Source organism: Ptychodera flava, chromosome 11 (assembly GCF_041260155.1).
Source record: "Ptychodera flava strain L36383 chromosome 11, AS_Pfla_20210202, whole genome shotgun sequence".
NCBI classification, from domain to species: Eukaryota; Metazoa; Hemichordata; class Enteropneusta; family Ptychoderidae; genus Ptychodera; species Ptychodera flava.
This window is the reverse complement of record NC_091938.1, coordinates 24,511,540-24,583,628: the sequence shown is the minus strand read 5'-3', so window position 1 is coordinate 24,583,628 and position 72,089 is coordinate 24,511,540. Positions and strand designations below refer to the sequence as shown.

The window sequence follows — 72,089 nt, the reverse complement described above, 5'->3', positions numbered from 1 at the left end:
TTTCAACTGTCAGTACTTAACAATGTTTCGTGACATATCGCCACGTTAGCTGTTGAATGAATGACACAAGGTAAACAATGAAGATGTAATGAGGACGTATCTATATACCCTACAAAATGTGTAACTAAAATTCACACTGTAATAGACAAAATATGTGAAGAAAATTTACAGTGATATCATAAAAAGTAGCAATGCATAAAGTACGAGCAAATTCGTTCGACCTACACGTAGTGTGGCAAATCAATCCGTGGCACAATCCGGCCAACCAATAAACCAATTTGCATTTTCAAACAGAAAATCGAAATGGAGCTAATTTTCAATTTTCAAATGATCTTGATTATTAACTTTTAGGCCCATTTTTCTATTTCATTTGGGCGTGGCCCAGTATCTTTTCATGCTATGGCGGAAATAACTGTATCGAATTGGAATTAAGGTGTAACATTTATCTCAGTGTGACCAAATGTACTGGGGCGGGGCTTGGTTACGATAATTAGCAAAATATACTTTTAAAAATTAGCGGGAATGAGGGACTGGTCAGTTTCTTTGGCCTTGGAGGCCGGTGGATTCATGGGGGTCACCCTGTTTTTCACTTTGGTGATGGGGTCACCTATTTTGAAATGCCCAATTTGGGGTCAGTGTGTTTTTAAATTTCGACACGGGCTCATACTTGCCTAGTATGCATCGTGCTACCCATAGATTTCATAATCCGGTTTCATTTTTCGGCGCGCCCTTCGGGCGCGTAACTTACTTATATGAGGTTATTACGAAAATACCGCAAAGGATGCACGAGGACATTGGCGCAGCGTATCGCTCGACGCGAAGCGTAGGGTGATGCTCGGCGCCGATGTCATAGTGCATCCTTTGCGGTATTTTCGTGATAATCTTATTATTATACATCTTACATTCTTCACTGGGACATCAAATTGTCTAGCTGTGGAAACGCAGCTATCTGTTTTCGGGGTAGGGTGCGTGGCTGCGTGTTTCCACAGCTACAAATTGTCAGAGTAAACTCTGGAGGGTGTACTAGCTATACGTACAGAGCGCGCGAGGCTGAACAAATTGGCCAGTCCCTAACATCGTCTCACATACTGGAAGAGAAGAAAAACTGTTCTTTGGTTGGTAGAGTGCGCGTGCACTTCAGGCAATGAATTTAAGTTGGTGCATTCAGCCGCAAGAAATTCAAGAAATGGGTGATAAAGGAAGAAGTAACCGCGAAATACGTGTTCATCTCCAAAATGTTTGCCCAGGGCAAGTGGTATCTCTGGACGAACTGTTAGACGATGATGTCTCAAACATGATATCAAACGCCTTCAAGGTCAAGATTTGGATCGGGTTGGAACAGGTGCAATTTATAAAGTGAGCCAGCATATGGATTAAACTTACTCAGATCATTATGAGGAGAACATCATTGCGTACAAAGATTGACAGCTGAATAAATTGATCAGATAAAATTAAATGTGGATGCCGCGCTCTGATTGGGCTGATGAAAATTGAAAGTTAGCTCCATTTCGATTTTCTTTTTTGAAAATGCAAATTGGTTTATCGGTTGGCCGAATTGTGCCAAGGATTCATATCGAAATGAAGCTAATTTTCAATTTTCAAATGGTTTTGTCATCTTGATTATTAACTTTTAGGCCTATTTCTAAATTTAAAATCTTTGGGCTGAGATTGAAATATAGGAAACAGGTGTATACTGCTGTGAGGATGGCATTTTACGGCCATTCAAATTTCCCTCTGAAAAACTCGATTTCCCACAATTCGTATTTCCGAATTTTTCAATTTCAATATACCAAATGTCCGATTTTCCCATTTCATTTGGGCGTGGCAGCTGATAGTATCTATCTTTGGCCTAGGAATGCATCAAATTGTGACAGTTATTTGTGCGGGTAACTCGTTCAATGGATCGAGTAACGAACATACAAGGAATAGTGTTGCGGCCGCCGGAAAGGAAAGTCCGATATAATCAGTTTGACCTGACCTGCTGAAGTTTTGCGCGCTTCCCGTCAACGTCGCAAACTGGAACATCGTGTAAAATTGTGACAGTCATCAGCCCAATCAGACCGCGGCATACACATTTAATTTTATCTGATCAATTTATTCAGCTGTCAATCTTTGTACGCAATGATGTTCTCCTCATATCATAGTTTTAATCCGTATGCAGGCTCACTGTATAAATTGCACCCGTTCCACCCTGATCCAAATCTTGACCTTAAAGGCGTTTGATATCATGTTTGAGACATCATGGCAGTTCGTTCAGAGATACCACTTGCCCTGGGCAAAACATTTTGGAGATGAACACTTATTTCGCGGTGATTTCTTCCTTTATCACCCATTTCTTGAATTCCTGCGGCTGAACTCGCACCCGCACTCTACCAAACCAAAGAACATATTTTTTCATGTCTTCCAGTATGTGAGACGATGTTAGGGATTGGCCAGTTTGTTCAGCCTCGCGCGCTCTGTATGTACGTGTGTAATACTGGTACACACACTCCAGAGTTTGCAGAAGCCGTCTGAGATAGCGTTCTACATTTGCACTATAAATCGGAAGAAAAAATGTTGACGTTGGACTAAAGCGGTCACTACTCTGACAATTTGTAGCTGTGGAAACGCAGCTATTGTTGGCGGGGTATAGCGTGCGCCGCTATGTTGTTCATCAAAAGGCGGGGTTGACCTTTGATGACCTTTTGATGACCTGCATAGCCACGCACCGTACCCCCGCCAACAGATATAGCTGCACAGCTAGACAATTTGATGTCCAAGTGAAGAATGTAAGATGTATAATAATAAGATTATCACGAAAATACCGCAAAGGATGCACTATGACATCGGCGCCGTGCATCACCCTCCGCTTCACGTGGAGCGATACACTGCGCGCGCCAATGTCCTTGTGAATCCTTTGCGGTATTTTCGTAATAACCTCATATTAGTAAAGTTACGCGCCCGAAAGGCGCGCCGAAAAATGAAACTGAATGATGAAATTCATGGCTAGCACGATGCATACTAGGCAAGTATGAGCCCGTGTCGAAATTTAAAAACACACTGCCCCCAAATTGGGCATTTCAAAATATTATTATTATTGTACTTGGGCCTCAGCCCAAGTACATTTGTTTTCATTCCGTGGGAAAAAACTCTGTAAGGTATAACCATTCCTGGCTGAGACCAGGGAGGGCAAAATGTCTTGGCTTCATCTTTCTTGGCATAATAAATGGCGTAATGATGTTAACTGAATGAAGTGCTGCTCTCAGCCAGTCTTAAATAAGTGAGATGTGAATATTAATGCTTCTCTATCTGAGTTTTTGCCACAAAATCTTCTGAATATAATCAAAATGTGCATCGAAATGCAACAATTAATGCACCCTCCGTTTCCTAGGCGATGGCACGACCCTTGCTACACCCACTGGACGAGCCAAAGTGGGAGGGGTAATTTCAGTTCGGTCGAACAAGAGGGCTCGAGACCAGAATTTAACATTTAAACTTGAAACATGTTTAATCGCTGACAAGATGTGGACTAGTGTTAATCGAAGTAAATTGTGAAAAGGAAAGGTTTTATATCCCGGACACAATGAAAAACATTACGACTGGAAACTGTACCCCCAGTTGAGAATAGTAATGCCCACAGCGATGGAGAACACTTATCCTTGAGCTGAGAAAACCAGACCATCATTTCGAAATAGAGCTGCAGATTCGAGAAGCTCATTCAAAATAGCTAGGTACACCCCATAAGGGGTGGTTTCGAGTTTTGAGGGCAAATTTCGCCTCCTTCATATAGAAATCGTACGTTTGTTTTTCCAGGAGAACACACCATTTGACACAAAATTTGCATGTAAAGGGGTCGCCAGTAAGCACGTGGTCAAATCTGGCATAAGAAACAATATGAAATGTTGGGTAAAGCCAGTCCAAAATAAACTGATTTGAACTTTTGTGTTTTGTAATTTATACCACTGCAGTAACATTACCTTTTTTGACAACATCACACAATGTAATACGTTTTGAAACTGAATACTCCGATGTATTCTGTGTCTCCTTTGCTAAAAATACGGTATGCCGATTACCATGTAAGGAGATGATGACGTCAAGACAGATTTGTAGTGTGTTTGGTCCTGGATGGTGCACGAAGTTTTGTCAAGGTAGCTTGTGTATTTATTTCCTAAATGGGAGAGATTAGGGTCGATCTAAACGAAGGCCGAAGAATGTTATGATTCTCTAAGCAAGCTGAACTCTAACGCGAATGGTTGGATAATTTGGAGGATGTCTAGAATGATCTCGTCTCATTAATATTATTTGGCGGTCAGTATTGAATTTCAACTGCGTCACAAGTTTGCGAAATGAGTATTCCGTCGAACGTTCAACGAACGATATTTTAGAAATCTGGAGACATGGCACATCGCATTTTTATTTTAATATTTTATATTTTACAAAAGATGTAAGAAGCAATGATTTTGTCGAAAATTCTGAAAAAATATAGGAAGATTTGATCGCGAACACATTTTCACTTGGGGTCAACTAGCTCTGCGTACGATGCTGTGTGTTCCGCTACAGCTAACCGCCCCGCTCACCACAGCCCTGCAAAGACCCGTACGTTGGGTCGGTGACTTCAAATCCATTTTGGGACTTGACGTAAAAAGCCAAATTACTGCCGAAATTCAGCGTTCTTGGGCCAAAGTCGTATCCCAGCCTACCTCAGCTACTCGATCGCTTCCAAAAATGACAGTCTTTTATTCACTTCTCGTAAATAACCGTCGATGTCGGCAACTCTCTCGCTAGCCCTGCGTACGATGCTGTGTGTTAGCTGTAGCACATAGCATCGTACGCAGGGCTAGGGGTCAACATGGGGTCGCAGCCATGTTGCCTCAAAACTTATTTCTGTCTGCACTCAAAACTCAAAAATGTCGGATATGAACCTGAAAGATCGATGCAATTTTGTCAAACTTCGGCGAAATTTCAGCATATAGACAAAATTTCATCTAGGTAAGGTAAATTTACTGAAATTTGATCGACAAATAATCCTGAGCTTGAACGTGACAGCTTGCCTTTACGGAAAGTCAAGCATCCAGCTGCTCATACACAGTTGCCCATATGGCCAGGTTTATGAGATTGTTTTCAAGCGACGGCGGCAGACCGTACGGGGCTCTGGATATGAACCTACCGCCGGTGTAGCTGTTATAACTGTTGCGTTGTTTTTAGTGCCCACGGACGAAGTCCTGGGGGAGTTATAGGTTTGGTCATGTCAGTCCGTCCGTCCGTCCGTTCACGCAGATATCTCAGACATGCCCTGGTCAATTTCTTTCAAACTTTGCACAAGAATAGTACCCAACCCCATACAGATGCACGTCGATTTGTTTCACAATGCGATCGAATTTAGCCTTGTCAGAGGACTTTTTAGTTTACACCTCCATAGACTCCCATGTATAAGGCAGTTCACCATAGACTTTCATGTATAAGGCCAAGAAAAATAAAAATTTAGTTTCTCATCGTATTCATATTGCCTAAAGGATGCAGTGACACAGTTTTTTGTCCCCACGGATAAAGTCCAGGGGGCTTATAGATTGGGTCATATCCGTCCGTGAGTCCATCAGTGAGTCCATCGGTTCACGCAGATATCTCAGACATTTTGACAAAATATCATGTGACCTTGGTGACCTTTGACCTCAAATATACATTATTGTCCATAAGTCAGTAACCACAAGTGCTAAACCTTTCATATTTGGTATGATGGGACACCTTATGACGCCACATATTGTACCTCATTAATTATGCGCATATCTAATTTTGAGCGAGCCAATAGAGCTAGAGGTCTGATTTTTGGTATATAGGGATAAGTTAACAATATAATTTGTTTGACAAAACGTCACGTGACCTCAATGACCTTTGACCTCAAATATACATATTTGTCCACAACTCAGTAACCACAAGTGCTACACCCTTCATATTTGGTATGATAGGACACCTTATGACACAATATATTGTACCTCATTAATTATGCGCATATCTTATTTTGAGCGAGCCAATAGAGCTAGAGGTCTGATTTTTGGTATATAGGAATAACTTAGCAATACAATTATTATGACAAAATGTCACGTGACCTCAATGACCTTTGACCTCAAATATATATATTTGTCCACAACTCAGTAACCACAAGTGCTACATCCTTCATATTTGGTATGATAAGACACCTAACGACACCACATATTGTACCTTATTAATTATGCGCATATCTAATTTTGAGCGAGCCAATAGAACTAGAGGTCTGATTTTTGGTATATAGGAATAACTTAGCAATACAATTATTATGACAAAATGTCATGTGACCTCAATGACCTTTGACCTCAAATATATATATTTGTCCACAACTCAGTAACCACAAGTGCTACACCCTTCATATTTGGTATGATGGGACACCTTATGACACCACATATTGTACCTCATTAATTATTTGCATATCTAATTCTGAGCAAGCCAATAGAGCTAGATGTCCGATTTTTGGTATATAGGGATAACTATAGGGTAGAAATCTAAATATGCCCATCTAAATATTAGACATCTACCATCGAGAACAAAAGAAATTTGCTGTAATTTGAATATTTAAGGAGTTTAAGCAATTTCACTATAAATAAAGAACCCCTGCCTCAAACTCCACAAAAGTTGCTAGACATATTTTGCCGTTGTCATGCGATTGCTTCGTTTAATAACCAGTTAATCAAATGCCTAATTGACAGGAGGAAATTCAAGACCATATTTGAATAGTAGTATATATTGTCCTCAAAATTACTCTATCTCGGCCCAAGTACTCATTGCCTTCAGCAATACTGCCTTGTTATTATTATTATTATTTTTAATTTCAGGCCATAAACCCATACAGTAAAATGCACAAAAAATACAACATTACATCTAAGAAATTAAGCTAGAAGAAACTTAATAATAAAGAATACTCTTACAATGTTTCCAGAAACTGGACTGAAAATAAGAGTCGGAATTAACACAGCTGCGAATAACAGGGTTTTCGCTTTCCACAACCGTTCACAAAATGCAAACAACAATTTACGGTGAAGCGAGGTAAAATTTAGAATATTTATGCTAACAAAGTTTAAACTTATACTTGTATCACGCTTCAGATTAAATATCAATCTCAATGCATTATTGTAGGCTACTTTTAGTGAAGACTTTTGTTTGACACTGTAATTACACCAAACATTAAGACAATAAACGCTGTATAAAAAACTCTTGTAAAGAGTACACTTCACTTTATGTGAGCAATTGCCAAAATTACGTAAAATAAAATTAGCTCTAGCATAAAAACAACGCAGCTGCCGTTGCACATCAGCATCATCTGTACCTGAAGAAGACATAATATAGCCAAGATACTTTTTTGTACACACAAACTTAAGAGGTTTACCTACAGTAGTACACAGGGTATTCTCATACTGTGAGCTTTCCAGGACATTGGGAAAATTGCCATACATTCTGTCTTTGCAGTATGAAAGATAATGTCGTGCTGATTCCCATAATGTTCACAAACGTTACTTAGTTTCTGTAATGCTTTAACCGACGGACAAATCAAGACTAAATCATCGGCATAGAACAAATGGTTAACAATGGTATTTGCCAGGTGACAACCCACACCGGCTGACTTAAGCTTACTACTTAAACCATCTACATACATGGCAAACAGCTTGGGCGAAAGGATACTACCTTGACGAACACCATTAGTTACCCCAAAAGAGTTAGAAACTGCAGATGCCCAGCGAACAAAAAAACATTGGTTACTGTACCAGTATTGTAAATACGAATAATGAAAAGAGGTATCTTACTGTTGATCAATTTTCTAAACAAAGTCCAGTGGTTTACCCTGTCAAAAGCTTTCGTTGCGTCCATGAAACACAGATACACTGGCGAGTTATGCCTTTTATAAAAATCTACAATTTCTTTGAGCACGAAAATACACATATCAGTAGAGTGGTTACTTTTAAAACCAAATTGTAAATTGCTGGTATCTAAAAGTGAATCAATACGCGAAAGAACACAGAGCTCAAATACCTTTGAAATGGCCGTCACAATTGCAATGGGTCTATAATTATCCACAGAAGTAACATCCTTAGATTTGTCCTTCACGACGGGACAAATGATCGCATGCATTAAAGTCTAGGGTAAATATCCATGTGTAAAAAATCCAGTAAAGCATAGACTAAGCATAGACTCAATAAAACGCTAAGGATTGAACTAGCATAAATAAGATGTTCAGCTGCAATACCATCATTACCCAAAGCCTTTCCCTTTTCTAGCTTATTTATACACCCTTTTACTTCATTTGCAGTAACCACCATCGCAATGTGGAAACCAGTATCATTTAATGTTATAATACAAAACCTTTATCACGACAGTTCGAAACAGAATTAAGCAATTTTTCATAATGTTGTTTCCACATATCAGCAACATTCTCGTGACCAGTGCACCCACCTACACTAGTCGGAAGCGAAGATAGACAACCACGAGTGGTGTGAACAGAATGCCAAAACTTACGTGAGCCCCCCTGCGTCAAGTTGTTAGCCAAAGCATCGGCTTTGGCTTGATTTTCATCTCTTTTACACGCCCGTAAAGCAGATTTAAATTTTGCACGCGTTTTGCGCATAAGATCAAAAAGCGGACCATACCTAGGCTTACCATTGGAGGCCCAAAACTTAAATGCATCACGAGCGGCATAGGTGACCCCATCACCAAAGTGAAAACAGGGTGACCCCCATGAATCCACCGGCCTCCAAGGCCGAAGAAACTGACCAGTCCCTCATTCCCGCTAATTTTTAAAAGTATCTTGTGCCAATCATCGTAACCAAGTCCCGCCCTTGTACATTTGGTCACACTGAGATAAATGTTACACCTTAATTCCAATTCGATACAGTTATTTCCGCCATAGGAATGAAAAGATACTGGGCCACGCCCCAAATGAAATGGGAAAATCGGACATTTGGTATATTGAAAATTGAAAAAACGGAAATACGAATTGTGGGAAATAGAGTTTGTCAGAGGGAAATTTGAATGGCCGTAAAGTGCCATCCTCACAGCAGTATACACCTGTTTCCTATATTTCAATCTCAGCCCAAAGATTTTAAATTTAGAAATAGGCCTAAAAGTTAATAATCAAGATGATAAAACCATTTGAAAATTGGAAATTAGCTCCATTTCGATTTTCTTTTTTGAAAATGCAAATTGGTTTATTGGTTGGCCGAATTGTGCCACGGATTGCTGGGATATGTTCTGGTCGTCAATCGTACATAGATTTAATAAACGAGTGATTATCGACATCGTATCTTTGGAATTTCTGATCATTTCTAATTCTCCGTTAAAACACAACCATCGTATTCGATCCTCCTTTTGATACCTCCATACTCCTTGCGCCCCTAGGAAAGCCCAAGACCAAGACTTGCTGTCTTTTACCGAAACTGACCTTCTTCCATCATTGGGCATGGGTTTATTGCAAAAAGATTTAAGTATTAATTTTTTGTCTTTATTCTGTTAAATCTATAGACCGCGAAAGTTGAATGCAGCGGCCTCAGTGAATGAGTGTTGAACGCGTGTCCTTTGTTCTATGATCAGCTCTGATCAGTGGTGATCTTACCAGATACTGAACACCACGATCATTGTTGTGGCAAGCTTACTAGCACAAATAAACTGGAAAGTTCAAATGCACTCGCAAAGCACAACCACCAGCACTATATGCTTGTATTAACGTTAGTCTTTCCGAGGTCCTTGTCCCCGGGGGGGGGTACCTGTTCAGAGAAGTGGTATGAGTGTGCAGCAGCACACAAAAAACCCAGGGCCCATTTTAGACCTAAAATCTCGTTATTTTAGGACCCCATTTTTGATATTTATGACCTTTGACCCAAGTCAAAAGTCATAGTGTCAAACTTTGCAAAACGTTACAGGATAAAAAGTAAGCATTTGCATAACTGGTTTACCGGTAAAGCCTACCGCTATACTGCATTTAGGCCTATATTGTTGCTGGCCAAGCCAGAGTTTCCGAAAGACATCATCTAACCTTTCAACCTAAGGATCCTGCGGGATTCTACAGGGCCTCGCACACAAGTCACCAACTTAGGAATCAGTTATTGGTAATGAGGGTCAATCATATGAATGATGCAAAGCCTCACTAGGGTATATTTGAAATGACTCACCATACGAATTAATTTATGAAATCCAGTGGTGAATGAAAAGTGACCCATGCGGGACTCGAACCCACACCCCCGTGTGTGTATACACAGACACACACACAGACACACACACAGACACACACACAGACACACACACACACACACACACACACACACATATATATATATATATATATATATATATATATATATATATATATATATATATATATATATATATATATATATATATATATATATATATATATACACAACTGAGTTGATCAGGATAATCTAAAATATTACATTTCCACTACAAATTTGTTTCGTATAGGCTGCAGAGCCGCCTACACTCATCGGGTGGCTGTGATCGACTGAAACTTTAGGCGGGAAACGATTTCTTTTGTTTTGTTTTTGTTGGCACCTGTTTGTTGCAAAAGGTTGAATAATTAGTGACTGCACAAGAGAAATTTTCTCCTGTGTCTGCAGGTCGATACTAATTCGTTTCTATTGTTGAGGGAGCACATTTCTGGATATCTGAGGAGTATGAATTTCTCGTGGAGGCACAGATTGCATTTTTTTGTGACGTTGGAGTATGGATTGCATTGCTTTATTATTTTCCAGTCAATCCTGTATTCTGTCTTTGCATCTTTCAGTGACCAGATGTGCTTGCTCAGTTCGGTGCTGTTTCTGTATTTTGTGTTGCGGAATGATAGCATGTGGTTATTATATCTTGTTTTGAATGGAGTCTCTGTCAGGCCGATGTATGTTGCGTGTGTATTGTTGTCTTCTCTGGTGACCGTTGCTTGGTAAACCACGCCCTCGGTGAGGCATTTTCCTGGCAATGGGCATTTGCTCTTTTGTCTGCAGTTGCATTCTTTATTGGCGACGGTTGTGTTCTTGTTTTCCATTTCCTTGGCAAGTACTGATTTGTTGTGTGAAGTGATAATACTTTGCATGTTCGGCATACAGCTGTAGCTTAGTTTGAGTGTATTCCTGTTGAATATCTTCCTGAGTGGATGATCGTGGCGGAAACATTTGTCGATTAAGTGTAGAAATTTGCGCCCGATGTTGGTGTTGACGCTATTGTCAAACGGTGGGTTGAACCATATGATGTTTCGTGTTCTTGTGCGTTTTTCCTGTTGTTGTACGGGTTTGAAAGTGAGTTGGTGGTCGTAGCCGCTCTTTTTGAGTGCATCTTGGTATGGTGTGATGGCTGAATCGAATGTTTGTTTATCTGATGATATGCTGGTCAATCGTTTGTTGATGGATTCTGGTATGTTGCGGATGATGGAGGGTGGGTGGTTGCTTCTGTGGTTGACGTATAGTGGGATGTTGTTTGGTTTGGTGAAAGGCTTGAAAGTTTCAGTGCGTAGGTCGAAGGTCACGTCCAGGTAGTTGACAGATTTCTTGTTGGTTTCTATGGTGATTCTAAAGCCGTGGTCTTTGAAAACTGCGCATATTTGTTTCTTTATGTTCTCCATTTTCCTGGGTGGTTCGTTAAGTGCAGCCAGGCCGTCGTCTCTGTAGAGGCCTGCCTTGTCTCCGCATATTGGTTTAAGCAGTGACAGCAAGTAGGCCCCTACAAGCTCGCAAGTTTCTGCGCCGTCGAAACTGCCCATTGTCACATCAAATAGTGTGTCTGTTGTCTTCTTACACCAGGTTGTGTTGTCATTGAAAAGTAGTGATTTCTTTGCTTGTAAGATGATGTTTCTCTCTTCGGCAGTGATCGTGTTGTAATTTGATGCAAAGACCAATGCTTTTTTCAGTAAATCCTCTGTTATTGATGGGTAAAAGTCAACTATGTCAAAACAGTCAATAAAGAATGCAACTGCAGACAAAAGAGCAAATGCCCATTGCCAGGAAAATGCCTCACCGAGGGCGTGGTTTACCAAGCAACGGTCACCAGAGAAGACAACAATACACACGCAACATACATCGGCCTGACAGAGACTCCATTCAAAACAAGATATAATAACCACATGCTATCATTCCGCAACACAAAATACAGAAACAGCACCGAACTGAGCAAGCACATCTGGTCACTGAAAGATGCAAAGACAGAATACAGGATTGACTGGAAAATAATAAAGCAATGCAATCCATACTCCAACGTCACAAAAAAATGCAATCTGTGCCTCCACGAGAAATTCATACTCCTCAGATATCCAGAAATGTGCTCCCTCAACAATAGAAACGAATTAGTATCGACCTGCAGACACAGGAGAAAATTTCTCTTGTGCAGTCACTAATTATTCAACCTTTTGCAACAAACAGGTGCCAACAAAAACAAAACAAAAGAAATCGTTTCCCGCCTAAAGTTTCAGTCGATCACAGCCACCCGATGAGTGTAGGCGGCTCTGCAGCCTATACGAAACAAATTTGTAGTGGAAATGTAATATTTTAGATTATCCTCATCAACTCATTTGTGTATTTAGCTCTACTCTAGTATTGAGCACTCTACTCCAGCTGATCTTGAACTAAACAAGTATATATATATATATATATATATATATATATATATATATATATATATATATATATATATATATATATATATATATTAGAACACATCAAGTATGTTTGGTACCTATTACGCGAGTTTCACGCATACACGCGATCGTCAGATAGGTAGATTTTATTGCGTGCAACTCGAGTAATAGGTACCAAGCATACTTGATGTGTTATCATATTTATTGTAATATTGCTCTGCATCCCTGCATCGAGCACTTTACCCCTCTGAGAAGATACAAACAAGTTTCGGTGTATATGTATGTATGTATGTATGTATGTATGTATGTATGTATGTATGTATGTATGTATGTATGTATGTATGTATGTATGTATGAATCTATGTATCTATGTATCTATGTATCTATGTATGTATGTATGTATGTATGTATGTATGTATGTATGTATGTATGTATGTATGTATGTATGTATGTATGTATATAATGTATTCTACATGTATAAATGAATACCCTATATGCGTATGTATATATGTATGCATACATATGTATGGCGAATGTATACCTTGGAACACATCTTCCCTTGCCAAGTTCTCTTGTTCGGGCAGCTGGGTGGGAAGATGTTTGCGACATTGCTTCCCTCTAAGTTAGGTGCATAATTTCCCCCAAAATCTATCAACAACGGCTTTCCCCTCCCTCTATACACATTTCTCGTACCCTCAGTCAAAAATTTTCTCCCCGCCCACTGAAAAAAATGAATATTGTTCCCTGCCAACAGTAAACATCGGTTTTTCTCCCCGCCCGCTGAAAGTTTTGAACTTTGCCCGCCCGCTGAAAAACTGCGCACGAACACCTTTTTGCACGAACAGCTTAGTTGGCAGCACCTGACGCATACGCTACCGTCCCCCACCTGGCATACTCCTCTAAAATCGATCTATGTTGAGCGCCAACTCGAAAATGACGCAACCAAAAGCATGAAATGATTGAAATGGTGTATCCGAAATGACTGTTACGTTATTTTACTCGCACGCTGAATCACATGTGTAATCCTGGTTTAGTGCCGCTCGGGTGTGCGTACACGCTAACCAATATAGCGCGATATTTGTGTTGCATAAAAACGTGTACTGGATTTATCCATATAAAAACACGTTGTGCGATTTTTGCGTAAGGTAATCGAAATACAGCCAAACACCCCCCCCCCCCTACAGACAAATAGCATTTACCACGCGCATTTGTTGATTATCTACGGCCCTTAAACTAAAGTAAACGCGCAGATGGAGACGAGTCTGCGCAGGTTCACGAATAGTCCACACAAACCCGCTCGCGAATCATAAGCTGTTGATTCACCAAGGCATACGCAGGTCGGAATTCGCCGTACATATGACTTGTCCTCACATTCAAACCTATCAAATAATACTTGGGTCCGTCGCAGTCAGAATATCACTGGTTCAGAAACTCATTTTGAGGTAAGACTTTCTCGTCGGATTTTGTAGTGTGTGCTTACCAAAGGTGTACACGCGAATTTTCGTTGGATAATTCAGTCAAGGCTATTCTGCACTGCACTAGTTACCATCAGCATACTTTTTTTTCACAGTAACCTAGAGGAACTGAAACGATGACGTTATAAATATTCCGGACGTTACCATAGAGTATAAAATAGGTTATGCCTATTGTTAGTTTGACACGCCCCTTTAGCTGTCTGTCGTGCGAGGTTAACACAAAGAGGTCGGCGGTCTTTAGAATTGACGTCACACTGCACTGGTCTGTGATGTGAGGTTACAGTGTAGGTCGTTGCACGTTTAGACAGATCTATTTCGATTCTGATTGTCGGCCAAATAAAAACTGCGTTCCTATGACTTGATTTTAAACATTGGGTAGGTAGATAGGGAACTGTTTTATTTTGCCAGTTCTTTTATATCTTAATCCAGAGTCTTGCAGTTGTTCAAAACGATGTATCGGTGAACAGATCCTTAACACGTTTTCAGATTGAATAGTGTTCTTATATTATCACAACACAAGAATGTACATATGTACTTGAATGCTTTAAACGTGAAGACTCAATACAATGCTTCTACAGAAAACTGAAATATTCATCATTTAGCACAGTCCAGTTTTGAGTTGATGAAATTATCAAACACATTATTAAGTTGTTCTCATCGACTATGCTATTCGTGTGAAACCACTGCTTGTGTTTAAAGTGTAAATCCCTTCTCTACTTGTAGGGGATTTTACAAAATGCTTTACGTCTATGTATAAGTCTCTGTCTCAGCTTACCTCAAATATGAAATTCAGAAATTGACCATAGGATGACTGGATAGATCGAATGTGAAGTTAGCGGCCGATTGACAAACTATGAATTGAGAGGATGTCTTCAGTCGTCGTATCTCAAGGCGATGTCACTGGTACTAGTGTGTGCACAGACGAATTAGGAGTGAATAGTAAAAAAATATATAGTATTATTTATGTAATTATTTAAATCAATAAATCGTAATTATGAAATATTGATATAACTGAACCGAGCCTCGGAGTTAGTATTTCATCCAGGTTGAGCTTCCTTCCATCGGAGCAGCACTCGATAAAACAGTCTGGCTCCCGTTTGCAGTTTATATCTTTGCATACATTAAACATCAGTAAGATGTTGCTAAGCATTCATTGGTTGCACGTTCTGTGAAGTCAGTCTATATGATTTATGCTAATAAGTTAACAGCAGCGGACTCAAGCAGAGATTCGCAGATGTCGCCATGAATAGGGGCTAGCGTCTGAGAAATTGCATTTTCGGACTTTGCACAATATTTTAAGATCAATAGCTTTACAAGGCAACAATTAAGAAGGGCCAAACAAGGCAGATTTGATGGCAAGCTTATCAACCATCAATAATGCAGTGGAGATACAGCAATTTAAATGGCTGAAGCGATAAAATAGACAGTTTTCAAAGCCGTGACGACTGCCTATGTAAGCTGGCCACCTTCCCGTTTTAGCTACTATAGACTATAGTCTATAGAAGCTATTGGGATGGGTATCCGTCCGACATCTGTCGTCAGTCTGTATATGTATGTATGTATGTATGTATGTATGTATGTATGTATGTATGTATGTATGTATGTATGTATGTATGTATGTATGTAGGTAGGTAGGTAGGTAGGTATGTATGTATGTATGTATGTATGTATGTATGTATGTATGTATGTATGTATGTATGTATGTACGTATGTACGTACGTACGTATGTATGTATGTCCGTTTGTGAGGCGTCCGTCCACTCAAATATTTTGAGAACCGCAGTACTTACTGATTTGATATTTGTTGTGTAGGTGATAAATATGATTTTGAGAAACTTCCTTTTTAATTTTTTGATATTGATGAAAATGTGCAAATTAGCGCCAAAAAGGCGGTTTTGGTATAAAATCTTCTTCATAACCGCTGGTCAGACAGCTTTGTTATTTGGTATACAGGTTCCTAGGCTTTATCTTAATGTAATATATTGAAATGATGATGAAATCATCAATTTCGTATTTTTGCAGCTAATTTTGCCATTTTGGTCAGGCCATCCTTTAATGAGCTATCAAAGATATCTACCTACTTCATCAATACATGTGTCACAAAAAGTTATTCTCTACATAACACAGCAGAGCTCTGTTAACTGTTGGGTCGCTTGTTTTTCAAAACAGCTAGTCAGACAGCTTTAATATATGGTTTACAGGTCTCTAGGATGACCTTAGTGAGATAATTTCATCACCATACAGTCAGGAAATACTTAATTTTGTATCCATGTCTATAGTAGCTTCAGGGACTTTGGCCCTATGTTTATATAATTCTAGCATTAGTAATAAACGTCCCGGCCGGCAGGCCGGCCGCCCATGTCATACAAAGTACACGTACAGCGATTTTGAGCAGAAGCTCAACCCAGATGAAATATTAACTCTGTGTTCATAATTACGATTTACTATTTTTAATGATTACATAAAATAATACAATGTTTTAGACTATTTACTTCTAGTTCGCATATGGTTTAAGTTAATATAACGTAACATATGTTGAAGTTATCACTTATTATTTAGCATTTTATCGACAACAGGTACTGAATGGTCATTAGCATGTACGCAAGTAATTTCAGAATAAAGGTTGACTTGTAAAATTGAATTCAGAATAGTAAAATAGCAATAATTTTGGCATGGATTTTAAATCATGAACTATAAAATACAATTTACTTTGAAGTTTTCTATCTTCTGACCAACATTGACACTGGTTTTAGTCTGCTGCACTACCAGCCACGGCCAAGCTACATCGCTAGCGTATTCAGCAGATTGCGTTGCATATTAAATAGGAACTTCACCTATAAAGCCGGATTATCGTAAGTCTATGCAAATGTAAAAGCCACGCTACTGATCGGACGTGCCGTGTTTGGTCCCAGAATCCCATAATTTTGCCATGTTTCAGGCGTTAATTGTCATTGAATCTTGCATATGATATCTGTGAATACATAGCGACTAAACTTGAGTCAAATATAAACTGGAAAAAATGTTCCGTTTTTGTCGGAGAACGCATATGTTTCAAAATGTGTTCCCTGTACGACCATTTGACTGCTCTTTGCATATGTCACGAAAGTGCTGATCATGATTATTCAGAATTATCACACGTTCAAAGCGATGCGGTGAGCATTAAACAACTCCCGCCCAGTGTATATCAGAAATCCCCCTATTGTGCGCCCACAGTCCTGTAACTTCCCGGTTGACGTCGTCGATGTTCATGTGAAATGTGTTCGAATATCCGCTTGTTAATTATCTTTCGTCTCCATTATTGAATTTGCCCATTCGGAATTAGATTGATTATGAACATCGCTAATAACAATGTTGCTTGTTTGTAGCGTGCAACAATGAATAGACTTTCCTGACGTTCTTGCGGGTTTTTCGTCAAATTTCACATGTAATTAAGCATGACGTTAAAACGTTTATGGTCGCAGAGTGTATCCTCATAAAGGATTGAGACAAAAGGAACCGGACGAAGCCGAACGGGGCCACAAATACCTTAAATGGATGACTCTGATACCTGACCGGGGCCAAAGTGGACCAAAAATCCTCACAATCGACTATATCGACCTCTTTTCACTATTTACCAAGAATCGAACATTCCAACTTTTCCCCACACAGAAACTGGGCAGTTTGGATTATTCATACCTATCTTAATCCTACTGTTCGTAATGTTTATGTCGTAAACACATCTATCGCACACTTTAAACACCTTTCCCGGGTTCTTGAACCCGGTTGGTCAAAATTCGCTGTTCTGGCCTTTTTGATCACCCCTCTTAAAATGCTTGGATAGTTGACTTGGAAATCAATTAACATTAAAAGTTTCATTAGCAATTAAGCCCGGAGACATCATGAGACACGAACAATCGCAACAACACCAATTCAAAGAAAAGTCAAATTGGACTCCACGAACAGCAAAATACAAAAACCTGAAAGCTATCTGAAGCTGCTAAACTTGCACTTCTAGAGATACCCTTTCAAACAAGGAAACAAAACATGTTGTGTGCCCAAAGAATCGCGATAAACCAGCTTGCAAACAGTAGACCAATTACCATAAAACCCTTCGACAAGGGTTGGGTTTTGTCTTTGTCAACACAAAAGATTACGTACACGAATGCGAAAGGCAATTACGCAACACTAAGTATTATACACAACTAGCCAGTGACGACACAGAACAAACAGTAAACAAAGTACACGAACTATTAAACAAAATGTACGAGAACAAACACATCGATCATGATACTTGTAAGTATCTTGATCCAGAAAACATAAAATCCGTACCCCGCAGTGGTACTTATTGCCTAAAAATACACAAACCTCGGCAAAATTATAAAAGATTCAACAACATTTACTGAAGTAAAGAAACATAGAACAAACAAACTGAACCACCAAACGGACTCACAACGAGACCCAAACATTAATATACTTGCCTCGCTACTCGAAGAGCAAGACCACTAAAATGCATTAAAATAATTTTTCACAAACACAAACTAAGGAAAGAATCTACACTGCGACTGATGAGAAACCACACTCGGGTTTCGAAACGCAAGCGTCAAAGGGCCACTCTATCAACTCTGTAACACAATAGGTCCGGCTGCGTCTCGCCATAAGCTTTCCCCACACAAACAAAACATTACCGTACACACTGATCCAAACTTCCCTACAAATATCCGAGGCGAAGCAAACATTTTTGTTAACACAAACAATCGGATAAGAATGTAGGAACACATTTTTGAAACGAATCAAACACAAACTCGACACAAAAACATTTTGGATAGTTAGGTGGGGAGCCTCTTTCACACTTTTTACATTCATTGTTCTAGTGTGGGGGGGGGTTGTCAACCTGATGTAATCGCAAATCCTCAGATTTCCATCTGATATAAGTATGTACGTACACAAGAAAGGTAAACTCATGAATTTTAATAGACGGGGTGGCTGAGACCAATTTCAATCAAGATTGGTCTCAGCCACCCCGTCTAAGTCTGTGTGGGGAAAAGTTGTCATGAATCATATTTTTGAAATCGGATAAAAAGAGCACCTCCGCCGTTAGGAGTATGGGCTTTTCTCTTTTTGGTTAGTAAAATACTGGTAGTATCGGAGAAAACGTTACAAAACATAGATCTTACGCGGCTGAAAGAACTCAGCTTGTTCACTATCTTGAATGTGAGTCGGAGGTCTTGTTATTTGTAAGCTGAGTCCCTGTGCTGCGGCATTTTGTAATACTGACGTGTTTTGTAATAACTTACGCAAAATGTAATAAGGGGTATCAGCATTTTGTAATAACTGACGCATTTTGTAATAACGTCTGCAGTATTTTGTAATAAACCAGTCTACGCGTTTTGTAACAAGGGTATCAGCATTTTGTAATAAAAAATTGTCTACGCAAAATGTAACAAGGGTATCAGCATTTTGTAATAATTCGCACTTTGTAATAACAGTTAACGCATTTTGTAATAATTTTAAAAACTTTCCCCAGTTTTAAAGCATGAACAGATATTTTATTGACTTTGGAATGGTATCTACAAATTAGAAAGACTTAATTTTAGATAGCTGTCAATCAGTATTTTACCAACTGATCATCTGAGGCAGGTAACTACTAGATTTTGACTAGTTTATTAATATATATTTGAGAGAATCATTGGTATACACAGTCAGTTGATTTATTAAATAGAGGATAACGACATTCTTTCTGATGTATTGCAGACAACCAGCAATCAACAGGTAGATACACAGATAAAATAAAATATAATAACATAAAATAAATTATTATACATCTGCCTTCGCAAACAATACAATCGAGCTTCCTTAAAAACGGGCACGTAACGGGCATGCAATAACCCCTTTACTTTCATATTTGATGATAAACATTGCGTCATTGAATGGCTCCATGCTGAAACTCCATACTGTACTTTGAAAATAACTTCTGATAAAGGAGAAACAGAAGTAAATGTATTACGACTGTTTGAAGGTGAAAAATATTATGAGGTAATAACGAAAGTTAACCAAGACCGCACTGTACAAATATGGCACGACATCGCTGCTCGGCTCGTACATCGAATGTTGGATGAGCGCTCCATGTAAACAAAGATGGCGCTTACCCTTAACTCGCTCGCAGTTAAGAGGGCGATGCAGAATATTTCTTTAAAGTGTATGGAGTAATGCATCGGAAACGACGGGTGCATATATTCTTGATAAAAAAGGAGATGTATGATAATAATTATTACGAAAATACCGCAAAGTAAGCACTCAGACATTAGTGCAACGCATCGCCCGACGCGCTAACGCGCGCTAATGACTACATGTATGTGTCTTTATACATTCTTTGCGTTACTTTCGTAATAACCTTAACTATACTGAAGTAATCTAACGTAAACAAAACTAAAACTAAACTAAACTAAACTAAACGAAACTAAAATAGTCAGAATAATCTGATGTTTTAGTGATTTGACTTGTTTAGCTACTAAAGCGGTATCTGACCTGTTGAGTATGTATGTATGTATGTATGTATGTATGTATGTATGTATGTATGTATGTATGTATGTATGTATGTATGTATGTATGTATGTATGTATGTATGTATCTATCTATATCTATCTATCTATCTATCTATCTGTCTGTTTGTTTGTCTGTCTATCTATCTTTCTATGGCTGTTATAATTTATGGCAGATATTTGGCAGGTATAACCAGTAGGATAGCGAATCAAATGTAGCTTAATCATAGTATTGCAGGGCAGCTTATCCTAGCTCGTTGGCTAGACAAATTTCACAATTAGGCGATAGCGTAGATTCAAAGGAGGAACACAACAGGAAAGAAATAGATCTGAGAAAACAAAACCATGGCTCAGTAGATATGAATTGTCACCTTTTACATACAAGTCAAAGTGGCTGGTCTGTCGATAGAGCTTTATTTTGTCCTTGTCTATGGGATGATTAAAATAAATTATCATTCAGTATTTTAATTGACTGCTTCACGTCAGTGTTTATCAGTATATTTTGATAAATATCAGATGTCAGCATTGACATATTAACGTGCCCCTCACATCTAATTACCGTAAGTAATCGACAATCAACTTTAGAGAAACACATATCATACGTATAGAAGTTGCTTAGAATACTGCAACCTTTCGTACATTTATTTTCCACTTTAACCCTTTGCACCCTAAGGCCCTGGGGTGGAGTTGACATTTAGAAGTACCATGACATCTGACTTCTTAAATTAACAAAGACTGTCCCCCATATCATTATATTTTTGGAATCACCATAAAATACTTTGTCCCAAAAATATGCAAATTATGGTCACGTGACCTCATTAAGTATTCAAAATGGCCGCCAATATATAAAATATTGTATTTTTTAACAGATTTCTTTATTTTCATGGGAATTCCTCATTAATTCCTCATTTTTCATCACCAAACCTGTTTTCTTTCACGTCAGCATGGACTGAAATGAAATTGTGACAACAATTTTGAAAAAAACACTGATATTTTGTATCATTTTGACCTGCTAAGTGTAATGTAAACAAAGGGTCTGTATAAGTGTTAGGTCTGTCAAAGCATAATGTAACATAACATCCAGCACCTAATATTATGAAATATTTCCCACAGTAAGTATGTATATTTTGAATTACAATGACACATTTGTCCAAAAATATGCTAATACTGGTCGTGTGACCTAATTAGGTATTCAAAAGGGCCGCAAACAATATACATTTATCATTATCTTTACATGTTTTCCAGTTTTCCAGTAAAAGATAATCGATATTTTATCATATCCCAATGTTAAATCACATTTAGTAGTCCCATTACCATGGACTTTGATGTAAACTTTATACATTATGATAAACTTTACACAGATTTGATAAACCTTACGCAGATTTTCTTGTCTTCACTCATAAGTCAAGAATTACACACAGCGCCCTTGAATAGGGGTCAGCAGGTCAAGGTATCCTATTTTATATCTTCAGACTATTGAATTTATCAAACGTTGTCCACAATTACAAGATTTTTTTTGAATTGTAGTATTACAATTGCCCCCAAAATATGCAAATACTGGTCACATGACCTCATTAAATATTCAGAATGGCCACCAGTATTCTAAATTTACAATGATTTTCACATATTGCTTCTCTTTCTGACGACATTCTAAAGAATTTATCACTTCCCATTTCTCAATTATGTCTAAATGTATATTAGATTCTGTTGTCTACAACTGATGGTTCCAGGAAAATGTTTGTAACATCATTTTTATGAACTCAATAAAAGCTTTGTTCAAATCACAGTGTTCACTAACATTACAGTCATTTTGCAAAACTCAGAATTTGATTATTCGAGATTTGCAAACTTCATCTAATATACATGCAAAAACATAAGAATACACAATTTTATTGTAACCAAAAAATAATATTTATTGTTTATCTTTAGTAAAAAAAGTAACACCCTAAAAATCGACCAAAACCCTCAAAATGTCACAAGGGAACCATTTCTGGATAAGGTGGGTTTTGTGGCATGTACATCATTAGTATAATAAAATTAGGTCTTAGATCACAACACTGTCAATGTTGATGATGTCGCTGTCTTTTATCATATTCTGAGCTCTGCATGTCATCTCCAAGCCTTTCTCTTTCCATCCACCAACAGTAACATTGAAGAGAAAAAAATGCAGAACGGTTTGCAGTATATTGTCTTTTCAAAGTACAGTACTGTATGTAAAACCTACTAAAACTTTCTCAGTTTGTTTTCTCAATTATAAATCGCATACAATAAATCTCATTCTGTCTTCAATTGCATTTTGACTATCAACTCAGACCCCCTTATATGGCGTTATTATGATAACCTAGCCTCGGTAGTGAGATATAATATCGATATCATTATATGCTTTTACATTTTTACGTATTCAGAAACCACAAAGCATTTTGAAATACATACAATATCAGCGGATGTTTATAATTATTACAAAATGCGTTAACTTATGTTACAAAACGCGTTTTATTACAAAACGCTGATACCCTTATTACAAATCGCGTAAACAATATTTTATTACAAAATGCTGATACCCTTATTACAAAATGCGTAGACCATTTTATTACAAAATGCTGATACCCTTATTACATTTTGCGTAAGTTGTTACAAAATGCGTCGTATTACAAAATGCCGCAGTACAGTCCCTGAAGGGTTTATATTCTCTAGTCCCTACTTTTTATCTTTATCATACGGGTGGGCTGGATATGTTCGCTGCCGACTAGACTTTGTGTATTTCAGGTAATAGTGTCGATCAAATTATTTCTCGTATGGACGATGTCATCGTGGGTTTCTAATAATGCTATGACCGTCAACACGGAGAAAACTAGAAGTGTGGTCGTTTCTTCTTGCTTCAATTTAAACGTATTACATGTAATAACATGGGCCTCTATTTGTATCAAAATGCGTGAAACAATTATCTCTGATATCTCTTCTCACACCCACTTAAAGAGGAATCAAATGAAACGCCCAAAGGCGTTTAAATTGATTCCACTGTAAGTTGGATGTTCACGATGATAACCTATCTGAGAAACTTTGCGTTAGAATTGGTATCCGTCACAAACTACGTCCATACCATTTGGGTTGTGTAAAATGCACTGTTCCTTTCTTTGATTGATTATCGTTCCACTGTTTGGGGCAGTACTTCAAAGTCAAATCTTCACCATATTTACAAGCTCTAAAAAAGGGTCAGAAGACTAATCCTAAGGGTTGACATGTTGACTTTACACTGGTTGCCGATCGACCTACGCTTTGCCTTATTGGCATTCACATCATTGAATGGCCTTGCACTCCCTTATTTGACTGATGTTTTTCATCGATTTCATCGAACGCCCGTATGTGTAACACAAATAATTAGGCGTGGATCTATATATAAGAAGAACAACAATGTAAACTAAATTATCGTAAATGACTTTACACAGGCAGCGAGACGTGATCATCAGGAAATGTTCGATTGAAAGAAATACTGTACCTTTAGGTAAAGTTTGTGGTGGTTTTGCGATGAAATGAGCGCTCATTTCATCGCAAAACCACCACAAACTTTACCTAAAGGTACAGTATTTCTTTCAATCGAACATTTCCTGATGATCACGTCTCGCGTGTACTTGAGTTAAAGCTGGGTCACGTGCGGCGAAGTCTCGGCTCATCTCACATAATGTGATTTATATTTAGACTTCACCTTCGAATCTTCAAAAACAACTAAAAGAGAGACATGATCCATAACGTGATCAGTTAACATTGGATTTCAATAGAAGTATCATCCGATTTCGCTAACTTCACTGTCGCCTGCCGCGTATGATCAGAATAAGCAGACCAGTGCGGACGCAGATACCTGAGACGCGCAAATCGATTTTCCTTCGTGGTTGGTATTGAAAGCGAAAATTAAAAAAAATCACTAAATCGCGCTACACATTGTAAAGAAATTTCGCCTATAGTTCATCGAGAATTCAACTTATGTTACTTATAACTAGGCGAATTGAAAGATAGATAGTTAGATTTACCAAATCGTACATTACTTAGTGTCTTATTTGTTTACATTGCAGAAAAATCGCGAAGTCAAAATGTTGTCTCGTGCGTTTTGACAAAAAATACAACTCATTCACTCCTGAATTTTCCGGTCATGCTCATTACATTTTTCTTCTCCAAGTTTGATTTTGTTATGTTTTTTTTCAGTTGCTCAGACATCAAACTTAAATGCTGTGTCCTCAGTTTTAGTGATAAGGCCGTGAGACGGAAATGTATAGCACCGGCGGGTACAGGTAGTCTTTGAAAATCCCTGAAACAACAGCAAAAGAGCGTGCGTGAAGGTTGCCCTCTAGCGACGATGCTCATTGTAGCGTTCTCAAAGAATCTCATCCTGAACTTTTTGCGCTGGAGAAAGTATCTCCCGTATAAAAGTTACAACACAGATAGGTTTCATGTAAAAGTGTCGAAAAGCTTTGTCGATAAAATTTGTAACAGGCCTGCTTAAAATCTCTAACACTTGCTCAACTTCATATTGCCGTAGGCAAATCGTTGCAGAGGTGGTTACTCTAAAAGACTGCTTTAATAATTCGGTTCTAGCAATGAAACTTGCAGAGCTTTATTACTAACATATGTTAAATATCTTTGTGGATCGTACTTAGTTATCATATCAAGGATGTATGGAGGAGACAGACCACAAATAGCCTTGTGAACAGACACTACCAGGTTGTATTTATAGCGATAGGATAGCAGATACCATTGTAGAAGTGTGAATATTTCAATGGATAAGGTACAATGTCACAATTCAAAATCAGTCGCATGTTGTTGCCATCTTTAAAAGACAGTTCAAGCGATCCATATTATTTTGACTACAACAAACCCGAACACCGAGACCATAATGAAAAAATGGTAAAATGAAACTGTTATAAACTGACGCCTTGCTGAAACAGGTAAAAATGCTTAAATTCTGGCAAGAAGAAACAGATTACTCTTTATTTTTTCACAATACTATCAATATGTGATGTCCATGATAAAGGACTCTGAATCTTCCACACTACGCAGCTTTTCGCTTTCTACATTGTCAATATCATTGTCACCATCTTATGATGGAATTTTGAGTTAATTTTCAATCAAAATTCATAAAATTGTAGCAAATCTAGATTGTAGCAATCATTAATGTTTTTAATGGCAATAAATCATTGTTGTAATGACATATCAAAAAGGAATTTTAATGTTTCAGTCTTGTCACGCATCACGCTCGCTAGCCGTCACTTCATGTACGGTGTTGATCTGAAAGAATAAGTTCACTCAATGATTAATGATTAATGATCAGTCATCAAGTCCTCAGTCAATTGTTAGGTCACATTAATGTGAGTATTTTATAAAGAATGGCACTCTTTGAAAATTATCTCTTCAATGGATATACATGCATGATATATTAACAGATATCAGTAGCAGATATTGTTATATAAAACAAAGGATTTTTCTCTATCTCAAAACATCCTTCCATATCAGCTGTTCTGTGGAATCTTCCGACTTAATATCAGCATGCTCTCATTTGTTTCTGATAGGATTTCATCTCACAAACTTAATGCACATCTGAACTCCCAATAGACTCCCTATACTTGAAATGAACTTCAGCCTACTTAGTATACAGCATCGCCCTCTAGACTATCATATTCTCTAATGTGTACAGGTGAGGCTAAAGTGAATAGTCATTGTTATGGCTAAAGATACAGGTCATAGGAAGGGGACTTTGTTTTTTTAATGGTACTACGTCACATTGTAGATACTCAGAGAAGAATCAATTGATTTACTTTCACAAAATCTGTGTCAAGTGTGTCATCCACTGCTATTGTAAAAAGTGCTCGTTTCATGTTGAAAACACGAGTCCCATTGGATTCAGAGACGTATTGGAAGCCATCGATGCTGGTTTATTAAGTAAACTGTGGCTTTTTGTGAAATAATCCGTCTCCAAACTCAGCGATACGTGCGTATAGCGGCTATTCCATTTCCCAACTTCCTAGATTTCTAATGCATACAAAAGCGGCGTATATCGAACCGCAAGTGACTGTGGCTCGAGGATAACTTGTATGTAATTGTTTTTGAAATACTGCAACGGTTATAACTATTCTGCATAACTATACATTTAAAATAAGTAAGCGACAGAAGATTGTCAACTGAATGCTTCCCTAACAAATAACTGGATTAAACTGCCGTAATATTAAATGAAAATATTGTGAACGAAGTTGTCATCTATGATATCGCCTGGAAAGTTAATGTACTTCCGGTTTTCAGGTGTCTGCATTTCAAACACTATTGTACTGTCAAATGACCTCCTCCAGAAGCTATATTCACAAAATCTATTCCTTGACATAAAATTGTACGAAAATTACTAAAATTGTTCAAGATAAGGCCATGAGACGGAAATGCTAACTTCAGAAAGCAGGTCATACTACTAACAACTTTCTCCCGATAATGCAATCAACTGTCGTTAGCAATGTCAATTTTCTTTGGTCAAATTTTAATTATTTAAGGGAGAAACACTGCATGAACGGTCACTTTTGATTAGGCCTAAAATAAATTGTGCTGTTCCGATAACATGGTTTTCAAAAATAGGGTAGGTAAGTTGGTAGGTCGGCAGGGATTTTTTTTCCAAAATATTTTTTTAATTATGCTTAGCAACAATGGAAGAATCCTATATGGCTCAAGACCACTAATTCACCTCCGGCGCGGGTTCGTTACCCACGAAGATAGTTCGGAAGAAAAATAGTGCAGACCTTGAAGTTTTGATACCTGCATGGATGCTTGTTTAGTTTGAACTTTAATGTCAAGTATTTTTGTAAAGATATTTTTCTGCCTGAATCAAAATGCAGACTGTTGTGAATAATGGCTGAAGCATTCGGTGGTAATATGAGGAGTTCTAGGGCCCATAGAAATCATAACAATAAGCCTGAATTTTGTCAAAAACACCACTGAGGGCGCTATTTTCATCGCTATCTCAAAATTTCCGTGGACTTGCCCACACGAAAATTCATCAGTAGTCAAGCTGACATTGACCTAACACCTGTTAAGAGGATTCGTGCCGCTGAATGTTTTAAAATAGGAAAATTGAGCTCAACGCCACTGTGGTGGCCTATGGGAAATTAATTAGTGGTCTTGAGCCACATTTGCGTCCGCACCGGACGTTCGAATCTTGCACTTAGACGAATGGAACGTTGGCTGATAGCAACGCGCATAGTAACCAGAGTGAAGCTAGTTCAGAAATGCACGCGCTTGCCCAAATTTGGACAAAGTGTGCCATGGCGTGATACAGCAAACTAATGCACAAATGTGAGGGCATTTGTTCTCATACCGTTATACGCATGAATGTGTTGTTCCATTGGCTTTGGTGACGCCATGGTCACAATATTTGGCACTTGTATGACTGTACAGCAGCACAAATATTGCTAATTTCTTCATTGAACAACATTCAACAATGAATGTACGTAACCACGTTATATTTTCGAAGGTAGAATTGGTCAATAGTTAGTATTACTGTTGCTTAAAATCTTTTGTTTGTTTCCTAGGCGTCAACACTCAACAGCCACATTATTTGTCGCGATGTCTTCACTTTAAAGACGTACATTTTTACGATACACTATGTCTCAAAGGGAATGCACTTCAGCTTGGCATTTTGTAAATGTAAGTATCTACATTTTATGGCAAGTGCAGCGACACAGGCTGCTCGGCAAAGCGAGCACTTTAGATGACGTGTGTGCAACGTATTTGGAATGGAATGGGATCTCCATACCTACGAGTATGAAGAGAGAGAGAGAGAGAGAGAGAGAGAGAGAGAGAGAGAGAGAGAGAGAGAGAGCTTCCTATCTTTAAATGGAAGAGGCCATTCTTTGACTGTTTTGTCACGGATTGCGTGAAATAATAAAGATGATATCTACCTCAATCCCACTCGACAATGGGTTTTGCTGACTAGGGAATCTCTCTGATCCAAAGATAGTTGGAATTTGGTTCATAAATATACTACTTTTATAGAGCACCATGCTGTGCGCCATCATTTTGGAAAAAGCCAACAATCGCGAGAATTAAATAGATTGATGCAATATGAACAGATAACTAAAGTGGTAATTCAAAATCTAGTTGCTTATTTGCACAATCAATGATTTTAGAAAAAAAAAACAGATATACAATGCACGGTTGCCCAGAATTGGATGATATTTGCTACAAATGTTGATCACACAAGAATTATCAGCTATGAAAGTATACAGGTGTTACATGCAAATAATTGCTAATTTACATGTTTGACGAAACTTCCTATGTACATGGAAGATAATATGATACGATATTATTGAAAATCATGAAGCATTTTTATTTAAGCCAATTCCTAATTTGCATATTTTATTGAACATTATAATAAGGGATATTTACTTGGATTAACCCGATCAAAGTTGGCGAATCATGCTTTGTACATCGATAATACCAGGTTAAAACAATAATGAAAGTCATTTAGCATTTTCACTTCAGCTTATGACTAATTTGCATATCGAAATGACTTTTCCGGCTAGGGATATTCATCTGGATTGGCATAATCAGAGATGACGAAACTTGCCATGTATATTTGACATACAATGATATAACAATCGTGAAAGTTATTTTAGCAGTTTCAGACAAACTTAATACTAATTTGCATATTTAACGAACTTTCCTTTAAGGGATATATATGTGGATTGCCATAACCGAAGTTGATAAAACTTGCGGCAATGAACATTAAAGATACTGAGTTAAAAGATTATTGAAAGTCGTTTAGCATTTTGTTCTTCAGCTAATTACTAATTTGCATACTATGATATAATATTACCAAAAGTCAGTTTTGATTTTGTAAATATCTTATTACAAATTTGCTTCTTTAACAAACTTCTCTATTGACTTCCTCAAAGTCAATAAAACCTGCTATGTACTTTGAAGACATTTGACAAGTTACTAATTTGCATATTCAACTAACTTTTCCCAATAGGGATATAAGACTGGAGGGACTTTTAAAAAGTTTATGAACTTGGATGATTTTTGAGGACAGGATATCGATATGATATGTTTGTTGACCAACGCCTGTATCGTCACTGCTAGTTTTGTCCGGTCAATACAGATGGTTCGTCTTTGATAACTTGAATGTCAGTCAGCGACATACGAGGTTGAATTGGTGGCTAAACTACCTGCTTAATAATCGTATAAGATTGACACGCAACAATGTTTCCATTTCAGGTTTAGCCAAAAGTACAAGCATGGCGCCAGAGCGGAATTACGTTATAGCATTCTTGCATAGAATCTTTCCAGTCTTCACTTTTTTTATCTCGTTGATGCAAGGTGAATGTGAAAGCAAACCTAAAAAGCACGATTGTAACCCAACGGAAGACAAAAAACCAAAAATTGACAGGTATGACTCTACGGAATTCTAGACAATTATAAGTATTAGTAGAAACATTGAACATATCAGCTTGTTTTGTTGGTGTACATTTTCTCAATATGTAATCAAAAAGGCAAAGTCACAAAACCAGGCAATTGTATCTCTAGTGTAACGTACAATTTAGTAAATATTCTTTAATGTAGTGATATTTTACTTTGAAGAGGAAACGAGTCCATACTTAAGAGTAAATTGAAATTTTCGCGTACAACAGGCCCTTACAGGAATAATTTATCTATACTCAAGCCTTATCTCAGTTAGCCTGTTAGGTGGCGATATTTTGTCAATGTTTCCGAAGCATTGACGCATAATAAATGTTAGTGACAAACATAAGTTTCACAACGAAAAACAAAATGAATCTCGGTATTTAATTCATAAGCTTGACAAGTTGTTCGCCCCTCGATCATGTTTAAGTCATCTGCAATATCAAAGGATAGCTTTTCCCGCTAATAGTCCTCTTGTGATTGTATTGAATTTGTAAAATTCATGACACAACAACGAGACATACCCAAGTGCAAAACACTGTATTTCAATGTCATCAGTTTTTCACTTGTCTTATTTGACGTACGGATAACATGAATGTCAGCTTCTACTAATGTTTCATTTTTGTTTTCTTTGCAGCTGTTTGATATCGCAAAACGAATCCATGTGTCAGATCCTTCAAACGATCATTGAAGATACATCCAAGAAGCAAATTAATTGCGTTCGAGAGGGCCCCGACGATTACAAAAAGTTAAAGATACAAATTTATCGGCTGTACTCCAGCCTTAAGGAATTCATTTAGTCACACACTTTACAAGTAGTGCTCTAGACAAAATTGTATAAAAATTAAGCTCTTAATTCCGAGTATACGCTTTATTACTTCAATATTTTATATTTACTCGTCTAATTGAGTGTTCTTTATCGACATTGATATTGGCACGATATTGACAAAGTAACGAATCGTTTAACTTACCTTTTATGGGACATAACTTAAGTTTTACAGCCTGACATGTAAGCCTGAAAAAGAAAGTTTAAAACCCCGACAAACAAACTAGTTTGCTACTCAATAACAAACGGAAAACAATTGAGGTGGAACTGCAAAACGAAAACAATAACAATGATTAATATTTGACGAAAGAATTCTAAAAAGCGAATAAGACACTTATTTGATAATTTTGAACATAATGGCGGGCTATTCTATTAAAATTGTGGAAGAAAAGGACCGAATTGAGAAATACACATGTGGATATTGTAAACTGTTATTAAAGGAACCTCATCAGAACAAATGTGGCCATCTTTTCTGCAAACTCTGTGTGGACGCTCTAACACGGTAATTAAAACCCGTTTTCTGTATAAAAACATCTATGCATGTTTCTCCATCACTTTATAAAATATATATATAATATAAATAAAATGGGACATAAGCATATAATTATTCTATCATTTTACGCGTAAGCTCAAGTTTTACGAAATATATTTTAAAATTATGGTCAGGTAGAAAATGGAGACGATTTTTCACGATGGCGTTTAATCAATGCACGGATTTCATCCAATACCCAACAAGTCATTTCCTATAGAATGGCGAAAGAATTTGTCCGGTCTGTTACCTTTTACATATTCACGATACGACTCTTCCGTTTTCTGATGTCTTTCATTTAACTATCTTTTTCAGAGCCACTGAACCACGCAACTGTCCTACATGCACTGCAGAGGGAGATCCTGAATTGAACAGCATTATTAGAGCAGACACGGTAAATGTCTATGTATATGTCTGAAAATATATGTTTATGCCACCCTTCACAAAAGCAAAACATTGCGATACATTCGAAGATTCGGCAACTTTACACAAGAAAGTTACAGTTATTAGTGAAAAACTACAGACCCAAGCGTAGAAATTCATACACAATCAGTTAATCGATACAGCTCATAATAATGAATATTGAGCGACTGATAAAGAAACTAATGACGTGTTCTGGCAACGTCAGGCTAATCGGTACAAGCTGAACAGACACTTTAGTAGACAGCAAAATGTGACTAATGCGCGAAGTCGCTTTCCCCTTATGAAAGCATATTCATTTTTTTTCGTATTTTACACTTATTCCAGATCACAATTCCGCCATTTTGACGGAATCGAGATATAAAGCCTGACACGGCATACAGCAACATATATTAGGATGCTAAACATTTCTATCACTTTCCCCAAAGAAGTGAGAATTAAATCACTAATTGCAAACTCCTGAACGATTTAAAGTTGTATTAATAAATGTTTTTCTAAGATAAACTTAACAGTATAACAGAGGTCAGCTTCTTTTAAAGTTACTGGATAATAATATCAGAACAGTCGGACCACCGAATTTAAACGTTGCTTACCCTCCATGAAAACAGCTGGCCTCTGACCACCGTCTTACCGTAAATTTAGCTCGCTTTACCAGTGTCAAATATAGTGGCGATGAACGCTACTGAACTATAATTAGCTGTTAAGTACCCTTGTGCACTGTACTGTACTGTACTGTACTGTACTGTACTGTACTGTACTGTACTGTACTGTACTGTACTGTACTGTACTGTACTGTACCACATAGCACTGCACTGCACTGCACTGCACTGCACTGCACTGTACTGTACTGTACTGTACTGTATTGTACTGTACTGTACCACACAGCACAGCGCCGCACCGCACTGAACCGCACTTTACTGTACTGTGCTGTGCTGTGCTGTACTGTACTGTCACTCCACTCCACTGCACTGCATTGCACCGCACGGAAGGTTCTCTATAGCACTGAATGCCCGGATTGTTGTTTGGTTAAATGAATAGAGTTCCGGTTGCAAAGCTTAAGGTTTCTCGTATATACGAAACATATTGTCATTGTTTTCATATCCGTGCTGCTTGAAGGCAAAGCTAAAGCTATTTTGTGATCGTGTCTTAGACATATGGGGATTCAGCTACTAGTGAAATTACAGCTGAAAAATAGAAATTGTGAAATTCTATTCACATTATATCCACGCAGCTATTTTGTTACACGTACTTTTTGTACGTAATGTTTTTACTTTATATCTCTTCAGTGCTTTAGAGACAATGCCTTGAGAAAGGAGATGAAACGATTAAATACTAAATGCCATAACCAGGGATGTGTATGGAGGGGACCGTTCGGCGAATATGAGGTACGTTTTTCACTGTGCAGTTAATCAATCCGTATAATTGTGTTTCTATTCACACGGATATTATTGGTGTATAGTTTTTGTTTATTTTACCACAAGAAAATCGCGAAGGATGACGTCTTTTTATGCTAAAAGCACATTAGTACTGCGTATTTTGCTTCAAGCATAATAAAATCTATAACATTTGAGTTTACAAATTCTTTCAAAAAAGGATTCACTCGCTGACTATATCACAGAAACAGAGACCTCCTTCTTTTGAACTATTCACTGAAATGTCTGAACAGGACTGAAAATACAAAGAGCAAAATGGTAGAAAGGTAGATAGCTGCTTCCATTGTATATCTTGAAAAGTTTTAGTTTTCGTAGATTAAAGGTGTATTTCGATAAAACATAAAATAGAATGTCGCTAAGTGAGTGAATGTCTGTCTGTCTGTCTGTCTGTCTGTCTGTCTGTCTGTCTGCTTGCGTGCGTGCTTGCGTGCACGCAGGCAGGCAGGCAGGTAGGTAGGTAGGTAGGTAGGTAGGTAGGTAGGTAGGTAGGTAGGTATAAGGTTTGTAGGTAGGTAGGTAGTAAGGTACGGACGGACGGAAAGACGAGCGGATTGATGGATGCATGTATATATGAATTCTCAAGTATATGTATTTTAACTTAAACAGTCAACGTGGTAAGTGTACTGTCGGGTCTGCCAGTTTGTATTTGCATAAATTGCCCTAAATTGTGCCGTTTTTTTGTACTTGAAAGGTATTTCTATAATGTGTAGGAGAACTACGATACACAGATCTTGTCAAAATTTTCGCACTGACTTTCATCTCTGTCAATGTCAATAATTTAGGAGCATGAGCCGATCTGCAAATTTGGCCTCATTTCGTGCCCAAATGACTGTGGACGCCAAATAAAACGCGGCGACTCCAATAAACACGCTGAAAAGGAATGTACTTTAAGACTTATCAGGTGCAGAGACTGTGGAAGTAATTTACAGTTCAAGAACCTTAAGGTGATTTACCTTCTACATGTTTTACTTTTAATTTAGATTCAAAACATAATCATTGATTTTGTGTCATAGAAAAGGATAAAACATCGTAACTATTATTCAAAGACTTTGACAGTATCAATGGTAGTAACGTGAGGGCTTCTTCTCATTCAGAAAAGCACTCTGATCAGATCGATGAACTTTTATCTGTATTTCCTTCCTATAGCTTCCTAATTATGGCCAACATCTTTCCACTTCAAAGTTTGGTCACAGTGCAAACCTCTCCGTTATATCAGTGATGTATGTATGATTTATGCTATATTATTATTCCTTTCAGAGGCACATTGTGAAATGTCCGGATCGCGAAATCAACTGTGAATTTTGCGGGCTGAAAATTCTTCGCAAACAGGTATCGTTGTCGGACCTCGTTGTTTTTAAAAAGACTTTCGCATTTTCAGTTTCATGATGAGATTATAGCTTTTTGCTGATTTTTTAAATACGTTTCCTAAAACACAGCCGAATTATTTTTTCTATTTCGTCCAAATGTACCATTCATGATGGCCTTTTCAAATAAGAAATTGGTACTTTATTTATTCTCGAAAAATGTCATAGACTAATCTGTTTCATTTGTGCTTTAAATTTTTTTCTCCCATTTTAACTACGAAAATTCGAAATTACCTTTCTTCTGTTATTCCTAGATTGCTGACCACATCGATGTGAATACAGGAAATTGTCCAAAGAAGCTGCAATACTGCAAGTACCGTGAAATTGGATGTGAAAAGATGGTAAGACGCACAGCTACGTTAAATGAAATATAAACAAAAGGAGATTCAACTTCCACAACAGTACTGCGTAAAAATACTTCAACGAATGCTAGTATTCTAAACGCGTCAGCTTATCGGCCTCCATTTTAAATCATGCAATCGCTGTCGATGCGAGGCAAGAAAGGCAAGACAAACGCAAAAAATAGATCCTTTGCATATGTTAAGATGACATCGCTACTGTATTCAGATATTTGCATTCTGACACTGAAATTTGATGATGATTTTTAAGAAGCAGGTTATCGTAGATTGCAAGGCAGGAGAAGTATTAACAGGGAGAAAGATGCAAATACAGACATGTTAAGGACTGTTAGCTACAAAACATTAAAGCCCACGAGCACGCTATTCAATGATTGAATTATTCCATCACAGGTAGAGTTTGGAAAGGAGCAAGATCACAGTGCTAAATATCTTGAAAAACACCTTGGCATGGTCTATGGACAAGTAGCCACACTACTCAACATCCGATCACAGGCGAACGAGAATGCAACAAAGACACAGCAACTTAACAACACGGTTCAGAAGCATGAGGATGTTATAGTCAACTTAAGGCGTTCGTTGGAGCAAATACAAAACGACTTAGAAGCTATGCCCCGCTTAGCAAAATCAGAAGCCTCAACAAGCAGTTTGAAGATTTCAAAACCGTGATTGATAAATTGACGAAATCCAACAAAGAGTCAGAAATGAAAACCAGCAAACTTGAGGGCAAAGTCGCAACCTTCGCAAGCACTGTCGGTATACTCAATGAAGACGTTGAAAAATGTTCTGATATGGTTCAAACGATCGCAGAAGATGATAAGAATTTCAAGGGGAGACTTACGTCAGTCGAGAAGAAAGCCAAGGCCCAAGACAGAATCATCGCGTTGAAAGATGTCATCCTGGCTGAGCAAGATCTCAGAATACAGTCTCTCGAGATGGCAAGCTATGACGGGATTCTCACATGGAAGATCACAGACTTTGGTCGCAAAAGACGAGATGCTATATCTGGGCGTACCTTGTCGCTGTACTCTCCGTATTTCTTCACAAGTCGATTTGGATATAAAATGTGCGCCAGAATTTACCTAAACGGCGATGGTATGGGCAAGGGTAACCACGTGTCGTTATTCTTCGTGGTTATGAAGGGCGAGTTTGACGCCATCTTGAAGTGGCCATTCCGCCAGAAGGTGACATTTATGTGGATTGACCAGAACAACCGTGAGCACATGATCGATGCGTTCAGACCGGACCCTAAATCTTCATCATTCAAACGGCCGACTGGTGATATGAATATCGCGTCTGGATGTCCGCTCTTTATGCCTCTTAGTATGTTGGAAAGCAGTCAGCATGCCTATGTAAAAGATAATACAGCTTTCCTTCGCGTAATTGTTGACACACATGACTTGTAAAACGTTTTTAAGGGGCCATGATTTAGATATCACAGTTGGCTTAAAAACGGATTTTGTCAACAAAATGGCCTTGAATTACATGTGCGAAGCACGAATGTTGACGACATGTAATTCATTTATTCCACTTGTGCATACATAAATGGTTTTGTGAATTTTGAATTACTTACGGTGTAATTAGATATCAGTCCCTAATATTTTTCTTCGTTCAGCGAATTTGGGTAAAATATTAATGACGTAATGAACGTTTCACCACCAGCCGAAGACGAGTTGTTTCACAGTTGGACCATAGATGTAATCTTTTTACGTCCAATGTAGGACACGACACGAAGTCGAGACACGAAACGAATGACACGAATTGATGCTGATAAGCCGCAAGGGATAGGCGATATTGGGTAATAAACGATTTGTCATATATACCCATGCCCAGAATTTTACAAATGATTGGAAGAACCTTAAATTTTGAGGTTTTACTTTTATTCTGTTTTACACATAAATATGGAAATATTTGAATAATCAGGCTTCATCCATAATCTGTAGGTTTACGACCTTTACGCAGAAGTCAACAACATGCTCGACAAATCCTCCATATGAAGACCATCAGAACCTTTTCGCTGCTTTAAGTCGCCGTCGATTTCGATCGCGCTAGGTCGTCGTACGGAGCGGAGAGAGGCGGTCATTTTGTTTGTAAATGTCTGCACTGAGAGTTGCCATAGTGTCAACAGGTGTAGCGCGCGACATTGCTGTCATGCTATGCGCTAGCTACCTGTTTTGCCAGGAGGTGGACCGTGCCATGCGAACAGTAGAATGTTAGCCAGAGCTCGAATAACAAGAACTTTAATGGAATATCCACGAGATAACAATAAAAAATTCTCACATTTTTCCGTTTTCAGCTACCCGAAATACCCTTGTTCCTCGTTAAAAGCCCTTCATATTTACATAGCGCCAACATCGCATCAAAGGCGGGAAGCAGCAGCCATTTATTTACTTTATTTATATCAAATTGCAAATGTAGTTCAGGAACGTTCTAAACCTGGTGACGTTTATTGTGCATATTTCGACGTTACTGTAAAAATATAGTACGAAAATACCCGCTGATATTTAAGGCTAAACGTCACCAGGATGGAGCAATATGGGCATGGGTATATGATAGTGGACCCTATTCATATTCAAAGATGGTAATTGCGGCCATCAACTAAACTCATAACAAGCTCAAGTGGAGATCGCCCAATCTCCGGAAAGGTGAAAAAGTCAAATAGCATATTATGCAGTGACGTCCGTGACCTGACCGAGGAAATGATCATTACTGTCCACGGCAACTATAGCCTCACGCTTGTCTTTGATCATGTCTTTGGCCCTTTAAATTTACTACCTGTCGATTTTTCTATCGTACACGGGCGATTATGCCTTCATCAACATGGAGTGTGAAATTAAATTGTCGGTGACAAGACTTAACTTATCTCATGTATATATATATATATATATATATATATATATATATATATCTGTCAATATATATATATATATATATATATATATATATATATATATATATATATATATATATATATATATATACATATATTTATATTGACAGATATTGAAAATCTGAGATATATATTGAAAATATGGGACGGAGAAAACACGGCAGAAGTCTCGGACAAGCTTTCCTGAAGACAAAAGCACTTTGTTCCCAACCGTTACCCTATTTTATACTTGAGAAGGTTATATATAGAGATGAGTTACATATTGAATATTAAACCTTTGGTAATATGTCAATATTAATAAACGTATATGGTAAGAGAATGTTTTACATAGGACAGAACTATGTCTTGCTTGTCATGTAATATATAGAATTTTTATAGGAACTTGTATATTAATGTAATTAAAGTTTAGATATTATTGTTATATATTATTATACAGGAAAGACATTTTTCCCATTTTCCTATATTGTATGTAACACTTTGGGGTAAAACGTTTTAAGTCGTTCTTTTTTGTTCCTTTTGCGAATACACAATTTTGATAACCAGCACATGCGAAATTTATATGATTCAGAAATATGCTTGAGAGGTTCATATTGAGCTCAACATTCAACGCCTTCAAGTAATCTTAAAATGTGAAATTATTTTAACACACAAAAAAAACTCTGTTACAGGTTTTATCTTGACTGTCATTTTGTTTTCAGCCAGCAAAGGTAGACATTGTGTAGTTTTGCTTTATTGTTTGAGTGATAGCGGTGATTTACTACTTTTATTAATAGTTTTTTTCAGATTGTCAAGTTAGGTTCTGTGGCACTACATTCCTTTAAAATTTATTTTCAAGAATACTACAGATGTTGTAGTTTACAATTGTAAATGTTGAAGTCATAATGAAATGAGTGCTGTTGATATTGCCAGAACAGTGGTCCAGTCTCAGGCTAAAAATATTGTGCACTGTCTATGTATGAAACCTAGTATATGCACGTAATTTATATTTGGAAGTCTGTATAATTTCAAACAACGTCATATTCGTGAGAGTTTCAATCACCTATATCCAGTTTTTAAATTTGAGGTGAAGCTTCGCTAGGATTGTTGGAGTTTTTTTTTGGTAAATTGAGACAACAACCAAGCGTGTGATTGACTATCGATCATCTAAGAACTTATGTAAAGTGTACTATATAGCCACAGAGCTTCAGTTGAAATACTGACCATTGTTAGGCTGACATTGGTTTGTCTAGCAATTTAGTTAAAATATGGCAACGTTGTCAATATCATGCACTGGTTGCGTTGCCTCTGTAACGAGTAGACTTTACCAGCTATATATTTTCTGTATTTGCCTAGATGTTGATGAGTGTTTCTAATTGTTAAGCTAGGGAGTCCGAACACACCCTCGCACTCTGGACTTGAAGGTTTGAGCTGAGACGTTACTTTGAGTTCAAACATGTCTGCAATTTTACGTTCCTCTGAGCGTGGCGGATATACATGAAGAGTGATGGATTGATTGAGATCGGACTGTTAATGTAAACTCTAAGCCATCCTCTCCTGAGTCGATCGAACGCACATAGCTCACAAGTGAAAGCTGTGCACGTGTGTATACAGTAATGCAGAGCGTTTAAGGTCTTAAGTTTAGTGTTTCTTCAGCAAATTGCGTGCAAATTACAAACTTTACATAGTTCATAAGTACAGTCAGATGTCCACGATTATCACGAGAACATCTCCCGTGATTGTTTCACTGAACACTCGTCGATGTACACAGCTAAAATTAACAGGAGGACTTCAGATATACTGTGTTCGACGTGTATAAGTACGACAGAGGTACGTGTTTCCGAAGATGCGAGCAGAAGTAAACAAGGATCCCAGATGGCCGGCTGCGCCACTATAGCTGACTCGAACTCTGCTTACCAATGGGTCGAGGTGTTGCCGCCGATTTCTGTGGTACAATGTACTAGACTTAAAACTGCGTTTATTCAGCATGAACAAGGCTTCAAGTCGACTGTCAATTCTTCGTATTTCTGAACTGCGTGGTCAGGTCTTATGTAATATTTTTGCATAAACTCTTGGTTATTTAAAAAGAGTTTGACTTGTTATAGTGAAAGTATGTTTAACTCCTATCATTTAGAGATCTATCAGTGATAGAGTAATTTTAGAAGCTTTTGAAGAAAGTGTTCTTATTTTGTATGTAAACGTCGATGATTTGATGCAATTAGTAATACATGGACGACGTTTGTTACACTGCGATGTCTTCTCAATTTACGCTCAATACTTTGTTACTGCTCTGGGCAAGTTAACGAACGCCAGAGTATCGGACTGGTTGGCCCTGCTCGGGAAATAAATTTAATGAGCGTTAGTCTGGTCGGTTGGATTCTGCCGTCTCAAGACATCGGTCCCACATCGTAATGTATTTTTAAAACACACAGTTGTAAATATTTGAAGCATAAACTTTTATCGAGCATGCATTTTTTTCAAATTATGTATTTTAGCCTATAGACTGGATATTTGCCTTTTGACAGTTTTCACTACTTTGTATCTGCTTCCTGAATCCTATGATATTTTGTTTAATGTGTGTGTTTGCTTTCTGTGGACAGACGGAAGACAAACAGTGCTCGGCTATACAGATCAATTTATGAAAAATTGTAAATGAAGAATATTAATTGGAATAATTTTTTAAGGTATTTGTCGAGAGTAGATCAGGAATGTTTTGATGATGTCGTGTTAGACACAGTATTAAAGTCACCACCCAAACAAGACTAAAAAGTATCCTTTTCGGCTAGACAGGAAGAAATATCGACAAAAATTTAAATTACACAAATTCTAGACAATATTGGTGGCATAAATGTTGACAAGAGAGGAAAAATTGAGTTTCCAACTTTTCTATTACACAAGGACTTATTACTTTTTACGACATTTTTGTTGCCAAACGTTTCACACGGCCTTATTGTGAAGATATGTGGAATCATCATGTTAAGATATACTCGGCTTCAACAGAAAACTATTTGGGTAAAACGGCTTCTCTGTCAACTGATCAAGCTAGCTGAATTCATTTCAAGATTATTTACAATGCTCTCCCAAATGGTGTGAAGCTTTTTTCGCTGGAAAATCAGCGAAACCAACTGGCGTTTCCCCAGCAATATTCTTGACCAGTATTAGCATTTGTTTCTGATTTGTCAAAGCATTTGAAATTTTGGGACCGTCTTTGTAAACTAGATACTCGGTTCAATTTTAGCTATCAAATCATTGTTTTGCTTTATAATACCCTCCTCAACTTGCTCACATTTTGATTCATAAACTTCACTTTTACAATCGCAAAATATTGTGTTTTCGTAATGGGCAGGCTTCTAAAGCGATCCAACTAGCTCCGGATCATGATGTGCTTCAGTTTATTATTACAAGAATCTACTTCACTTACCTTATTCAGAGAATTAACAATCACAAGATTTATTTTGACCCATGGAAAAAACGTTTACTTAAGGTAGCGGTAAAGGCTATTTTTGCACCAATTCTTTTCTCAGAGTTTATGTCAAGTTTCAAGTGTAAGAATCAAGATATTTAGTTCAAATTTTCAGGATAACTCCCTTAGTTAATACTTTCTCCAAAGAATATAAAAATTGTATATTTGTAGCCATGATTTTGAAATATGACACCAATCAATATTAAAATTTAATTTTCATATTTTTTTACATATTTGAATTTAATAATAATTGGATAGTATTAATATTACCAAATTAGTTATAAATATGTTTACACTATTAATTGTAAGATTTTTACGGCAGGATTTGTAAATAAAATTTGTTTTTATGATTTTACATGGGTTTACATATCAAAAATTATTAAAAATTCTTTCAAATTTCAAAATGTGATTTTTCAAAAAGTTCTTCAAATACAGGAAAATTGTGCCATACAAATCTTATATGTAGCCTTGTTAATAGGCTGTAAAAATTCCACTTCCATATCTCATTTCAAAGGTCGGATTAAATTGGTATAAAATTATGTAGGAAAACTGTTATTCTGTCAAAAATGTTGAAAACAAGCCATATTTGCATCCCTCTTTTGAAGTCACAGAGCAGTCTTTTTTGTTAATCTCACAGGCTCTTTGACACTCAAAGAATGTAAAAATGCATTTACAATAGCAGTCACGCATTCTGAATGCAAGCTATGCCTTGTCAAACTTTCCTGAAAAACAGTAAAAAATGACTTTCCCTTTTCAAACATTTTTTAAAAGCTAGGGGACCTCTACCATAGTTAATACACTAAGGACTCCCCAACTTCCTCTTATTTGGTCAGTTTTTCAGAAGTTTCAACGGGCTATAACTCTGCAATGCCTATGACCCCAAATGTCTAGTTTTTTTATTCCACAGAGAATGTTGACTACTTTTATGTTTTAATAGTTTTATTGAAGTTTATAACTGACGCTCTAGCCTTTACCGCCACCTTAAGACTCAAGTAGTTTTAATACTTCGAATTCTTTATAATTTATTTGGCAATAACATCTACACGAATCAGAAACGTAATTAACATCGTAAATATACAATATTTATTGGCGAAAAATGTACATTTTGTCATTATATTTCCATTATTGTATATTTTTTAACAGCTCTTGTTTTAAATTTTACTAAATATATTTTTATGGATAATGTGCAACTAGATAAGCCATCATGCAGAGATCTGATTCTATAAAAACAGCTGTAAAACGGTATCTTACCGAATGCGGTACTTTACAGATTTTACTGATTTTACCGATTAGAGTGACATGTATAAGCATTGTATTGAACTTTGCTTTGTTTTGGACTCTAGTCGTCGAGTTCTACTTTATTTGAATAAAATCACAATTAAATTGTGCACCACACTGTTGTTGTTGATTATTTATGCAACGTTATTGTACAAGTTGCTTCACAGCCTTAATTGCAGATTTAATTTTATCCTATTCTTACTGTTCGATGATACATTCGTCAATTTCGGTGAGTCACAGTGATTTACAGCTCGGTTGATTAGTTGGCACTTGTAGCAGACGACAATGAACACCATCTTTTACAAAATTGAGAAATAGAGAAACTGGCGCTATCATCATAAATTTTCATCATAAATTTATGGTTACCTAATTTCAGCAAACTTTTTCAGAACCCTATCCATTTTCGTCTGCACGATACCGAAAGTAGTAGAGAATAGTTGATACGACCTTATTACCCTACTTCTGACGCAAAAACGTTTATGATTTCTAGCAGGATGTTCCATCCGAGAAAGATTTAAAGGTTATGGCAGCTCGATGGATTTGTCCATGTTCAGTAAACTGACATTAAAATTTATCTGTTCAATTCTTGTCATCAAGACATGGGTATTCTTGTATATCAGGCAGTGTTCCTTATGCTGTTGCTTCAACATTGCCATCGACTTTTGTTATTGCTTGAGTTACAGTCTAAGGTATTCATCGCATGGTTTTGCAGAATGTTAGCATGTTTTCTATCAATTAGTGTTGTACTTTATATACAGCTTCATTCTTTTTTAACGAAATAAGCATATTAGCTCGAATATCTGCTTATTCGCTCTTATTTATATGTCATGACATTTATTTCTAACCGAGTGTTATATTCGAATTTGTTTATGTTGAACATTGTCAAGTAATACTCTTTAGGGCGACATTTTTTATTTTGTGTTTCTCATCTCCCGACCGACCGTAAATTTCAGCTCCGACATGAAAAAAAAAAATAAAAAATTATTTGGGCCGCCTCTGAGGCGATCATCCTAGCAACAGCGCCACCATCATCAAATTGTGAGATTGCAGCGACTCAGACTGAAAGGACGGAACAGTGAAGTGAAAGACAAGAAATTGCAGTGACTGAAGGGACAGAACATTGAACTGTAACAAAGACAGATTTTTTTTTGGTACTTGTTTTTTTTTTTATTTCGACGCCCGCCCCTGCCCGAGTATTCCTCTGGAGATGAGAAACAAAAAAAAAATAAAATAAAAGGGTCACCATATCTTCCACATTTGGTATGAATACATGCATTGGAATTCAACAAAGATGTATTCGGGATCTTAAGATCCAGGAAAAAGCATATCTATCGAGCACCGTTGCTGATACAAATCAAATGACACTAAGAAAAGTTGATTCGTGAATCGTAGCGCCAAATGCACATGCGTACATTGATCACTGCGAGAGCGCCCTCACAGTCTATTTCTTGATTTGCTCTCTGTACGATTGAAACACGACAAAGTCTTACTCAAACTGCAGACATTGAAAATGATCGCTGTAAATGAGGTATTTTAGTCCTGTTACAATGAGATGAACAAAGGCATACTGTCTATGGACAATTTGTTTTTATGGTCCTCTAGCGGGTAGGGTTACTCAAGGATGGCCTGCTATAATAGAATGTATAGCAGTATAACTGAATGTAATAAAATGACATTTTTTAAATATCTTTAAATAGGTATTAATTGTACCATAGTAGCAAAGTTACCGAAATTTGATTTTGTAATAAAGTTGACGTCTGGTTTAATAGCGGCCAGCCGTTTCTGAAGATATGAAGTCTTTGAAGTTCGCCGAAGTATTTACTTAACAATTTCTCCAATTTCTAGTGATAAGGTCGTTGACTTGTTCAGCAGTTCACGTATCACAACCTAATTCGCCTTTCCCTCCATCGAAGTGTAAGGCCGTGTTTTAATAACCACAACCGTCGTTTGAAGGCCACGTTAATGGATGGAACTAACTCCCGAGATACTAGAGGTCTCCTCGCTAATGTGACATTCATCATCTGTAGATTATTGCGGTCAAGCCTCCAGATAGCACAACGCGCTTTTGTTGAGTATAGTGCAAGGAATTAAAAGTTACAGGGCTTATATGTCATTGGATATTGTGTGCGAGAATATAACAATGATTTACTCTCCTCCTTTTACTCCTCTCTCCTCTTTCCCTCCCTCCATCCTCTCCCCCTCTCTCCCTCCTCTCTCTCTCTCTCTCTCTCTCTCTCTCTCTCTCTCTCTCTCTCTCTCTCTCTCTCTCTCTCTCTCTCTCTCTCTCTCTCTCTCCCTCTCTCTCTCTCTCACTCACACACACACAACACACACACACACACCGTTCTGTACTTTTTGTATATAGTTACGACAGATTTTAGAATAACACGCCGGTCAACGGCTATAAATTTCACAAACCCTTGCCTTTTTATGCCCTCCACTTCAAGCTGTTATGCAAGATTGCGCGCGGGAATGTGCATTTTTGCTCTGAGGACTTGGGTTAGCTGTTCAATTGATATTAAAAAATCAGCTGAGTATACAAAATGGATTATTATAATGTACAGTAGAATCGCAGAGCAGTATATATTGATATCCAACATATCGGGACTATAATAACAATCGCGATGCGATTCCTCAATAACCATTTTTAGACATTGTAAAAGTTGCATTTTAAATTTGACAAGAATCTAACTCTGTAAGGAGTGCCATTAACAGTGCCATGTTGTCACCGAACATCGAAGTGGGAATGGCAAGGCCGGTTCCTTGAATGGAGTGTATAATGCACGCCATTCAACGACTTTATTGATAATATAATTAGAAATAGTGTCAACGAATCACAGCGCGCAATACCTTTGATCGAACTATTATCAAAACTCTCAATTTTCGGCCTAAGTCCAGGCCCTCATGCGTAATTCGAGCAAAATCTTACAGAAAATTCGTCCGCTAGAACAATATCTGTCGCTATCAAGCTCCCACGATGCACATCACATTAATATTTCCTTGTTTTCATATTATTTCATGACGCCATCACAGATTCGCGTTCGCTTCTCAATGACGTCAGCTAACTTCACTTCTCTCAACGCGGATGAAAAACCTCATACATCGGTAACCAAGGTAACGGAATTACCGCCGATTTCACTCATAGGATAGCCAACCTTACCATCGACGACGTAAGGTGTGAATGTTTTCAAATTTCCTGTTGTTATCGCGAGTTACCGATCACAGAGATTTGAGCGGGAAGCGCTCGTACACCAGCGTTTAAGGCAGAGCGGTTTCATTATTTCATCAGAGTCGCAGGTGAGATCTCAACCGCACCAGATCAATTACAGCCGTACAGTATGCGCGAGGAAAGCGTATGAACGCACCAGAAAGAGCAACCGTGACAGTCCTGAGCAGACAGTCGGTCTCCCTGTGTGTGTTAACGCTATGGGAAGACACTAGGCTCGTTCAGTTTGCTGCCGATCCAAAACCAGGACAAGGTAAGCACGCTATGTAGCGACGCTTGTGTAAATACCTCAATACAAAAAGAAAAACACCCGTAGGATTACTCTAAAGTTTAATGATCGTCGACGTCTGCCTGTCTAATTAATGAATCTACCTTGAAATGATTTATAACGCAGTAATGATACGCAACCTCCTATGGCGCTGAGACTGAAGGTTAACTATCGATGAGAGAGGGTTTCTTCATTCACAATTAGGATTATATTGACGCTTGTGATTTTCCTGTCCTTTTACACACTCATTCGTGGAATTGTACTTCATCTTCACCGTGCTTTTATACCTAGGAATCGTGGCCATCTGAACAATATCTTTTGAATAAACTGAGGGGATATTGCGATTCGTGTGTCAGGGATTTGCCGCTAATCGCCGTTTAAAAACTGGTCATCGGTTCAACGTCAGCGTCATCCTTCCTGGCGAACCAGGATGCAGCAACAGCCGAATTCCAGGTAGGAAGATTTCTGTTACTAGACACAGCTGAATGTAAAGTATTCTATCTCGATTGAATATCTAGAGAAGCGATGTGACGATGAATTTTTCCAACGACTGATATAGCCGAAGCTCGTTTGCGATGATATACTAATTTAATGATACTCTTAAATCTATAATTAAAGATCGGGTAAAGTAAATTAAGAATTTAGAAGACAAAATTATCAGGTGATTCAATCTAGAAGGAATTGTAATAATTGAAAGTATAGACGTAGAGCATTACCACGCCGGGATAATGTCTATCTTATATGTTGACTTATTACTTTCTGTTGTGTTGATCTACCGTATACAATGACAAAGATTTCGAGACAGTTCGGAAATATACCCAATAAATTGCTAGTCTGATCAATGAAATATCTTTAATTGAAACAAATAAAACGCTAAGGCAGAAATTATACACGATAAAATTATGGGTTAAAACTAAAGAAACGAGTTGGCATTGACCAATGGCAAGTGAGCACAGATTCAAATGTGTTCACGTCGACCAATGGCAAGAGAGGATGTTCAATGATGAGATGCAAGCCGGGTGACTGGAATTGTATGAAACAAAGAGGTGTCGTCTGATGACATTTTGAGAATTAGTGAAAAAAAAGGACACAGTAAACTCAAGACACACAACATGCACAGCACTCTTAGCCATTCATATTCTTAAATTACTGAGTTTGTTGAGTTGGAGCGGGGTACGTCGGGAACTGACGGCGTTTCCGTGACAACAAAAGCCGAGCGTCTGAATGACAGTGCCCTAAAATGTTAACCCCAGTACTTTATCTGACATATTTATTTGCCTTCACACTCTGAGATGTAATAGCTTTGACTAATAATTAAATAACACATCCGAAGTAATAGCTCTGCGGTGCTTTCCTATCTAAGTGTTTCTATGTGCATAATTTTTGTTAAAATTTCATAAAACCCATACTAGAAACGTTGCTGGGCACTTCAAAAACACTTCATGTTACTGGTTCGTATGTTGTTCCACGCTGGTTTTCCGTGAAATCTGTCTTAATGTAAACGTGCGGTATTATAGAAAAGTCCAATATTCGTAGATTGAATTTTTAGATATGCTTCCTAGTAGTTGAAAAGATAGAGAGTTGTCTTGATTTTTCCAATGATTTACAGTACACGCACACATTAATGCATACATATGAGTTCATGAAGCGACCACAACCCTTATTCTCGCTAACCGTTAGCGTCGTTTTTAAAGATGAGAAATTCTCTGGTAGTTTTTGCTTTGACGAAATTCAATAAATATTCGATGTGAGTTTAATCTGAAGCACTTACAGCTCGGTTTAGGCCTCTGGCATCATATAGTTTAAGGAGTGGGTTTTTTAAAAAACATACGGAGAGCATAGCGCAGATCAAAAGAACACAAACCTGTGTTTAAAAGCCATAATGCTTATTCCTTGAAGCAGCTTTTAATGGTGGTTATTACACCTAAGTTGCAGAGCTGTAGTTTACGTATGTGAAATGGGGTTTCTGTACTACCATCAACATAGTAGGACAGCTGTCGATTGAATGAAGTGAAGTAATTAACTTATCTACCCATAGTGAAATCATTCTCAGCCACTTCCGCAGGCGTGGGAACATTTTGCCACGAAAATTGATTAGTGTTAGCCATAAGGCGATTCGAACAAGGATGGCACAAGTTCGAGAGAGAAATGAAACTGGTACACCGACGAACTGTTATGGCTTCAAAAAGGTTATGAAAAGTAGACATCATGGTAAAGCGTATGATGGTGTGAAAGCAATCCCTGTTACAACCCCACTTTCACTGCTAGGTAACACCTCGTAACGCATTTATAGCATTTGGGCTGTAAAGTGAAGCTATTTTATGCTTGTTATCTGCATTATGTTGAAAACGGGAAAGTGATAAAATATGATAGCCTAACAAATTATCACTATAAACTGCCCAAAACTAGCGTATATATATTCAATTCCTAATCACAAATAAAATGACGTTCCGTTACAATGATTGGCACAGCTCCATGTAACCATGTTATGTTAGGATCCTTCGATAAGTAGGTTAAAGTCTCAGGATAAAACGTGATCTAAATTTCTATTCTTTACGATTTTTCGAATGCCATGGAGCGGCATAACTTTAAAGGGTGTGAAGAATTGTATTTCTTATGTTGTGACCTCAGTACTGTAGTTGATAGGAACGACCTGGAAATAGGGGGTGGGGCGTTATATATCAAGTGTATGGTATAGTTACCTTTTCAGTTTCTAAGATTGCTGCGTCCTTGTTCTCATTCCTTTTTAGCATTCTGTATGTCTGTAGATTCGGTGTGTCAGACGACAGTCTCTCTAACACGGGTGTGGAGGGACTGTGGTCTGACCAAAGTTAAACGCCATTCTGCAATGATGCAGTCATGTAAAAATAGAAGAAGCTGAATAAATTTGATACCTATTGTCGTTTTTGTTTTCATGTGATAACATCGTTAAGGTAATATGCGCCTCGAAAGTGAAAGACTTAACCTTTTGCTCAAACTTTCGACCAGTCTCTTACCAAAGTAAGAATAAAAATCGGGGGCGCCGTGAGAAATTTGGTACCAGCGAGACAAATTACCTAAGATTTCCCGATATTTGAAATTCAAAATGGCCGCCATCCCTGTGTTAACTCCAAGGAGAAAATAACATTTCCGAATTTCGAAAAACTAAGACGGTGTAACTTTTCTTACACCAAGAGCTTTAAAATGAAATCTCACAGGTGGTATATCAGAAGAGAATTGATAAAATTTGAAAGCCCAAATTTCTGTCCCCGAGGCGCGTTCTACCTAAAGAAAATGGGTGATTCAGTTAAATGGCATGGTTTTAATTGAGAGATTTTTGGATCTTTTATTTATGTAACTATCCATATGAACCTGTCTTTAATCACTAATAGGTGTTCAAAGACAGTGACCGTAAATCAAAAACAACAAAGCAACAATCATTTACTTGCCGAAGTTATCACAGGGGTTTGTTTGACTTTGAGCACAAGGTTAATGGTAGTCTATCTTTGAGCCAGTCGATGTCAGTATGCCAACTAGGTTTCAGGTGTTACTCTATATTTCATGTCTAGTTATTAGAATACCTCTGAAATGCAAAATACCCTGTGATGAAGTATGCGCTAAGTGTACTTAACTATTCATCGTAACACAGTTCACATCGAAGAAAAAAATATATTCACAATTACAGAACATGTAATTCTTATTTACAAGACAGTACATTACATTTAACGTTTAAATTCTGAGTCACAGTTCGTGTGCTTTGGTAATTCACAACCCTCAAAAGTATGATATATGATATTATGAAAGTAAGTGGGCGATACGCCATTAACAATACCTAAGACACAGCCCTACTCCTATAAAATTCAATTAAAACATCTTTCGGAGGGACATCAGATAAGTACGATGAAATTTCATGGCATTAGACAAAAACAGACGTACCTGCATAATTGCAATGGCACATAAATATGCAAGGATGTTATTATTCGTGCCACACTGACCTATCGACAAGCATAGTCGTGTCAATAATGTAATATATTTTGTCTTGTCGCAGAACGGTCCATGATAATTTCAACACGTAATCAATAGTGTAGTGCAAAAACATAAGATGTCACCAAGACTAGCAAACTAGTAGCCTGGTCATATCGCAAAAAGGTCATAAACTGCACCTCACATTCTAACCTCTTGTGTGTACGAACTGTTTTATTCTCTCTCGCTTTTGAGCTGATAATATGAGTTGAGGTTATCTTTCTCCCGCGTACACTTGAGTTCGTGACTCGGTAAGCTGGCGCTACATCGGCTAACGTGTAGTGCACTGGCCCTGTAAACCAATCTGAATCTATCAAAACTGAACGATATGAATCGGTGAACCTGGCTTCAATCTCGAGTCGACAGAGATATCAGATAGATATTCGGGCAAAAAGACCTTTTGACAAATTGGACAATAAACATAAAAATGCCAAGTCTCATCCACGTTAATGAATGAATTACGTTATTACAAATAAACTCTTATTGAACTTTGTTTTGACAATATAGGTCATCGTCGTGAGCAAACACACTCGTGGGTGTGGAGTTTTCATTTTCGAGCGTTGCCGAGCTGCAATCGAAACAGTTCCATCACTCTGCCACGCAGTGTCTTGCTTCAGCTCATACGCGCACGCACAAGATGTTGATAGTTCTATAACAAGGAGTAAATTATTCATCATTTCACAATGACAAAGTTACGAAATAGAATGCAAGTTGGTTCGATTAGTTATGTGCTTTATAAACGAGATGAACCACTAGACTTGTGTTATGATCTGGAATTGCATGAAATGCAGCTCTTGCATCTTTGTCACAATCGTCAATGCTTTCAACGATGCTTCTGCGTGACTCAGCATCATTGTTATGGCAACCAATTCAATTCGTGATACAAACTCGACAGTTATTTATAGACATCCATACCAGGTACGTTTCTCTCGGGTATTTGCTCTCAAAAATTGCGTAATGACAGGCTTTCTGTGATATCGATTGCCCGCTTGCAGGCTCGCTTAAACCTATCCCCTAGAGATTCTGGGCATGACCTTTAAAGTATAGACGGAGTCGCGGTTGTTTTGTTATGATTGATGGTTAATGGTTGGGAGCAAGCCCCGAATTTACCAGTTTGTATTAATCTCAGAGCTTGCAAATAATTACCGGGCTAGATATGCAGTGTAGCGATACTCTAATATTCGTCAGGGAGCTTAATAATTCTCTCAACCGGTTTTTTCTTCAAGATCCACGGCTGAACACGTATCCATTATTAACTCACGCGTATCAGCGAAGGGAATTTCTGTGTACAAATTGTGCTTTTAAAACGATTCGGTGGGCGAAAATGGCTCTCAAACGAGGCTGTCGACTCCGACTTTATTGAAAACCGAGGCTATTATGAGAAATGCCACCCACACAAACCCTTTGGGAAACAGTTTTTACATTTTCTACTTAAAGGTAAGAAATGAGGTTTTACTCCCGGGCAACATTGCCACTAGACGCCAGTCAAGCGGATACTCTAACCGATAACGCAGGTTTTGTTGCTAAATTGACCTCGTCCAATATAATAGGATCTTAAATTGATTTTCACATCACAACAGTCAGCAATAAAGGAAAACACCCGATTGGTAATGGCAGAAGCAAATGACACAGGAGCTGTAATCAAATATACATGCGTAAACATATATGTGTCTTCTATACATGCAGAGATAGATGCATCTATAGAAAACAGATACATGTGTTTTGCGTATTATATATATATATATATATATATATATATATATATATATATATATATATATAATCATAAATTTTTTCAAGTACAAAGCAATAATACGTTACTTAAATTCATGCATCCTGCAGTCTATTGTTGGTGAACAACCTGTTGATCCAATGCAAATTAATGTTAATTAGTGCTGCTAAAATATTTGGAGAAGCCACATATGTTGAGAGACGGTGGACAGACTATTGTCTTCAATGCAAATTAATTCAAATTTGGTGCCGATATAAGCTGCATTACAATGCCAAAGTGTGAAGACTGCGGAAAGTCCTCCAGAAACGTGAGTTTCACTCAGGGTGACCTGTTCCTCTGCCAGAAGTGCAAAAGCAAACGATTTCAGACGACAACAGAAGATAGCAATCCAGACAACCAAGAAAAGGCAGAACTGACCAGCGAGACATTTCAGACGTCGTTAGCAATGATATCCGAGCAAATGAAAGACATTTATTCAAAACTCTCATGTTTGCCGGCTGTATTGTCGGCCATCGAGGAAATCAAAACGGCCCAGAATACGATGTCATCGTCACTTGAATTCTTCAACGGACTAGTTGAGGACATGCGGTCTACCATCAAATCACTGGAGGAAGAAAACCAGCAGCTACAACAGGCAAATGAAAAGTTGGAAAAAAGGATGGCAGAACTAGAAAAAGCACAAGATGAACAAAACCAATACACAAGACGGGAGAACTTAGAAATACACGGCATCCCAGAAACGCCCGCCGAAAATACAGATGACATAGCCCTGTCTGTGCTGAGAAAAATCAACGACAACATAACAGTTGCAGACCTGCAAGTATCACACAGGATGGGAAAGTACACACAAACGGAAGAGACGCTGCTACCAGGCGCTGCTACCAGGCCAAGACCGCGACCCATCATAGTCAGATTTACCAACCGAAGAAAACGTGACAAGATATACAGCGAGAGAAAGAAAATCAAGAACACCACTACAGACAAGATAGGATTCACAACCAAGAACAATATCTACATCAATGAAAACCTCACTCCATCCAAACGCAATCTGCTGAAACAGTAAATGAAAAACGAAAGCATTACAATACAGATTCCTGTGGACAGTCAACTGTAATATTTACATTAAAAAAAATGAAGGTACCCGATCAATTGTCATATACAACGAGCAGATCTTATGAAGATTGTTTAATTTCTTAGTGAACAAAAATCTGAGATCTCTTTTATGAATTTACCTTTGAATACTGAGAATCTATTTGATGTCAGCTGTGTTAGCAGTGCTATCACCCCCACCGACTTCAACGACACGTATAAATTTGTTTCCAAAAACTCGCTCACTGTTTCACATATAAACGTGCGCTCCTTGAACAGAAATTTTGATAATTTCCAATTACTGTATGAAGATTTGTTGCAAAATAAATTTAAAATTATAGGTATCACAGAACCTGGAAAATTGATAACAGTAATTTGTTCAGTTTGAACTCTTACTATTTGGAATCTCAATGTCGTGAAACCGGAAGGGAGGTGGTGTTGCCGCTTATATCCATAAATCTGTCAATTATAAAGTACTGTCTTACAATGTTGACCACTCTGAGTCAATCTGGCTAGAGGTTGTTGATAAGAAGCAACTATTCATCATTGGAATTATATATAGAAAACCAAATACAAATATTTCAGAATTTCAAGATAGTTTATTAAGAGTCCTTAACCATGTAAAAGTAGATAAAAAACACTGTATTCTTGTCGGAGATTTTAATGCTGATCTCTTGAAATGTAACAAGGATGTGGAGGAATTTTATAACACGATGAAATGTTTAAATTTAGAACAAATTATTTCTACTCCAACAAGAATTACAAATGCCACTCAAACTATTATTGATCACATTTATACAATGTAAACAAATGTACAATTTTCACAGGTACGATTGCAGGAGACATTTCTGACCATTTACCAGTTTTTGTTATTTTTAAGGATTTATTTTTAAATGAAAATGTCAAGGAAAGGTCTTTTACAGAAATTATAGACATTTTGTACCAGAAGATTTCAGAAGTGATCTTTCTCGGCAAACTTGGGACGGAGTATTTGCCAGTTCAAATGTTAATGAAGCATATAACAATTTTTTCAAAATTTTTGATAATTGCTGTAATAAGCATGCACCAGTTGCTGTTAGTCATTGAAAAATGTAATCAAACGAAAGCCCTGGATTACCAGATCAATCAAAAGTCAGTTCATAAAAAGCATGCTTTATTTGCCAAGATGGTGAAGTCAAACTTTGAACCAACTACAGTGACACAGTACAAAAGATACAGAAATGTACTTACATCTGTTTTAAGGTCTGCAAAAAGAAACTACTACACATCACTTTTTATGCAAAATAATCAAAATTCAGCAATGACATGGAATATCATTAATGAACTACTAGGTAAGATAAAAAAAGGTCATTGTTTGCCAGATCATCTTATAAATACAGATGTTGAGATGTCACAAAGTTACAGTAAACCCGAAGAGATTGTAAATTATTTTAATGAGTATTTTACAAATATTGGTCCAAACCTGGCGAGTAAAATACAAACATCTCGTTCGTCATTTACAAATTTTTACAGGAGCCTTCAAACCACTCTTTCTTTCTTTATCCTACAACGGAACAGGAAGTGAGTAATCTTTTGATGAGTCTTGATTTGAAGAAGGCATGTGGCTACGATAACCTGCCTGCAAAATTATTAGTTACTGCTGCAGAACAAATTGCAAAGCCTCTGTGTCACATCTTCAATTTGTCATTTCAAAACTGTCAGTTTCCCGATGCATTAAAGATTGCTAAAGTGGTTCCAATTTTCAAGAAAGGCGCCAAAGACGCACCTGGAAATTATCGCCCCATTTCTGTTTTACCTCTAATTAGTAAAATTTTGGAAAAGATTGCAAATAAACAGTTTATGAAATTCTTAGAAAAGTACCATTTGCTCTTTAAGCACCAATATGGTTTTCGTGAAAAACGAAGTGCCAAGTTATCCCTCATTAACCTCATGAATAACTTAATTCAGCAAATTGATCAGGGAAATTCTACCATTGGAATTTTTATAGACTTCACGAAAGCGTTTGATACGATAGATCATAATATACTGTTATCAAAACTTGAGCACTATGGTGTAAGGGGAAACCCGCTTCTGTGGTTTACAGACTATTTAAAAAATAGATTGCAATATGTATTTGCAGATGAAATAACATCTGAAAATTACCAGTAAAGTGTGGTGTTCCCCAGGGCTCGGTACTTGGACCGACTCTGTTCCTTATTTATATAAATGATTTACCGAATTCTTCCAATTATTTTGATTTCCGTTTATTTGCAGATGATTCAAATCTGTTTCACACTTTTCCATCAGATAAAAGCGATATAGATTTACATATTGTTAATAATCACTTTAGGCAAGTTACACGCTGGTGTGATGCTAACATGTTGACGATAAATATTGCCAAAACAAGTTATGTAGTTTTTCACAGCAGGCGTAAACTGTTATCAATCAAAGGTGTTCTGTCTGTAAAAAATAGTACAATACACGAGGCTTTACAGGCATCTTTTGTTGGAGTGATATTGATAAACATCTCACATGGAAAGCACACATTAACGAAGTAAATAAATGTATACGGAAAAAAGTTGGAATGCTTTTCAAATTAAGAAATTATGTACCAAGAAATATTATGGTTTCACTATATAATGCTTTTATTTTGCCGAGTATAACATATGGACTTGAAGTCTGGGGTAGTACGTTTTCATCGTACCTAAAGCCTATTCATATTGCTCAAAAAATGTGTGTACGAGCAATTACTTTCTCTGGGTTCCAGGAACCCTCTTCACCCTTATTCTCAACCTTAGGAATACTAGATGTGTATAAACTCCACAAATTACTTGTTTGTATATTTATTTTCGATTTAAAACATCAGAATGTTCCTGTCTTTCTGAATGAATATTTTGAGACGGTTGATCACTGTTATGACACTAGATTCAAACTTGATGCCAATCTACCCTTGCCCAAATGCGCACCACTGCAGGCCAGTTTGCGATTTCTTACATCGGTGCAACTTTTGGAATACTTTACCGCATACCGTTAAGATGAGCACATCAAGAAATCAGTTTAAAAGATCATTAAGACAACTTTTGTTACAAGACTACAAAGTTATGTAAAAGTGTTTTTTTTGGGGTTTTTTTTTTTCTCTTCTCTTGTTTAATATAACTCACTGAGCGCTTTTAAATATCTAAATATAAAATGTAAACTTTAGAGATGGGGCCGGACTCGATTAGCTGATAGCTATTTTTCTGGCTCCAAAAATTGTCATTTTGCTACTTGTTATGTCATCTGTAAATTGACTTTGTACGATTGTAAATGACAATAAACTAAAAAAACTAGTCTATCTACGGATCGATCGATGGATCGATTGACGGATCGATCTATCAAATGTTCGATTTTTCTATTTTCTATCTATGTATCTATTGTTATATATGTATCTATATATCGATGTATATATCTTTATAAATAAAGATAGATACATAGATATATACATAAATGTAGAAAGATTGAATGATAGATCGATATCGATCATTCTAGAGAGAGAGAGAGAGAGAGAGAGAGAGAGAGAGAGAGAGAGAGAGAGAGAGAGAGAGAGAGAGAGAGAGAGAGAGAGAGAGAGAGAGAGGGGGAGGAAGAGGGAAAGCACCAAACAGAGATAGTGCCATGAGTGCCATGATCGATGTTGAACGCGACCGTACGATCGCTTGGATGTGGTATTGCTATAGGAGAGGAATGATTAAAGGTTAGCGTTATCAACCTAACAAATTAGATTGTTACTGATATTGCGTTAGGATGAAAAACTCAGATTGGAATACTAGTATGATATCTTATGATAAACATGATGAGTGTCTCTTTGTCCGAAGAATTGCGGACAGCTATAAGCTTATTTGCATTTATAATTTAGCGATGTGTTTTGATCGGCCGTTAATAGAAAACCAAACCGAACCAAAAATAAAAATACATTCTTTAATTTACAATCAAACTATGAAATTGTTGAGATAGCGTCACAGGTGAAAGGTCAGCTCATCATAATACATATAGCACAGAGCAATTCTTCATCGGTGCCAAGAAACTTTGTAGCGGTTCCAGGCAACTGGTAATTTATGAGGCGCAGGAAAAATGAATAAACAAACTAAGCTCTGCCCGTGGCAGCGAAGCTCGTCATAGTTACGAGATTTACATAAAATAAATTTATCAGAAATTTTTTTGAATACGTTGAAAATAAACTTGTTAAAATATGCATCGCGTAGCCTTTTTAAAAACCGTTTTGCCTTTCCTATTTCGCGTAAATTTGGCTTTCCTATTTCGTGTTAATGTGGCTGGCAAAGCATTGCTAAGGTATCAAGCGTACAAAGATTGGCGCGGAGAGTGGAGAAACAAATTTCACAGTCAGCCATACTTCTATTAAGGTGACGACAGGACAACATTAGTTGGCTTGCTGTCGGGAAGATGTGGCGCGAATGTTAAGCAGTTCAGTCTGTTTACAAATGATCTGTTAGCGTCACGATTGAAGCCGCTGAGCCAACACTTAGGGTTAATACCCGGTATACATAAAAAGCGTCGGACACAATCGAACATGTTCAAACAACGGTACACGGAACGGAACATTGTCTGAACTTTATTCAGAGGCTCTGCGGTGCAGAAGGCAGTTGAAGTGACGTGGTTTCTCCAACCCTGCAGGATGTACTCGTCTCGTCGCCGGTAATCAGAATTCTTTGATTGTTAAGAACGATCTTTCCATGATTGATTAGTTGTTGTTTTTTTCTTTCTCGTGCTCGTCTATGATGAAAGAATTAACATGCTGTCGACAAGACGTCGCACATCTGTTGCGACAATCTTGAAGGCACAATAGTTTTTTAACAATATACTCTTGAGAGTCAAAATTGTACAGGGAATTTGAGTGTATCGGCGATTTTCCCTTTTATTTAAATTCAAATTTACGATACATGTGTCTAAGTAGATTGATTTTATCTTACTAGTAGATTATCGTTTATTGTCGTAAGCTGGTTAGTTTTATATAGCTTTCATTTTAACAAACGATATTAAAAAAAAATAGGTTTGTCGCGACTTGGATGCGAGAGACAGACATGATCGAGTTTACAGTGTCCGACTGCCGCGATCGTGCTTTGCAAAGAAATTCTCTTCAAACTTTACCCGTAATTCATAGCATTCTGAAAGTTTAGGCTGCTTTGCTGATATACAATCGTGTAAACTACGGTAACAACGAAAACCCATTTAGATCGATGTACAGACGCAGCTCATGATATTAGTGGCGTAGAAATTACTAGTACATCTCCACTGACAAATACAGTTGATGCGTTGTGAACATCGGAACATTCGAAACACGAAGAAGATCACCGTAAACGCTATCAAAACATGAGTGAAGGTGTTGAAAACTGTGTGCAAGAGTGAGATTGTAGGGTGAAGCATAAAATATGATCGTGTTGAAAGTTTGAAGATGCAGGTTGACGTTACTCCGACCACATTGTTTCCCCGATTTTGACTACTCATCGCATTGCATATGGCTAATATTTGAGTGTCCTTTACCACTACTTTGCTGCGTTGCTGTCCCTTCCGAGACGGCAACTTACAGCTCCCCGAGCTCATAGTTGACGAAGCTGTGGCAACACGGCCCATACGATATTGTTCGGTACAGCTTAATCTATTATGCTGGATTCTGAAGGCCACCTGTTTACCCCCGTGTTGAATTTAGGGTAGGAGAACATGTAAAGAAGTATTGAAAATCATCGTCCTCTCTTAAGTGGTAGGTGTTTGTCCTTAGGCAATTTGACACCGGTACAGGGTTGGAATGTTCCCGCACAGTGGCTTCTTTGATAGCCGATAGATTGCTCAGCGAAGCCTCCTCCCCTTGTGACCACTCCTTGACACTATGCAATACCCAAACTGTGTCACTAAAAATATCCAGCCTGTAATGTTTCAGAACTTGCTGTAGGTAACTTTGCACACAAATTCCAACCCTTGTACCACAGACACGCACACTTATGTTCCAACACAGCTGCGCAAGTCTGGCACGCTAACAAATCTTGTCATTATTTGTCAAGAGAGAGAGAGAGAGAGAGAGAGAGAGAGAGAGAGAGAGAGGGAGAGAGAGAGAGAGACTCATATTCACACATAATGTATATGTATAGGTGGTCAGGGATGTATGTATGTATGTATGTATGTATGTATGTATGTATGTATGTATGTATGTATGTATGTATGTATGTATGTATGTATGTATGTATGTATGTATATGTGTGTGTGTGTGTATGTATGTATGTATGTATGTATGTATGTATGTATGTATGTATGTATGTATGTATGTGTTTGCATGCACACGTATGTGATTTAGTGATTTTATGTATTGCACATCTATTGAAATATGTTAATGTTGAATATTATGGCCTTGTATTGAAGACGTTATACACGTATTTGTATATATAATAATAGTCGAACTGGGCGACAGGTTCATGACTCGTCAGACAGACAAAATATTTAGGTAGCCAGACTCATAGAATATCGTTCATGCATACGGAAGAATAGACTCACAAGGTTCAGAATAATTGTTAACGTCTAAGTGTGTGTCCTAACGTAAATTGATGTGGCCTACGTGAGCCTCAGCAATGATACCTTCAAGTCATACATATAATAAAGTGGTATTCCATCGTAAATCAGACACGATATAAATCAGGCAAGATGCATTTGCGTCAAGGGGGAAAACAGACACGGCTTTTGCTCCAAGGGAAGTGAAATACGTCCCGAGTGACCTTAGTCTAATTACAGATCAGTCATTTGCAAAGATCAACGGTCTACCCAAGTTTATCTCTTGCCGTCATCGCGAGATTGGATACAGGCCTGTGACGTCACGTGCTTCGGCATGGTTAAATGTGATGCATTCCCTCGACGAATGCAAGTGGACATTTCGGACGACAAACGTTGCCAAAATACGCTATTTGGCGATGAAAACCCTTTGGCACTGCTTCAAAGTGTTTGTGCATGCGCGTTTTGTTGTCTGTGTTCTTTTTTCTACTTCCTATTTTGATCCTCTTCTCGCCTCGCTTACTTAATATATAACTGCGCATGCGATAAATCTGAGTAATTACCCTCAAGGGTATCGAAGTGACTGATTAAAAATCACACCTATGGGTAATGAACGGCACCTATCTATTAGAGGACTCAGCTCATCATGCCGAGTTTTTGGTTAATCAGATTTCTAATTACTTCTGCAGACGCTATATTTTCACCTTTTATCAGGTGTGACAGGTACGCCTGGCCGCGACAAAGGGCAAATTTTGCGGTTCTGATCGCGTCTTACCTGTCAATGTTTAGCGCGAACCAACAACAGACGAAGAGTGCATCCGTTTGTTTCGACTCTCTGCACAAATGGATGGTCGTAAATCGAGTCAGCTTAACTTGATCACAACATCTGAAAATATTTCGCTTAATCGATGTTGACATAAAAGACAGAATGACATTTTGGATTGCGCCTATACACGATAACCCAATTATTATCCGCCAATTTGCCAGAAACGCCGGGTGTCACTGCCATTCACGTTCAGGCTTACAAGCATTTCCTTTTATCTGCCTGGTAGTAAAGGCTGCATTCGGAAGTTATCACCTTTGCATCCGACTGGAATGCATGTTGTTCAATAAAGCTCCCCGCTTTATACGTGAAGGGTATCGTAAAATTAAACAGTGGTCGAAGGGCACGGAGGTTCGATGAACTCATTCAATGTTGGCAGAAACTAACCAAGATGTTCGCGTGAGCGTACCCCGAGTCGTGAAATTAAGTATCATAATTTACATACTCACATTTTTAACAGGAATTTGCCATGACAACACAACATGATCAATACAACGTTCTGAAATTTCTTCCCACCGATGTAGAAACTGTGCGCAGGGCCGGGACAAGCTTACGTTAAAAGCAGGATCATTTTCCTATGTTGTTTTTACTGACAAGTGATAACATCATTGCCGCCAAATGTAATCCGAAAGCATGTTCTGTTTTTTCTTATATGAAAAGAATTTCCCTTCTGTAAACGTTTTTGGTGTTAGCGAACTTCATGCTGAGAATTAGATTCTTATTTCTGACAAACTTAATTTCCTATTGTTGCAGACAAAAGCACTGAATACACAGACGATGGTTCCGTACGTGTTGAGTCTAAATTACTCATTACGCGGAAGTAAATTTTGATGTTGCGACAGGACTTTCAACGATATAAATTAAGGTGGCGCTGCACGTAACACAGCGTTTTTTACTCAAAATCTCTTTTCTGCAAAGATTCATGACAATTTTAAGTAATTTGTGAACCTAAGTTTGAAATATTGGTTAGGTTTACCTTTTAACTTGTCAAGCAGTCGTAAGTTGAATGAGGGAAAAAAGTGAAAAATACTGCAAATTTATGCCAATCACAAGATTTCATATCTTCTCTTTTCTCCTAATTTCAAGATTTCAAAACAATTTAACTCCACTCTGGCTGGGTCAAATTTAATGAATATTTTCAAATTTGTTAGTAATAAAGTTCTTATATTTTGAATAAAAGGCATTTTAATTTCGTTTACCATGATTTTAACCACTTTTTGGTGTCAGTCTTTCAATCTCTGCCGCTTAAAATGAGGATAGATTATGCAAAATAAAATACTTTTTCTATTCTCCTGTTTAAACTGAAATATCAAATTTCAGGAAATAGTATCAACATTTTGACTTAAATTAATTTTTATCATTTATATCAAAAATGAGATTTTCTTGCCCAAGTATATACCCGCTTCATCCTTCGAGTATACTATTGCTACCATATCAAACTTTAGATTCTGTGATTTTTGAAAATATATAGTATGAGGGGTTTCCTTGTCATCTTTGATGAGAAATTTTCTTTTGAAAAAACTGTTAGTTACGTGGCACGCAACTCCACCTTAAATGCTGTCTATTTCTTGGCAAGGTTGCAACCTTTCCCACAAATCAAAAACAAAGAATACTGACTATTCTATTCAAAGAATGGGTGCTATTCTGACAATTTACTTCAAATATACTTTAAAATTTACTTCGAGAGATGGGTTCAATACAAGATACTATTTTGATCGTTGTTTGATCGTTTATAATTCTCAAAATCATCAGTTGGCGCGGATGATGCTGCCATATAGCATCACATGTCATGGGTTATCATCTTGGACATCAATGTCAAGGTTACGTTAAATTGTTGCAGGTTGACATTTTTGAAATGACACCAATGCATTTTAATTGAAAGAATATAACTTTGGCATTTGACTTGGCCTGATATAAACAGTATTGTCACTTACTCCCTTCTTAATGGACTCGGCATATTCCAAAAGCGTTTTGGCTAGCGATTTCTTTGTGCCCTGAACTCTAATTGCATGTGTTCGTGTGTGACATTGAAGATCTATACAGCTGTGCTGACTACCGCAGACGACAGTCGTTTGTCCCTCCTTTTCACTTACTTTGCTAATTGTTCGATCAACTGTTTGGTGTTTTATGTTTTATTCCCAGTAGTTTCATTGTACACCGGTCACGAAAGGCAACAACTGACAACAAGGAGCAACTCAACAAGGTCAGTGCACTTACAACGGTTGAGCATGTACTGTCAAGGACTAATTTCTACAGAATAGCGTTTAAATTGCCTGCTCTGGCATTGAGCGGTACTTGTAAACGCGCTACCTGCACATTTGGTACATCCGGTGACTTCAAGCTTTCAACAAGATCACTGAAGGGCTTTCTACAAAGTGGGGCAACACGTACATTTAGCAGTCTGTCACATGACTATCGGTGCATTGCTAAAAGGGGAACGTTACCATACATCTTGATCCAAAGTTTTGAGCGTGCTCAGTTCATACATAAATGTAGAGGGGTTCTTACCTATGAACAAGGTACACTACTTCTGATCACAATTAAGTATGTAGTCATTCGATTGGACACACTTCACTTATCGCCAAATGACCAAATATGTTTAATATTTTAATCATAACCACAAAGTTTAATATTCATGTTTAATCACGATAAGGTCTCAATCTTTAAAGGACATGAAATAAATTCGGGAGACAAGCCTGAAAGAGAATTTCAACATTTGTTGGAATAGAATTATTTGAAAAACGCCTGTCTCGGTTGTACAACAGTTCCATGAAAAATGATCGCACATCGAGTTGAACTGGGCGGTAAATTACAAAGATATCATAGAACAACTTAAAATATCGAAGTCATAACGCTTTTCATATTCAAGTTATTTAATTACCTTTGCCCCTAATTTATTACATAACCTGTAATCACTCTCAAAGGCCACCTTGGAAACGATTCCGACGAGAATTTATATTGAATTATGGTAGAAAGGATTAATTTTTGATGTAAGACGTGTGATATTAGCCACGCAAGCCAATTTACACAAGTCACCTCGAGTGTTTTGTACACTGTATCGATGATGAAAACCATTGACAAGGCTTTGATGTATTTCATGCTCCACGAAAAATAAACCGATTAAAGTTATAATTAATATGAAAGAAAACTTACTTAATTTCAGACTATAATTTTAGCGGTACGAAGCGGAGATGTCAAAGAAACCGAGGAACTGATTAACAAGGGCGCTGATATCGATATCACTGAGGTAAAGTAATTATACATGTAATAACTTCATGTTGTCGAAAATCTGAGTATATTACTATATGGACGTGTGTTCCCATTCGAAAAGGAGAATATCTTTTCCGCTGAACATTTTTGATTTCCAATCAGGTAAAGACGCTAAAGACAAAATTCTTGTGTCATTCTCGTTAACATGTCGTCACTTACTTTTCAATATGGGCATTATGTAATGTTCTTACCATTTTGATAGCAGAGAGGGCGCTGCAATAGGCTTGCTCAACTTGAGCCTGTCGGCTCCGTGCTCATAATTACGTCATTGCCTCTAGGATTATTTTCAAAGTTTTGAAATACTTTTCCCTCAACAGTTACGATCGGTTGAGTTTCAAAAATTTGTGAAAGGGTGTCACTTGAACGATACACACCGTCAGATGCTGAGTTCTACATATCAATGAAGAAAAAAGCGTATATGAACTCGATACAATGTCGTATTCTCATTAAATGACCAACTTTATATAGTTCATAAGCTCCAGCTCTGTGTAGCTTTTAAAAGAGAGATTTGTTATATATAGAGAGAGACTTGTTACATATATATATATATATATATATATATATATATATATATATATATATATATATATATATATATATGTATGTATGTATGTATGTATGTATGTATGTATGTATGTATGTATTTATGTATGTACGTACGTATGTACGTACGTACGTATGTATGTATGTATGTATGTATGTATGTATGTATGTATGTATGTATGTATGTATGTATGTATGTATGTATGTATGTATGTATGTATGTATGTATGTATGTATGTATGTACATTAACAATGCATACGTTTACAAAATATGTCTAGTTAATGCGAGGATCATACCCCTGTGATGAAGCCTACTTGTTGGATAATATTACACTCAATTTCGATCTGTCTCTCATGTAAATTTCATTTTCAACAGAACGGCAGAAATCTGCTCATGCTTGCTATATCAAACGAACAGAAAGATGTTGCCAAACTATTGATATCAAGAGGGATTAATCTTAATTACAGAAACAATCAGGTGAGTGTATGAGTATATACATATATATATATATATATATATATATATATATATATATATATATATATATATATATATATATATATATATAAGTATACATATATACATATGTCCTCCTGGGAAATTACAAATTAATTAAATAATAACAAAATTACTTCAAGTACAAAGTAATAAGTAAATAATCTTCTGTCTGAAAATTGCAGGATGCACGAAACGTAAATTATTTATGCTTGAAGTTGTGTTTATATATATATATATATATATATATATATATATATATATATATATATATATATATATATATATATATATATATATCAATTGTCAAAAGACTCATAAAAGCACTCATAACACATCCCATGAAACATTATCTATACATACTTGTATACATGTAATTTTTTCCATACATACTTATTTTAGATCAGTGACTTTGAGATATTTCGTCTTACAGCCAGGTGACCATGATCAGTACAAATCAGGCCTTGATTTGGCCGAGGAGAAGGGATGGGATGATATCTATGAGCTCATCGAAAGAACGTCACTTGCTAATAAGGTAATTATTCGGATGATAATCAGAATCTCACCTTCTCCAATAATGATCAGAAATAACACGATTGGAACTAATTTGGGATAATTGGATAGCGAACTAATATCGATTTAATCTTCAAATGTAAGCTTATCTGCTTTTCTCTTTAAGCAATGCACTTGTTTTTTATGAGTAATTTGTAACATTGCAACATTCAGCTATAGGGCACCTAACACTTTTGAGCAATTTGAAAAATATAAAGATCCAATTCTCCCAAATTAGTTCAAATCATGTTAAGTGTAAAATCTAACAGCTATCGTTATCGTCATTTTGCCAAACGTCTTAAAGCACTACGATCTTTATTCAACCAAATGCGTTCTCAACGACAAATTATAACCATATTGCTCCTTTACGTACATAAAATCAGTTTTTACTTGCTTGTCAAATACCCGTGATTTTCAATTATTCTTGCAAATATTTTCAACTGTCATTTTAAGGACAGAATTAAACCGATATAAAAACGAAGAGGGTTACATTTTCGTAAAATCGGGTTCTCTTTTGGTTGTTTACTGCACAATTCACTTTTAATAAAACTCACATATGTTGATCATTTTAAGTTGGGAAAAAATCATTTGACGTGTAGACAAGTATTCAAAAAATCATTGGTTTGAACCGGAAAGTTGAACTCTTAAAATTGTGAAATCCCCTCTTTGAGTGTTTGCGCACGCATAATGACTATCACACAAAGGTTAAGGAACTTTTTGGGTATGACTGTTTCAATATATAGACAGATGATTTGAATTCGGAGCAATAACAGTTTGGTAATATGGTTATTTTATTTTATTATCGAACCAATCGCAATTTAATCAATTTGTGAGGCAGTCGTGTAGAAGTACGGAAATTAAAATCGTATACACAAAATGAAAAAACTTACAAAATGATTTGAACATGCGTGGTGACAGACACCCACGACGTTCCAGTCCTTCTTTAGGTATCTGAATTATTTTACAAATGACATATTTTGCCAGAATAGCCGATATTACTGATTAAAACTAATTCTTCCGCTCAAAATTTACCGAGGTGCTGCCAAACATGTAATAGGATACTGACTGCAATATGCCGACCTGCCATACTTTTGTGTCATAGAAATTGAAAATGTTCATACTGGCCAAGAGAGGAGACAGTTGTTAACGGAGGATGGAAGTTATGTCGTTCAGGAAAAATCACAGTAACACGTAAAGATCATGCAGTAAAGTCGAACTATGTACTTGTGGTGATTGCATAAAAAGAATTTACTTTGCGCACAGCAAACATCACTGGCTTTTCAAAATTTCCCCCCCCCCCCTCGCACGCGGTCATATAACAGCTTACCCTAACTTTGTTAATTTTTCAGAATATTCCCATGGCTGTTGACGACGGGGACGCAAAGCTCACGAAGAGTTTATTAGGGCAAGGGGCGGACATCAACACGATAGTAAGTGCAAATATGATCGATCAACCAGATTCGTAATGACTGTACAGCAAGCAGGGAAACCGGCACCAGCTACTATTTGCCGATGGGGGCGTTGTTGCCAGTATGCACACTGACTTTTGTAATTAACAGTATGGTTCGTTGTCGTTCGATTTTACGAGCACACAACAATTTTCGGAACACTCAGGCATTATTCGTAATAGTATATATGTAAAAACCATCTAGAATAAAAACAACGTTTTTTCTTAATCTCATAATAGAAATATTTTTTCTTGCTGTCCACTGAAAACTAGTCCTTACATCGTAAGAAACCGTTTAGCCCCATGTTGGCTTCTGTAACATCATTAATTTTATGCTCTTTTTTGTTTAGACTGATACCGGTGAATCCCTGCTGATGAGGGCGATTCGTCACAGACACTGGGAGGTGTGCGAACTACTCATAAACCAGGGAATTGATGTCGCCTACGTACTCGAGGTGATCGCAATTTGCCTTGTAGTTTATGTTGAAATTTACGTCACAGTTAAGCAGAGTTGATTTCAATGTAGAATGCGCCTCGGAGACAGATATAGATATCAGTGCTATCAAATTTATACAATTCTTTTGTGATATACCATCACATGTGGGGATATTTTCACTTTCTTAGTTTTTTTTCAAAATTACTTCAGTAACTAAAGAAAACCGAGATAGCGGCCATTTTGAATTCCATATATTATTGCTAAATGTTAGGTAGTTTGTTTCTCTGTTACTAAAAATTGAAATTGCACGGTGACCGAGATTTTTATTCTTGATTTGGTAAGAGAATGGTTGAAAGTTTCATTGGGAAAAGTTTGAGCATAATTTTAAGTCTTTCACTTTCGAGGTGCATATTACCTTAAAGGAACGTGGTTGTAAGCTGTTGATACAATTCAGTGGCATTGTTATTTCATATACTGGGTCACTTTTCAAGTACACGATAAGCACCTCTTATAGAATTCAAATCCCTTTTTATCAACGGTATCGTACACTATACATGTAGCTTTTGGTTTGCTCAGACAGCAGGCTGTTTCAGCAGACTTTAAAATATGAATCTAATTGAGCTTGAAAGCAATCAAAGGTTACAGCCACAGTCCGTTCACATGTGTAAAGGCGGAATGCATAAATAAAAAAAATATTTACTGTATACTTAATTGTCACATGGTGTCAAGCAATAGACAATACTTGCCATGACGACCCACAACCAATTCCAGCCATTAAATGTAATACTAAACACGGTACGACAACGTAATAGTATCTCTACAGCAGAACCCTTTATAATAATAGGACGTAGATTTTATACCAGCTGAACCCCTCCGGATCGAATCCTTCTGCAAATTTTGAATTTCAATTATCGGTAGATTTCAGATTATATATTTTAGACCTTAATCCTTGATTTTGAAACAGAATGGTTTAAAGTTTGCTGGAGGACAAAAAACAAAAGTTTAATTTTATTGTCTCCGAGGCGCGTAATACATTAAACGACGTGCCCTATTTTATGTGTTACATGAGCAGTTCAGAAAATTATGTTGGCATGGTAAAGCGATTGATTATTGACCTCAGTGTGATTTTCTCCCTCACAGTTGAAGCACGAAACCTCGAACGGAAAATATGAAACAACGAGAGAGACCGCGAGGACGTACGCCCTCAGGTATCAGATGCCTGACGTCATACAGCTAATAGACAAGAAACTCGAAGAATACAAAGAACAGGTAAATAAGTATAATTGAATTCAGTAGGAATTGCATTTGAAAAATTGAGCGACTAGGCAAAAGCTTTTATCCAATTTATCATGTTATATTCCGATAGTCCCATATTGCCTCTTGTTCTCTGAAGAGACGTGTCAATACATACATAATTTCATATTTGTCTTCATTCATATCGTCAGGGAATTACAGTTGACGACAGAAAAGAAGAACCGACGCGGGGAAATAAAGAAGTAAGAAACACATCAATCGATATGACAGAATTTTTCGGAAATTTTAGTTCTTCTTTGTAATTGCTTATGTACAAGTATGTGTCAGCCTCATTTTTTTGTATATGTATATTTGCAATTTGCTGGAGTGCACAACAGCAGTAATGGTAATTTTGGCGTCAACACATTTTCACACGACCTTGTCGTAGAAATCTTTGAACATTTGTTCCCTGTAAGGAATAAAGATATGGACAGTGAAGAAAAAGGCAGGGGTCACATGATGTGGTGTCGATCACTTTTGTTTTCGTGATGGCGCTAGTACAATGTGACTAATGAAGAACCTGTCATGTTAGGAGACATTGATATCGCGCTGCGCATGGCTTAACAGTTCCTGGAACGTTGCATGTCGAGAGTTTTTTCTTACAAGTGTAAATTTACCTTGATATATCTGTCCTGCCCTCATTATTCTCGGGGGAGAAACGATCCTCATGATTAATGTAGATTGATGTTATTGAATGCGTCATTCGAAATAGCATTTGTTCATACCTTCTGAAGGACAGTATAATAAACAGATGCCATTTTCTCCTTTGAGACTTCAATTCGTCTTTCTCTCCAACACACATGGCACCTTTCCTTTGACGTTTCAAAAGAACCCGAGGGAGTTCTTAGAATTTGCTCTGGAGGTGCGTAATGCCGCCTTCGTACATGCGATGTTAATTTTGGATATACTAAACTAGTAGAATCAAACACTTTGTAACCCGCGACATTAAATGGTTAAGTTCGAAAAGAGTTGGATGGGAAACTGTATGACAGACGATTAGGCAGATAAAAGTTCAGTGAGATTTGTCACTGACTAACACGTCCATCGTCTTCTTTTTTCCAGAAAATCATGAATGATAAGGAGCCGGGCACCCAGAAACAATCCCATACCTGCAGGGTTTTGTAGAATTATGTCACATTTCAATGCACCTTGAAAATAATGTACATAACACTTAAACAGAAAAAGTATGTTTTTTTCCAGAAGATATTCTGGAGTCGTTGGTATTAGTTTAGACACTGTTATATTGCTTTTTTTCTCTCAATTTTGGCATCATCTAAGACACTGGTGCCCCGATGGTACGTTCGGCCATCTGTGATTCCACTGTCTGAAATTCAACATTTCACAAATGCTGTACAACCAGAAACAGGGCAACCTATTTGTTATTTGATAAGCTGTGAAATGTAGCCACATGTAATTACAGTGTCTTCCAAATATAATTCTACATTGAATCCTTATGATGTCGGAAGAACCAAAAATCTTAAATCTTCTTATCATGTATCGTGTATTTTGCATATTGATTTCCTAGAAAGATACATTTAAAAGCACGTTTGCAGTGTTTTATTATTGTACATGTAAACATATTATTTATTTGCAGAACTGTACAGGTTAGCATTTATGACGTTTGTGAGAATTATCATTTACGGCTGAAGTGTCCGAAATATTTACAACTGTATAGCAACAACACATTTTGCCAATATACAGTACAGACATGTGAACTCACTTAAGCTTACTCTTGTTAACAGATAGTATGTATAATTTATCACAGTTCCTAGTTTTCTAAAAAGCTTCTCACACTCATGCGCCCTCAACGGCCAAGCCAGATCCAGGGCCGATGCGTAACAAAAGCGGCTCATTGAGCCAAGATACCAGATTAAACAGTGAAGGAGAGGGCCACAATGCGTTGCCAACGAGGGACTGTGGGAAACTCTACGAACTGTATAGGCTTGTGATTCTTCTCACACTCATGCGCCCTCAACGGCCAGCCAGATCCAGGGCCGATGCGTATCTAGAGCGGCACATTGAGCCAATATACCAGATTAACAGCGAAGGAGAGGGCCACAATGCGTTGTCAACGAGGGACTGTGGGAAACTCTACGAACTGTATAGGGTTGTGATTGTGGCGACATTTCGTTTTTTAATAATCATCACTATTTTCCACTCACCACTTTCATTTGGTAAAAACTTACAAGTTGTACAAGTCGGTTATGTGTATTACTTTATCATAAATTTGTTATTGATGTCAAATAAAGACTGCACTTAGTTGTGCTCATTTCATTATATTGTGTCCGTTTCTTATGTGGATACTGCAATCCATTAGGCATCCTGTTCCTCACAACGCGGATTTGGTATCAATTTTACAATAAATGCAAGTTCAAGTTTGCGACAAATGTACACGGAAATAAAATAGTCTATTTTATTTCCGTGTACATTTGTCGCAAACTTGAACTTAATATTGAGTAAACGAATGGACCATGGACTAGTACTTGCCTAAATAATATTACTGTAACTGACAATGATACTGACAGATACTGATATTCAACAAATACAGTAACTAAGTATAAGCATATAATAAATCCTCTATAATAGATGTTTAGAAAGAAACCTTTAGTCAATTGGCAACCACCGTCTTTTTGTATCAATGACCCTTATATTCAGTTTAACTGCTTTACGCAAAGCTGCAAAAGGGTGTTAGATTATTTGCTGTACGCATTAATACCCTAGCAATAACTGCCTTTAGCAACAGAACTTTTAGCAAGTCAACATACTGTGGACATGCAGAAAAGATATGCGATAATCTTTAAAACCTTGTCAAGATTGTGTATTATCTCTCTGTGTTGAGTTGTTGTTACATCGACTCCCTTCTCGTATGGCTAACGGTAGTGTAGACAAACGGAAACACGATTAAAAAATCTATACATGCAAACACTGTGTACGATCATATACTGAAGTCAGAAGTATTTATTTTGAGCCGTGACAAGAAATAAGAGGTTTTTTAAAAGTAGATCATAGTTTGTGAGCACCACTTTGTTGCCTGTACAAATTGTATATTTGCTTACAGCCGCGTCTGTCTCTAATAATTTACTTTTAGTCTGGTAGTTTTTCGTGGGATCATTATGTAGTATAAAATTCAAATGACAAATTAACCGGGGGGCAATAATTTACTTCAAAGTAGCTTTTTAGGTAGAAACGTTTATATTTTCTTTTGTTTTGTATCATTTACTGCTTTTCGGAAAGGTTTACAAGTAAAAAAGTGGGTCACAGTGGCGTGGCACACTGAATACGAGGATGTGTCATCTGTATCAGAGTAAGTGCGCATGCCTGATCAAGGGTCCAACACTGCTTTGGCGATATGAGTTAAGGTCGTTTTCCGGTTAAGCGCTCATGCACACTGGTTACGGATATATTATGAGTGGTTTATGTAATCTTGTTTCCTCTTTCCGTCTGGTGACCAGATTAGCCACGGAGTTTTGAATCGTCTGCTTTTATGAATTCTGTAATCAGGGAGACAGGAAAGTAGACCATTGCAGAAAATTAAACAAAGCTGAAGTCTATGAAGTTACGATAAACTTTGCCTTAGGCCACATGACAAAATCATCGTAATTAGCTACTTCAGGACTCCGTTATCCAACCATACCCCACAATGGCTATTCTTACAATACAAGTATAACCCATGAGCTGTTTTTATCGCCTCAACAGGATTGTTGTCACAGTGTGTCTTTGCATATGTGCCAGATTATGTAAATAAATGACACTGGAGAATGGTAATGTGCAAACCCGTTAGTTATTGATTTTTTTATCAAAATATAATCGACTAT

General features: G+C 37.3%; 2 protein-coding genes and 1 pseudogene across 5 annotated transcripts; all 3 read left to right on the top strand.

Annotated features, from left to right (window-relative positions):
* The first annotated feature begins 13,937 nt into the window (after window positions 1-13,937).
* Window positions 13,938-36,389, top strand: LOC139143893 (TNF receptor-associated factor 2-like). Of its 2 annotated transcripts, XM_070714486.1 has the most exons (10): window positions 13,938-14,076; window positions 28,183-28,297; window positions 29,870-30,041; window positions 30,690-31,380; window positions 31,723-31,801; window positions 33,114-33,212; window positions 34,043-34,204; window positions 34,518-34,589; window positions 34,879-34,965; window positions 35,374-36,389. In XM_070714486.1, the coding sequence occupies exons 4-10, from the start codon at window positions 31,235-31,237 to the stop codon at window positions 35,647-35,649; spliced, it is 921 nt and encodes a 306-aa protein (XP_070570587.1). In that variant the 5' UTR covers window positions 13,938-14,076; window positions 28,183-28,297; window positions 29,870-30,041; window positions 30,690-31,234; the 3' UTR covers window positions 35,650-36,389. The 2 variants fall into 2 exon arrangements, with proteins under 2 accessions (XP_070570587.1, XP_070570588.1); XM_070714487.1 differs by lacking the exon at window positions 34,043-34,204 and having other exon boundaries at window positions 35,374-36,387.
* LOC139144433 (TNF receptor-associated factor 2 pseudogene) lies at window positions 35,685-36,386 on the top strand (annotated as a pseudogene).
* Window positions 36,390-46,372: 9,983 nt separating the features above from the next.
* Window positions 46,373-70,215, top strand: LOC139143085 (ankyrin repeat, SAM and basic leucine zipper domain-containing protein 1-like). 3 transcript variants are annotated; one of them, XM_070713246.1, is made up of 10 exons: window positions 46,373-46,534; window positions 62,380-62,440; window positions 63,401-63,484; window positions 64,427-64,528; window positions 64,980-65,081; window positions 66,448-66,528; window positions 66,896-67,000; window positions 68,122-68,250; window positions 68,427-68,477; window positions 69,337-70,215. In XM_070713246.1, the coding sequence occupies exons 1-10, from the start codon at window positions 46,512-46,514 to the stop codon at window positions 69,397-69,399; spliced, it is 801 nt and encodes a 266-aa protein (XP_070569347.1). In that variant the 5' UTR covers window positions 46,373-46,511; the 3' UTR covers window positions 69,400-70,215. The 3 variants fall into 3 exon arrangements, with proteins under 3 accessions (XP_070569347.1, XP_070569349.1, XP_070569348.1); XM_070713248.1 differs by lacking the exon at window positions 46,373-46,534 and adding an exon at window positions 57,459-57,575 and having other exon boundaries at window positions 62,383-62,440; window positions 69,337-69,506; XM_070713247.1 differs by lacking the exon at window positions 46,373-46,534 and adding an exon at window positions 57,459-57,575 and having other exon boundaries at window positions 69,337-69,506.
* Window positions 70,216-72,089: the final 1,874 nt, after the last annotated feature.

Bases quoted from the DNA above. Each gene is read 5' to 3' on its own strand.
- LOC139143893 (XM_070714486.1), top strand. From the start codon at position 31,235: ATGGCGGGCTATTCTATTAAAATTGTGGAAGAAAAGGACCGAATTGAG. The intron at 31,802-33,113 runs GTAAATGTCTAT...ATATCTCTTCAG, and splicing joins GCATTATTAGAGCAGACACG to TGCTTTAGAGACAATGCCTT. The intron at 33,213-34,042 runs GTACGTTTTTCA...TCAATAATTTAG, and splicing joins GACCGTTCGGCGAATATGAG to GAGCATGAGCCGATCTGCAA.
- LOC139143085 (XM_070713246.1), top strand. From the start codon at position 46,512: ATGCAGCAACAGCCGAATTCCAG. The intron at 62,441-63,400 runs GTCAGTGCACTT...ACTTAATTTCAG, and splicing joins ACAAGGAGCAACTCAACAAG to ACTATAATTTTAGCGGTACG. The intron at 63,485-64,426 runs GTAAAGTAATTA...CATTTTCAACAG, and splicing joins CTGATATCGATATCACTGAG to AACGGCAGAAATCTGCTCAT.